Source organism: Lutra lutra, chromosome 4, assembly GCF_902655055.1.
Source record: "Lutra lutra chromosome 4, mLutLut1.2, whole genome shotgun sequence".
Taxonomy (NCBI): Eukaryota; Metazoa; Chordata; class Mammalia; order Carnivora; family Mustelidae; genus Lutra; species Lutra lutra.
Window position 1 is genome coordinate 179,695,642 of NC_062281.1, and position 60,948 is coordinate 179,756,589.

The following is a 60,948-nucleotide window of genomic DNA, read 5'->3' on the forward strand; positions in this document are numbered from 1 at the left end:
GAACAACTGGGAGAACAGAGGTGCTTGTCACTGGGTGGGAAAGACTGGGGAGGAGTAACTTCAGGTGGAAAAAGCAAGAGTGTGCTTTGGGCTGTTTGAGATGTGGATTACACACTCAAGCGGAGCTATAGGTGGTCTGTTGGCTATTTAGGTCTACAAGTTGGGGAGAATTCCGATGATACTCATTTAGGAGTTGTAGCATATGGATAGTACTTAAATCATGGAATTAGAAAAAGTCACCAGGAGAATGAGCACCGATGGCCAAGAAGTCTGAGACCAAACCCTGCGATGTTCGTTATTTAGAAGTAGGAAAGGTGATGAGGAGCCAGCAAAGGGGGCCCAGAAGGAATGGTCACTGAAGTCAGAAGAGAACCAGGAAAGGCTGGGGTCCTGGGAGCCGGCAGGAAGGAGTGGTAGGCCATGCCCTGTCTTGCTGTACGTGGATAAGATGTGCAAGGAGGACGGAACCGATCCGGAAAGGATAATTTCATGCAGTGATGGGGTTGAAGATGTCTCTGGAGAAGGTTCTAGAGAGACCAGGAAGAGAAGTGAGAGAGCAAGCAGAGACAGCACTTTTTTGTTTTGTTTAAATGTTTTGTGGGCAGGGGTGCCTGGGTGGCTCAGTGGGTTAAGCCGCTGCCTTTGGCTCGGGTCATGATCTCAGGGTCCTGGGATCGAGTCCCGCATCAGGCTCTCTGCTTGGCAGGGAGCCTGTCTCTCTCTTTCTCTCTCTCTGCCTGCCTCTCCGTCTACTTGTGATCTCTCTCTGTCAAATAAATAAATAAAATCGTAAAAAAAAATAAATGTTTTGTTGGCAGAAGATCTGTGGATTTGATTTCTACTCGCCACTCTCTTGATTGAACTAGAGATCTGAAACACAGAAACTGTACAACAAAATCAGGCTGTGAGATTAGCAACTAACTCCCCTCCTCCCAATGGCTCCCAAATCAGGACCATGGTTAATGTTTAACTGATGTTTATCCTTCCTCCTCCTGCTCCCCGCTCTGGCCAGGGCCCTGGTCTTCCTGGAAGCTGCCACCAACCAATGGGACAGGGGAAGTCTGTGAGTGGCAACTTGGTCCTCTGAGAGCAGGGGGGTGGGGACACGGGGTGCACCTCTAGCACCCCTCTCTCTACCACCTCTTCATGGTCCCTTGCCCCCCCAAACACAACAACATGGTCCTTCTGACCCCTCATTCTCACCCGTACAGCCCCTGGAAGACTGCCCAACGTGGATGGTCCCCGTGCCGAAGTCACCCCTTCCCTGGTATACAACTCCTTCTTTTGGCAGATGTCCCTCCACAGCCTCGACACACCTCTGACCTGGAGGTCAGAGGCTGGAGGTTTGGGGCACCATTATGACAACTTGCCCCAGTAGCCCCAGCACCTCCAGAAGTGACCGCAGTGGTGATGTCCCCTCCCCACTCCCCCTCTCTTGTATCCCACTTCCTTTTTTCTTTTCCTCTCAGCTTTGCTTCTCCTTTTAAGGATGCTCCTGCCTTCCAACCCACGACTTCCACCTGTAACCCTGAACGTGTGCATATCTTCCTGTTACGTATCTCACGAATTTCTCTACCACAAGAGAGGTGACAATTCCTCCGACTGCCCACAGTCCCACAGACAAACGGGGACCTCTCATGGTGCTCCAGAGAGAATAAGGAGGGACGAGGAGCAAGAAGGCATCTGCCAGGAATTCACCCTAGGCAAAATGGAACTAAATCTGGAGGGGAGCGTGGCTCCAGGGACATGGACTCCTCTGGGACAAGAAAGAGGAGTTGTGGACATGGCACTGTGGCCCCACAGGTCCAGACAGCCACAGTGTCCAGATCCTGCTTGATGCCTGGAGCGATAGACTCCTTATGGCTTCTATGGCTGTGCTCAGGGCCATGTTCATGTCCTCCGTGGTAGGGCTAAAATAGGAGTGGCCATGGCTGTGGCCATGGTGCAAATCCTCATGTGAATGTCCATGGTTGCAGCTATGGGTATGTCATGAATATGGCCATGGCCATGGGTATGGCAGTATTCTTGGTGGAAATCCATCATAAGTGCCCATGACAATGGCCATGGAAGTGCTCGTGCAGGTCACCATGACCCCTGTGTCTGGTCACCATCACTCCCAAGGCCACCCAGGTCAGCAGTCCTGGGTGGGGGGTCCCCAGGCCTCTGGCCATTCAGCTGATGAGAGGAATGGAGACAGTGACTTCATTTGACACTTAGCTCTATCCCTCTGTGGGATCTGCTTCTCTCCACTCATGCCCTCTGTCCACGAGTATGGGCTGCTCCTCCACTCCATTCTGTCCCCAACCACGTTGTTCCCAATGCCATTCCCAAGACAGCACTCTGGAAGAGTTTTGCTCTCCAGGAAAACAGAGAGGTGGCACAGTACAGTACCTGAAGGGCCCTATGTGGTCAATGGAAAGCTTACCTTTGTTTGACTTTAATATGAGACAAATTAGATAAATTAAGAGAAGTGTCTACGGCAAGAAGAAAAGTGGCAGTGGGGATTCAGGGTGAACGGGAAAGACGAAATAAGAGTGTGGTCTCTGAGCTCAAAGATGACAGCGTGCTATGAATTGAAGAGAATGGTAGAATGATTTCTGCAGGGGGCCAGCCAGAGGGGAGAAGCAAACATAACAAAACAAACATTACCCTCTTCTCTCCTCTGATCTTTACTATGCAGAGCAAACTGCTCCATTCAAAGTCAAGAATACTTGGGGCGCCTGGCTGGCTCTGTCTTGGAGTATACGGCTCTTCATCTTGGGGTTGTGAGTTCAAGCCCCATGCTAGGTATAGAGATTCCTTAAAAATAAAACCTTTAAAAAACAACCAAAAAAACCCAAACCCACACAAAGTTGTGAATGCTCGCACATTTACATTTTTTCCATCTCTTTTACTCCCATGTGCCTCCCAAGGCAAGAACTGGAAAGGGGGAAAGAATGAATAAATTGGCTGTTACATGTCTTTGAGATTGATTAAGGCATCACAGCATTTTTAAGAGCCCGAGGGGCCACGGTAAAATTCATTCAAGGGTTTTGAGTGGGGAGGGGACCCTCTCTGCTCACACCTGGGCTGTCATCAGACAGAGGGCTTCACTTCACTAGAGACCTGAAGGTCAGTCTTGTTTCTACCTGCTTCTCCCAAGCATGGGCTGACGGTCAGAGTCTGGGACAGCGGCATGTGTTGAACTGCGGCCGTTTGCTTCTTTGCCAGGAAATTTTCTGGGCAGGGAATGGGTGTTGGGGGGACAAAAGGCTACAGAGTTGATACAATGCCCCTGCTGTGTGCTCCCATCCAGTGGGCCTGAGGCAATTCCTGGAGACATTTTTGTTGGGTTACTGCACACCCACAATTAGCTACTTAAAAAAGGGGAAAGAACAAAACTTTGCAATTAGAGGGCTATTTAGAAAAGGCATTTAAAAACTAACAGATAACAGATGCGCATGCTACTTCTTGCAATGGACTCTAAATTGTTCTCCCGGCCTCCAGTCTCTCCCACGCCAGTCCATTCTGCACACTGCAGCAGGATTAATCTGAAAGCACAGATCTGAACTTGTCACTTCGATGCTCAAGCACCTTCAATGGCTCCCCACTGCCTTTAAAATAACCAAGCAGGGGCGCCTGGGTGGCTCAGTTGGTTGGGTGACTGCCTTGGGCTCAGGTCATGATCTCGGAGTCCCAGGATCGAGTCCCGCATCGGGCTCCCAGCTCCATGGGGAGTCTGCTTCTCCCTCTGACCTTCTTAGCTCTCATGTTCTCTCTCACTCTCTCTCCCAAATAAATAAAATAAAATAAAATAACCAAGCATTGAAGATCCTTGATACCAGAGTCTTTCTTTTCTTCCCTCCTTCCGCCCCTCCCATCTCCCACCGCTCCGCTGGATATGTGCTAAACTAAAGCTTCTCTCACCAGCGGGATTCTCTTCTTGATTTCTTGTTCTGTCCTCTTACTCTTCCCCGGATTCACTCCAATTCAATCTTTCACTCTCAGTTTATTATTATTTCTTCTGGGGAGCTCTTTTCCTACTACCAAGCTCTGGGCGAACTGGGCACTCCAGCAAGAGGCTTATAAAAAACCCTGATGTTCCTTCTATCACAAACATAATTGCTGTGAATTGTAGTTGTTGGTTTGACTGTCTTTCAAGCTACATAGTAAGTTCTCTGAGGTCAGGGATTATAGCCATCTCGCTTAGTACTGTCTCTCCAGGGCCTGGGATGCACTCGTGAATGTAGGCAAGCAAGAAAGAGCAAGTGAACTGAGCAGTTGGCCTTAACTCCCAAGTTTTATTCTTGCTTTTCTTTTCCCCCACCTGACCTGTCTTTGCCACCATTCTTGGTCTACAGAATTTCTACCCAAACCACACATGCTCAGTCACTGGATTCATAAGAAAGCTGACACTGCAGGAGAGAATGGCCTTTTCAAAAAATGGTTCTGGGGGCACCTGGGTGGCTCAGTGGGTTAAGGCCTCTGCCTTCGGCTCAGGTTATGATCTCAGGGTCCTAGGATCGAGCCCCGCATCAGGCTCTCTGCTCAGCGGGGAGCCTGTTTCCTCCTCTCTCTCTCTGCCTGCCTCTCTGCCTACTTGTGATCTCTGTCTGTCGAATAAATAAATAAAATCTTTAAAAAAAAATGGTTCTGGGTCAATAGGACATCTATATGGAAGAAAGGAACCTTGACCTTACCTTGCACATATACCAAATCAATTTCAGATGGATTGTATATTTATTTATTTATTTATTTATTTTTAAAGATTTTATTTATTTATTTGACAGAGAGAGATCACAAGTAGGCAGAGACGCAGGCAGAGAGAGAGAGAGGAGGAAGCAGGCTCCCCGCTGAGCAGAAAGCCCGATGTCGGACTCGATCCCAGGACCCCGAGATCATGACCTGAGCCGAAGGCAGAGGCTTAACCCACTGAGCCACCCAGGTGCCCTGGATTGTATATTTAAATCTGAAAAGTAAAATAAGACTTTTGGAAAAAAATTTATGAGAAAAATCTTCAAAACCTTGAGGTAGACAAAGATTTCTTAAACAGGATACAAAAAGCACTAATTATAAAGGAGAACATTGGTAAATTACCATTCAGGTTAAAAAGTTCTTTTCATTAAAGCACACCATTAAGAGACTTAGAAAGGCAGACACAATAGAGAAATAATAGAGAAAATTAATGAAACCAAAGCTGGTTCTTTATAATAATTAATAAAATTAACAAACCTTGGGGCACCTGGGTGGCTCAGCAGGTTAAGCCTCTGCCTTCGGCTTAGGTCATGATCTCAGGGTCCTGGGATTGAGCCCTGCATTGGGGGGGGTCTCTGCTCAGCAGGGAGCCTGCTTCCCCCTCCTCTCTTTCTCTGCTTCTCTGCCTACCTGTGATCTCTCTCTCTTTGGCAAATCAATAAATAAAATCTTTAAAAAATTTTAAAAATATTAACAAAACTTTAACTAATCAAGAAAAAAGAGAGAAGTATTCAAATTACTAAATCAGAAATGAAGGCGGTAACATCATTATTGATCTTTCAGAACTAAAAAGAATTATAATACCACAAAAAATTGTATGCCAACAAACTAGCTAACCTACACAGAATGGGCAAATTCTTAAAAAGCCACAAATTACCAAAACCAACTGAAGAAGAAATAGAAAAGCTGAATAGCCCCACAACAAGCAAAGTGACTGAATTAGTAATAGTAATTAAATAGTAATTAAAAAAAAATCTTTCAACAAAGAAAAGCCCAGACCCAGTGGTTTCACTGATAAATTCTACCAAATGTTTAAAGAATTAATACCAACCCTTTCAAAATATAGAAGAGGAAACACTTGCCAACTCATTATATGAGACTAGTATTACTCTGATACCAAAACAAAGGCATCACAAGAAAATTATAGACCAATATCTTTTGAGAGTATAGTTGCAAAAATTCTCAATAAAATACTGCAAAAAAAATTCTAGCAACATATAAAAAGGACCTTATGCTAGGACTGAAATTTATTCTAGCAGTGGGAGGGGAGGTTGGTTTAACCCATGAAAACCTAAAAAAATTTTTTTTAATTAAAAAAAACACATGAAAATCTATCAATGTAGTATGTATACCATATTAATAAAGTACAAAAACAATATGATCATCTTATAGATGCAAAAAATCTTTTGACAAAATTCAACTCCCTTTCTTGATAAAAACACTTAAAGTAGGAATATAGCTAGTTTCCTCAACCTAACAAAGCCCATCTATCAACACAGCTAACATCATACTTAATGGGGAAAGCTGGTTATTTTTCCCCTGATATCAGGAAGAAGACAAAGATGTCTGCTCCTAACACTTATATTCAAAATAGTACTGAAAGTTCTAACCAGAGCAGTTAGGCAAGAATAAGAAATAAAAAGCATCCAAATTGTAAAAGAAAATGTGAAATGGTCTCTAGTCACATGACATGATTTTATATGTAGAAACCCTAAAAATCTTACACAACAAACTATCAGAGCTAATAACAAAATTAAGCAAAGTTGCAAAATATGAAATCAACACACAAAAATCACATTAGGAATTTATAACCTAAAAAGGAAATTAAGAAAACAATTTCGGGTGGCTCAGTGGGTTAAGCCTCTGCCTTCAGCTCAGGTCATGGTCTCAGGGTCCTGGGATCGAGGCCCGCATCAGGCTCTCTGCTCAGCAGGGAGCTTGCTTCCTCCTCTCTCTCTGCCTGCTTCTCTGCCTACTTGTGATCTCTCTCTCAATCTCTGTCAAATAAATAAATAAAATCTTAAAAAAAAACAATTTCATTTATAATAGCATCAAAAAGAATAAAATACTTGGGAATAAATTTTTTTTTAAAAGTACAAGACTTGGGGCGCCTGGGTGGCTCAGTGGGTTAAGCCGCTGCCTTCGGCTCAGGTCATGATCTCGGAGTCCTGGGATCGAGTCCCGCATCGGGCTCTCTGCTCAGCAGGGAGCCTGCTTCCTCCTGTCTCTCAGCCTGCCTCTCTGCCTGCTTGTGATCTCTCTCTGTCAAATAAATAAATAAAATCTTTAAAAAAAATAAAAAAATAAAAGTACAAGACTTAAACAATAAACACTACAAAATTTCACTGAAAAAAATTAAAGAAGACCAAAATAAATGGGAAGGCATTCCATGTTCATGGATCAGAAGACTTAATATTATTAAGATGGCAATACTCCCCAAAATGATCTATAAGTACAATGCAGTCCCTATCAAAATCTCAGCTGCCATTTTTTTAAAAAGATTTTATTTATTTATTTGACAGACAGAGATCACAAGTAGGCAGAGAAGCAGGCAGAGAGAGGAAGAAGCAGGCTCCTTGCTGAGCAGAGAGCCTGATGCGGGGCTCCATCTCAGGATCCTGGGATCATGACCTGAGCCAAAGGCAGAGGCTTTAACCCACTGAGCCACCCAGGCACCCCTCAGCTGCCATTTTTGAAAAAGTGATAAGCTTGTACTAAAATTCATGCAGAGATGTTAGGGACCCAGAATAGCCAAAATATTTTGAGCAAGAGGGAAAAAAGAAAAAGAAAAGGAAAGAAAAGAAAAGTAAAGCAAAAGAAAGAAGACGGGACTAAGTTGGAGGACTCACATGTCCAGATTCTAAAACTTGCTATATATCAAGACAGTGTAGAATAAGAATAGAAATGCAGATCAATGAAACAGAATTCAGAGTCTGGAAATAAACCCTTGTATTTATGGTCAATTAATTTTTGATAAAGATACCAAGACAATTCAATGGGGTCAAATAGTCTTCCAACAAATGATGCTGGGACAATAGGCTATCTAAAAGATGAAAATTGGGACGCCTGGGTGGCTCAGTTGGTTGAGCCGCTGCCTTGGGCTCAGGTCATGATCCCAGCGTCCTAGGATCGAGTCCCACATCGGGCTCCTTGCTCGGCGGGAGCCTGCTTCTCCATCTGCCTCTGCCTGCCACTCTGTCTGCCTGTGCTCACTCTGACAAATAAATAAATAAAATCTTTAAAAAAAAAGATGAAAATTGATCCCTATCTCATACTATATATAAAAATTAATTCAAACTGGGTCACATATGTAAATATAAGAGCTAAAACTATAAAACTCTTACAAGAAAACATGTGAGTAAATATTCATGATCTTGGATTAGGCAATGGTTTCTTAAATATAATACCAAAAGCACAACTGGCAAAAGAAAAAAAAATAGATAAACAGAATTTCATCAAAATGAAAAACTTTTGTGCCGCAAAAGTGAAAGTGCATGAGAGTAAAAAGGCAACCCACGAATGGGAGAAAATGTTTGTAGATCATATATCTGATAAGGGACTTGTAACCAGAATACATAAAGAATTCTTACAAGTCAACAACAATAATAATTTTTTTAAAAGATTTTATTTATTTATTTGACAGACAGAGATCACAAGTAGGCAGAGAGAGAGAGAGAGAGAGAGAGGAGGAACAATAATAATTTAAAAGAACCCACATAACCGAATTTAAAAATGGGCAAAGGATTTGAATTGGCATCCCTTCAAAAGTGATATAAGATGGCCAATATGCATATGCAAAGATACTCAACATCATTACTCACTAGGCAAATTCAAACTGAAATCATAATGATACTATTCTATAACCACGAGCGTGGCTGTGATAAAAAAAAGATGGACAATGAAAGGTTAGCAAGGATGTGGAGCTGTTGGAACCCTCACAGGTCACTGGTGGAAATGTACAATGGTGCAGTCACTTCAGAAAACAGTTTCGGGGCGCCTGGGTGGCTCAGTGGGTTAAGCCGCTGCCTTCGGCTCAGGTCATGATCCCAGGTCCTGGGTTCGAGCCCCACATCGGGCTTTCTGCTCAGCAGGGAGCCTGCTTCCTCCTCTGTCTCTGCCTGCCTCTCTGCCTACTTGTGATTTCTCTCTGTCAAATAAATAAATAAAATCTTAAAAAAAAAAAAAAGAAAACAGTTTCACTTCATTTTCTCAAAAGATTACAGAGTTATCATATAATGTAGAGATTTCACTGCTAAGGTACATGCCCAAGAGAATTGAAATGTATGTCTACACCAAACCTGTACAGAGATACTCACTGCAGCATTATCCATTATAGCAAAAAAAGTGGAAACAATATGAACGTCCATCAGCTAGAGACTAGAGAAATGAACTGTGGTATAGCCATATAATGGGCACAGTCATATAATGGCATAATATTCATCCATAAGAAGAGAGTACTATTTCACAGTACAACATAGATGAACCTTGAAAACATTATGCTAAGTGAAGGGCGCCAGTCATAAAAGGCCACATATTGTTGACTCCATGGATAAGAAATGTTCAGAATAGGAAAATCCACACATAAAATGTAAATTGGCAGTTGTCAGGGTCTGGGGAGGGGGAACTATGGGAAGCATCTGCTAATGGGTATGGAGTTTCTTTTTGGGGTGATGAAAATGTTCTGGAATTTGATCAGTGTTGATGGATGCACAGCTCTGTGCATATACTAATAACCACTGACTTATATATTTTTAAAGGGTAAGCCTGATGGCATGGAAATTATATCTCAGTAAAGCTGCTATTAAAATAAAGGTAAGCCGGGGACACTTGGGTGGCTCAGTGGGTTAAGCCTCTGCCTTCAGCTCAGGTCATGATCCCAGGGTCCTGGACTGAGCTCCGCATCGGGCTCTCTGCTCAGCAGGGAGCCTGCTTCCTCCTCTCTCTCTGCCTGCCTCTCTGCCTCCTTGTGATCTCTGTCTGTCAGATAAATAAATAAAATCTTTAAAAATAAATAAATAAAAATAAAGGTAAGCCACAGGATAACAAAGACGAAAGACATATCCATAATGTACATAAAACTCCTGCAAGTCAATAATGAAAAACGAAGACAACCAAAACCAAAAAAAGGGACAAATGGAAAAGTAACTTCACGAACGATGAAGTCTAAAGGGCCAAAAAACATACAAAAATGCTGGGGGGTGCGCACCCGGGTGGTTCAGTTGGTTCAGCGTCTGCCTTTAGCTCAGGTCGTGATCTCAGGGTCCTGGGATTGAGCCCTGTGTAGTGCTCCCTGCTCTGCGGGGAGTCTGCTTCTCTCTCTCTTTGCCCTCCCACCCCCTGGGTCATGCTCTTTCTCTCTCTCTCTCTCTCTCTCTCTCTCAAATAAATAAATAAAATATTTTTAAAAAAACAAAAACAAAACAAAACAAAAAAACAAGAAAAGATCCAGTTCCACCAATCATCAGGGAATTCAATTAAAACTATCATGAGACACCACTGTGGGCACATAGGAATGACTGAAATTCAGGATTCTGAAAATATCCTAGTGTTAGCAAAGGATGTGGAGGAAGAGGAACTCCCCTACGCTACTGGGAGAGGGAACGTAAGTTGGTGCAACTCTGTTTGGCACTGCTGACAAAGGCTCAATATGTCTCTACCCTGTATAATACTCAACTGGAAATATTCCCCACAGAAATACGTACATGACCAAAACTGTTCTTAGCAGCCCTCCTCGTTATAGACCCAAACTGGGAACAACTTTTCTGTGCACTGAACAATAGAGTGGATAAACCAAACGCATCCCATAATGAAGGTGACCACAGTGAGCGCCAACGACCTTCAGCTCCATGTGACACTATGAACAAATGTTAAAAATGCCATGTTGTGCGAATGAAGCCAGAAACAAAAGTTTACGCTGTGATTCTACTTTTGGACAAAATTGTTCTAGGGGGGTAGCAGTCAGGATGCTGGTTAACTTTTGTGGGACATGAGGCAGGTAGGCAGAGGATGGGAGCTTCCTGGATGCTGGTTACACAAGTGAGCTCGGTCTGTGAACATCTTGTGAGCTGCACACATACGTGTGTATATGTGTGTATGTGTGTGTGTGTGGTATTTCAATAAAAAAAAAAATCTGAACTTAAAAAAAGAAATCCTCTCCATTCTTCCAGGTCCTTTTTTGAAATACTTCCTTCTAGGGGTGCCTGGGTGGCTCAGTGGGTTAAGCTTCTGGCTTTGGCTTGGGTCATGGTCTTAGGGTCCTGGGCTTGAGCACTGCATCAGGCTCTTTGCTGAGCGGGGAGTCTGCTTCCCCCTCTCTCTCTCCCTGCTTCTGCCTACTTGTGATCTCTGTCAAATAAATAAACAAAACTTTCAAAAAAAAAAAAAAAACCAACACTTCCTCCTTAACAAATTCTCTGAGATACATGTCATTGGAGGCAACTCTACCTTCTCCACGACTCCATAGCACATCGTGGATCCCTTGATCACTTAGCGCCCACTGGAAGCATGTGTAAGAGCGAGAGCTTCAGAGACCTGGGTTCTGGTGCAGCCACTTCTGAGGGGGGTGGCCGTGAGCCATCCTGTCCCCTGCCCCCACACTAGCAGCCACACTAGCAGCTGGAAGTGACTGCTGGTTGAAGCAGAAAATGGAACAAGGTAGTTGCTGGAATTTCCAGAAGGCTAAAACTGGTCTCAGTGGTATGCTGTCAGGTATGGGGCCTAAAATCACACTAAAGAGCCCATTTGGTAGAAACCACAGCTGTTCCTGTCAAACTAAGCTCACATAGCCAACTCCACGGCTACAGGGCTGGACTCAAGAATGGGCCCGTCATGCTGTTCAAGCCGCTGCTGTTGCTAACTTTTGAAAGGCAGCAAGCCAACCTACCTGCCACCAGAGTGTATTTTGCATGGTCCCTGTCCCTTGATGTTACCAACTTCTGGCTTCAAAGTCCACTGTGGGGGCACCTGATCAGCCGGGCCTCTGTCCCTGGTCCTCACCCTAGCAGCAAGGGACTCCAGGAAGATGACTGTCCTTTTCAGCATTGACAGTAGGAGGTGATCTTGCTTCTTAAAGTAGCAGACTCCCCAAACACAAGAAATGGTCACCACAAGAATGCCACCTGTCCATTGCATCACCCAAGGACATGTGACCTTCCCGTTCCTGTGTCCCCAGAGTAAAAATAGCGATGGTTCCTACACTTGGGGGTTGTAACGGTTAGAGGAGCTGGTAGGTATCCAAGACCCATCATGTACCTAGAACACACCAGAAGCTCGGTTAACTGTAAACTCCTTCGTTGATGACTTGGGTTGCATTCTAAGGTCTACTTCACTCCCAGGGGTCCCTAAACCTCAAGGTATCAGCGCATCTGGTGTTTAATAGCAAGCTCTGAAATGGGATTCCTTTTGTAACAATCAAGCTATTATTAACTAACTAATAATTAATTAATTAATCAAGCTAACAAGTTTTCTCACTCATGGAAAGGCCGGTTCCTGGCAGCCCAGCTTCCCCATCACCTGTTATCAGGAAGAGTACAATTTGCAACTGCTCAGGCTTTCCCACAGGACCCTATTTACATGGTTAGAGAAAGGAAATTCTTAGAAGAGGTATTCATTAACTCTAACATAGATTGACGTCAACTCACCAAATGTTTGATTTAAGTCTCTTTATTTTTAGACATTTTTCTTTAGATGTTTAATATCTTTTATTGATTCAGCGGCCAAATAAGGTGGCATCTGTTAGGAGAGGCACCTGACAGAAATGAAACACTCCACTATGTTGCAAGCTACCTGTCCCAGGAGACCGGTGGCAGACTCCTTGAGAGTGGGGACCGGAACAATGTGTTTAGTAGCACCTCAACTTGCACATAGGAACCCTTAAAGGATGCTTATTGAGTTATCTTCATTAGTTAAAAGCACAATATTAAAACCCCTTTCTTGGCCTCCCCTTACCTCCCAGCCTCTCCCCCCTCCACCACTTCCAAGCTTTCATTTAGCAAAAGAACATATAACAAGGGATGATTCCTCTAGTAATTCCAGGAAGAGTCCAGTACGGGCAGAAGAGTTTGCTTTTAGGGCTGGAACATTCCAAACAAACAAACAAACAAACAAACAAAATTTTTTTTAAAGCAGAACACTTTTGGGAAAAAGTATCTATTTGGGGTTTGAGTCCTTTAGGAAATGCCTTTCCCTGGTTGGATGGCATTCCATCCCTTGCTCCTTGAATATAAGGGTTATGGGATATGAAACAGGAATCCTAAGAGCTTTGGTGGGCTCAGAAAGGGGTCCTTTGGCTCCAATCCTGGGAGCCCAAAGGAGGCTACCAAAGTGGCTTTGCTCCTAGGGTCAGTTTGGAGGCCAGACTCCTGACCTCTGCTCAGACACATGGACAAGCCTGTCCTCCTCCTGTTCGGCCCATAAAAGAATTCATGTTCTTTGAGCCAGGATGTTAGGAAAGAAAGTGGTGCAACTGAGAGAGACTTTGGAGTCAAAGATGTGGGTTTGCGTCTTATCTTCGCAACTTAACTAGCTGTCTGACTGGGGACAAGTACCTTTCTCTTGGAGTCTGCAATTCTCACCTGCAAACAGAGCAAATAATTCCTCCCAGGGTTATTGGGAAAAAATAAATCCAATGGGATAATTTATGTGAAAGCATCTTGCCAAGTACCTGTACTTGGTGGATATTTAAACACAGTCGGGAGGAAAAATGTTTGGGGAGGAAGAATTTGCCAGTATTTTTCTGGACACATCCAAGAGAGCATTTTTATAGTGGGATGACGTGACTCCGTGACCCTGGGTCAGCCTTCATACATTCCTGACCCTCAGTTTCCCCTCAGAAGAGATTTCTGACTCCAAGAGGAAGAGACCCCTAGAATTTAAGGTTAAAGGTCAGATGGTGTCACTTTCTGCAACAGATTCAATATTTATTACCTCGCTTCCAAGATGCCTTCAATTGTATGGTGCACAACTGAATAAAAAAACAGCTTTTGGAGAGAGAAAAAAATACTACATTAAAGGACCCAATTTAAAGACATATTCTGGTTTCAGAATCATTAGCATGTGAACAAATATGTCTTACAATTGAAGAAATACTGTAACAATAATGCCAGCTCTCATTTATTAAGTGTCTGCTGAGTGCCAGGGACCACCTGAGGGGCTCCACCAAGTCCTTGACTAATTAAAGTCAGTCTGTGAGTCTTATGGTTAGCAAACCCAATATGGAGCGCTCATGTCGCTCTTTCAAGGCCACCTGACCAGGAAGTAGAGCTTGGAAGGCAAGCCTTAATTTCAAAATGCTTTTCCCTCTCAACAGATTGTTCTCTGGGCTAAGAGTCAAAGAGATCAGCTCTGTACAGCGAAACACTTTTTGAATTTGGGGCTTTGAAGGTGACTGGGACGGACACAGGTCACATAAACAGGGTTGTAATCTTATCAGTCTCTAATACTGGTTGTTGGAGGGAAGGTATGACCGGAGAGAGTGAGGGTTGCTCAGAATCCAAACAGAGGGAAGCCAGGAAATGAGACGGAGTCAGGCTTAATCCAGCCCCAAAGGGAGAGGAGAGGCTCTGACCTGCTCCTGGCTCATTCAGGCCCACAGACACTATACTAAGCTTTTGGCCTAGAGGCCATCTTTCCTCAAGGTCACCCTATTCCTTCTCTGAGTCTCTACGATTAAGTAGAAAACTTTCGAGAAGAACTGTCTTTCCATAACTTTTCTTAAAGATGGAGAATTCAGCTAACTGGTTGTCATGAGCTAGCTAGCAGGCATCTAGTACTGGAGCAAGTTATAGATTAACAAGTTAGTTTTTTGGTTAGTTAGCCCAAGTTAGTTCCCCTGTGCCTGATGAATGGCATGGAATATTTTGCTCTGCAAAGCTGTGGCTACAGCACTTATTATGACTGGACCCCAGGAGCAGACCCTTTGGTAATATACTCGGGAGCATGCTCGGACCCCTGACTCTAGACCAGAAGACCCCTGGGCTGTCTGTCTAGCAACGGTGGGGAAGACAGCTACACCCACTGCAGTGGATTCCCAGCACAGCCGTTCCTCATCAGAGCACAAAAGAATGTTCCACAGCTTTCTGAAAGGGTGGCAGCAGGGAGGTGGAGCAGCTAGGGTGGGGCAGGGTGGGGTTGGGGGGCTGCCTGAGCATCTGGACTTGCGTGAGATGCCCCTTGTTGACCCAACCGGAATGGGAAGGAACTCAGTGAAGCTGCCGGAGGAGAAATGTGCTTCTGGGTCTTGAATGGAGAAGGCTCTTTGGATGGTGGCCAAGATAGCACCAAGGTGGTGGGGTGCGGTCATCGAGTCTCCACGTGGACGTCAACGGGACTGAAGGTCACAGTAGGAGGGTGTTGGCTGCTGTTGTTGTTTGAGCCCAAGGCAGATGGGGAGGCTGGCTTGGGTCCCTTGGGCTCCAGCTCCCGCCTGGTCCTCATCTTCCTGGAATGAGACACGCATGCATGCTTGAGTCTTTCACCTCCTATACCCTGTGATTTTGATTCTGGCAAGGACATTAACGTAGATCACCATTAAATCACGTTGCTTGATTGCCAACCACAGAATTGTACAACTAACCGGAAGGGGCCTTAGACATCAGCTAGCCTGACCCTTCCATTTTTGTGCGTAACTTAGATTAGATATTGAAAATGCTTTTTCTCCTGTTAAAGAATGAGTAAAGTGTCCTGTATTAAGACTATATTAAAGACAAAATGAAAATACTATGATTTTTTTTCTATTCCAAGTTGTGGCGTGAGTTAAATTTTGCAGTTATATTACATTTGCCAAGTCGATTGCTAGAAATATTTAAGAACTTTTTGCATAATTGAGAAGAGAATGGACTTAAAATGTATATCCAATCTTTCATTTCATATGTCAGAAAATTCAATGACTACAACAATCATTAATTCAAACGTCTACATGAAATTGTTGACCTAATAAGATGACCTAACAACCTAACTTTTTTTTTTTTTTTTAAATTTCAAATGCTCAGGAAAGTTGCACAAATAGTACAGTTCATACCTGAGTACCCTTCATGGAACAATTCACTGATTACCAGCAGTTTGCCACATTTGCCTCTTTGTCTCTCTCGGTTCATTTACGCATGTGGACACACATATATACACAAGAGAGTTTTTTAAAATCCTGAACTATTTGAGTCCATTGCAGATGTCATGCCACATCGCCCCTAAATACTTCTCAAAGCAAAGGCATGCTCCACGTAACCGATACTCAGCTCTCCCACTTGGAGAGGCTTCCATTTTAAAGATGACACGATCAAGGCTCAGGGAGGTTAAATGACTTGCCTGCCTTTGAGAGACCAAAGACTGAGCTCCAGTCTCTGAGTTGCAGCCCCAGCATCATTGTAAACAGGGTGGGGTGGGTAGATCTCTCCCCAAATTACAACCAGGAAAGGGCTCAGAGCTCCAGCAGTGATGGCCAGGAATGAAAGGCAGACACTGTGGTTGGATGCCACTTCCTGGTCTGCGATGGATCCAAACTGTAATACCCTCAAAATTTTAAAAATAACTTATTAAGTATTGTTATTATTATTATTACATATAGCGGTGGGAGTATTTTCTTTGAAACCACATGTACTGGGTTTAAAATCCCAACTCTGGGGCATCTGGGGGGCTCAGTTGGTTAAGCAGCTGCCTTCGGCTCAGATCATGATCCTGGAGTCCTGGGATCGAGTCCCACATCTGGCACCCAGGTCAGCAGGGAGTCTGCTTCTCCCTCTGACTCTTCCCCCTCTCATGCTCTCTCATTCTCTCTCTCTCAAATAAATAAATAAATAAATAAATAAATAAATAAATAAAATCTTAAAAAACAAAATCCCAGGGGCACCTGGGTGGCTCAGTGAGTTAAGGCCTCTGCATTCAGCTCAGGTCATGATCCCAGGGTCCTGGGATCAAGCCCCGCATTGGGCTCTCTCCTTGGCGGGGAGGCTGCTTCCTCCTCTCTCTCTCTGCCTGCCTCTCTGCCTACTTGTGATCTCTATCGAATAAATAAATAAAATCTTTAAAAAAAAAAATCCCAACTCTGCCAGTGAGGGTGAGTAAACTTCGGCTTGTTGGCTCATTTCCCAGTGCGTGTTTCACACTTACAAAATTGGGGGACATAGAATTACCCACCTGGTAGGGTTGCAGTGAGGATCCAATGAGTTAATACATACAGGGCGTTTAGAATCATGCCTCGCACATCGTAAGAGATCAATACATGTATACCATATATGCATACATAATATATACATTTTATACACATATAATATATAATATAAAACATGTATTTTATAAATAACATTATACAATGCATGTTGGCACCTCCTCAAAATAAAGACGTGTACCCCCTCCCCTGCAGAAACCAGCCAACCAGCAATCCCATCATGCGGACACACTGGATATTAACACCTGGCCCTGAAGAATTTGAATCCTCCTTGGCTTTGTGCGTGTAACCCACATGTATAACTATAACGTACATATTATCTTTGTGAACTTTGCCAATATATTGTAAACAGCTTTCCTCATCAATAAACACATTCTACAGTATCTTTTTTTTTTTTTTTTTAATGGCTTCCAAGTCTTCTATGATGTGGTTTTGTTTATAGTCTCTTTTGATTTCTTGCCTGGGAAAAATAACCTTCTAGCCAAACTGGGACTTAAAGGTGATTACACAACATTTAGTCTTTGGGCAATCACATGATGTTCTTTCCTCCTATTGGGTCCCAGAAAGTGGAGCTGGGGGGACAGGCATTCCAGTATTTGCCACCTTAAATACTCACGTGGTCTGCTCAACACAACCTAGCAGAGGGTTCTCTGAGAGAAAAAGACTGAATCATATTATTCTATTACTGTAAGTTACCTTACTGCAGTGCTCAAGGCCATTAGCATTGTCATGATGATTATTATATTTAACAAATATTTCTGCAGGTACCAAAATATTTGGTAACCATGAAGTTCCTACAGGAGAACAGATGTCAAAAAAGGGTCCACAAAGGGTTAGAGCATTTGACGAAGGACTCATGGGTACTGCGTGGCACACAGCTGGCACCCACAAGCGTTAGCTCCCATTCACTCTGACATCACGGAAGGGACAAGACCATCAGAGCCCAGGGCATCGTGTACCTGTTGTACATCTTCAGCAGGATCAGAACCACAGTGAAGATGATGATGACAACTACCACAATGCCAGCAACAATGGCTCCAGAACCTAAGAGGAGAAATGTGGAAATGGCAAATGTGCAACCTGAAAAAAGGGAAGCATCCAGAGACTAAGAGGGGGACCTCCACCCGGCACCTCACATCCTCACTGGATCAGGCAGGGAGAGAATGTGCTGTCTTGGCACTCCGACTACTGACCCCAGGGCAGAGACATACTCAGAGCAGCAGTGTACCCCTCCCCCCAGGGAGCTTCATCTGCCAAAATCCTATCTTGAGCCATCCTGTTGTCGTCAGTCCTAACATAGCATCCAACTTCCTTTGTGAAACAGGCAAGCAAAACACCCTTCCCTCTTTTTGATAATACAAAAGCAATATTTTTGTAGTTAATTTTGAAACTAAAAATACAAGCCAAAAAGGGAACTCATTGCCCCAGGAACCACTGATCACCTACACATGCATACACATACCAATGCCATCACGTATATGCAGGTATGCATATTAAATACCTACCCAACATTTTTTGAGTAATTGATTAATCCTCTCTGAAAACCCCCCTCAAGGAAATAAAAGTGGAAAAATAGCACTTGATAAAAATGGAACCATGTTCCGTACACAGTTTTACAACCATATCCTAATCATCTTTCCGTGTAATTACATTGTTTTTCATGATTTTGATGGCTGTGTAGACCTCCATTGTTTGGATGTGCCATAATTTGTTTACCAATGCTGTACTGAGGATATTTATGTTGTTTTCAATTTTATACCATGAAAAACAAGGCTCTAATGAATGTCCTTGTGGCTTAATAGCATCTAATTTCAGTATCAGCAACCAGTTCCCATGGCCACCTCTCATTTCATGTTCAGAATCAACGTCCCTGTGTGAACTGAAACTGAAAATACAAAAAAAAAAAAAAACACCCCATAAAGGGTGGGGGTCACATTTTAAGCCAATCTATGTGATTCTGGGGAGTTTATCTTAGGGAAGAATCCTATATACAGAAAAAGCTGCATGAATCAGTATGCTAATTACATCATTTATATTCTAAATACGGGAATGATTCAATAAGGTATGGCATGCCTAGCTCATGATGTATTATACTATAATCTGAATGACATTGGAGAAGAGTACATGGTATTTTGTACACACCCACATATACACATTATGTTGCAACCATTAAAATATGTACATGAAAACATAATGACGAGTAAAAGCAGCCAGAAAAATGGTATACTTCCATTTCCATAAAGCTCCAAACCTGGAAGAACTAATGGCCAGTGGGTGAAGTCAGAACAGCGGGTTCCCTTGACCAGGTGGGGACAGGGCGGCAAGGGGCACTGGGATGCCTGGGATCCTGGTGATGGATGGTCCTCTTCTTGATCTGCAGGCTGGTGACCCAACTGTGTTCATTTTGTGAAAATTCACCCAGCTGTGCACTTAGGATTTGTGCTTTTTTGGTTTTTTTTTAAAGGTATGTAATGCTCTTACGAAAAGGTTTACTAAATAATAACAAAAAACAAGACTATGTCCAAATATTCACAGGAAGAAAGACTGGAAATAGAGAAAAGGAGTGGGGTGGGGATTCCATTGTGGAGTAATTTTTTGTCTCTTTTCTGGTGAGTTCTGTGATGATACTTTAATCCATGGTTTTTCAACGTCGCCTGCACAACCCCTTGCTGAGGGGACCCTCCCATGCCCTGTACAATGCTCTCTCCGGCCTCCAGTCACTAATGTCATTAATACTGCTTCTTCTTCCCCCACCAGCTGTGACAAGCAAAAGTGTCCAAACGTTGTCAAATGTCCCCTGATAGTAAAGTGGCCAGATAAAGTACCAGATACTTATTTAAATTAGAATTTCTGATAAATAATGAGTAATTTTTGTGATGTCTCACCTATTGCATGATGGCATGTCCTTATAGTGCACAAATACAGTTACTCTTCAATTCAAATGTAACTGGATGTTCTGTATCTTATTTTTGAACTCTGGCCATCTCATCAAGGGGGCAGAATCATCTAGTTGAGAACCACTGCTTTTAGTTAAGTAAGAGCAGAATCATTCCCATCTTGCTGCTGGAGATTCGATCTACCCTGAATCTCCTTTCAGAACTGTTTTGAGCTACGTCGACAGGCCTCTCTCTGTAGGTGTCCCCACCTGGCAAGGAGCAGGCAGACACGCGGGACCCTGTCCCAAGAATGACCCTTTCTGGGTCTCCGTGGAAGACCCACATCCTGCCAGGAATCGGTTTCCTGCCAGGACCACGGTCTGGAGCTGTCATCACTGGGGAAACACTCCACGTGTGTTGGGAAGCCTGTTCCATGTGCGGGGGGTACGTGCCAGACCAACAGAAAAGACGGAAATAGTCCCAACTTCCCCTCATATGATTAACTGGTATTCTGGAGAGTGGTTGTTAAGTTTTTCCTTCCGGGCATCCCTTGTTCCTGCCAAATGTCTCTCCGGGACTACTCCCACCCCCACTCATTTATTCCTTTGTCAATTGATGGGTTTTGCCTTGTAAAAACAGTATGAAGAGTATGAAAGTAGTTACATTTTAAGGTGACTCACTGAGGGACCTCTTACGGGAGAGTCAATGTCCGTTGCCCTCCAGACCCCCAAACTCCCTGATGACAATAGCAGTCACAGCAGTAATGATCACAATACTACTCATTAGGTAGTTTGTGTGACTCGAGGCTATTCTAAGCTCCTTACATGGATCATCTGGTTTAGTCTTCACACCATTCATGTGTGTGATGCTAAGAGTAGCTTCATTCATATCCCCATCTTACAGACGAGGAAACAGACACAAAGCTATGAGGTCACGTGTTCACAGTCATGGTGGGCATACGGCAGAAGTGCCACTGGGACCCAGGTAGTCTATCTCTGGAACCCATGCTCTTGACCTCAACACCAGGAGCTGACCACAGTCCTCATCCCGCCATCCCTCCCCTGGCTGCCAAGCCAAATTGACCTTACTCTTGTACAGAAAGTCTTCTTCTCTGGTGGTCACGTTCAAGGAGAAGAAGGTAGTACCCCCCAAAGGGGTGGCTGTGGTCATCTCGATCCTGGGAAGAACAAAGATAAAATTTCATTTAACACCAGGGTGAGCTTTACAATGCCTGTGTGATGCCTCCTTTGGTCCTCACCTGGATGACCAGAGAAGAGTCAAGCAGGCGGTTTCTCTTAGCCGCAAGTAAATATGAGGTCTTTCACTGTCTACTGTGGAGAATTAAAAATTATGTCCGACATTTGTAAAGAACTTCATCGTTCATGGCAGTTTAAATTAATTCAACAATATTTATTAAATTTTTCCTAATGAGGTTGGACCCAGAATGTCTAAACAGTTATCTTCTAGAAACTGTGTGAGGGAGGCTATGATTGTCATCTTCCTGATGAAAGTGAAGTCCCCAAGGCTTCATGGAGCCCCAAGTTTGCATTTGACCCAGGACATGGGGTGAGGCGGTCAGCATCTTGTAACGATGCCCGAAACGATGTTCCTGCTTTCAGAAGCTTTGCAATCTAGGGAGGCCAACATAAATAAACCAATAAGCGAGCAGATGGAAAATTTAACTATGCTACCAAGCAGTCAGGGACATGAGCCATCCCTGGCTGTGAAGAATGGTTTCAAGGAAAAGCTAAATTTGCATGGGCCTTGAGGGACAGACATGGCTTGGGATGGCAGGACAACAAAGGCCAGGCTGCACACAGCCTTCAGCGGGAGGACAGGCCATGTGTGCCGAGCGACCGCCAGGCACTGGGCACTGTTACAGGTTTCACACCTGTATCAGCTCACTCGTTAATCATCTTCTCAATCATCACCTTTTGCTGCTGAGCAAACTGAGGCTCAGAGTGGTTGAGTGAAGGGACAAAAGTCACACAGCAAGGAAGACACAGAGCTTGGACCCAAACAGACTCTCTGAGGGCACAGTATAGCTTCTTTCCCTGATGGCGGCAGGAATCCAAATTCACAAGCCGGAGATCTTACACTTAAGGAGTGAGCCAGGAGGGACGCCATTCATGCAACGTCACGCCCCCAGGAATGAGTATTGAGATCCTCCCGAGAAGTGTATTCTGAGCCTTTGGTAGTATCCACACGTGCTCTGAACGACAGGCATCGAGAAGAGGAGGGACACAAACGAGGGTTTCCTACTTCACTGTAGCTGCTCATAGTCTGGAGACCTGTGAAGGATCGCCACCAAGGAAAGAATTATCCAGGCCTATTTGTCATGCTAAGAAGCCATGGGCTTCATGGCTGTCACTCCATCTTCTGGAGAAGAGATATTCTTTACACCTAACACAATATTTGTACACCAATTTGCTTTTTTTCATTTTTTAAAAAAGATTTTATATATTTATTTGAGAGAGAGAGCGTGCACAAACAGGGGGAGGGGTAGAGAGAGAGAGGGAAAGCAGACTCCCCCCCACCCCCGCCCTGAGCAGGGAGCCCGACATGGGGCTCGATCCTAGGACCCTGGGATCATGACCTGATGTGAAGGCAGATGCTCAACCGACTGAGCCACCCAGTCGCCCAATTCGTTTTCTTCTTAAATATTTTAAAATTATAAATAATAATGTCATAGGGGCGCATGTACCCAGCAGTCAGACTGAACGAATGTTCACGATCATACTCTCTTCAGTTCTTCTTTATTAAGGAAGAAAAGCGAGACTCCGCTGAAATCCTTTTTCTACTCCTACCTCATTTCCTCCCTCCCCCCAAAGTAACCACAACCTTGACCATTAGTGTGTATTTTTCTTATCCAAGTTTTAAAATGTTTCCCACGTCCGAATATACAGATTGTGGTTCTACATATTTACTAAAGAAGTACTAACTGAGCACCTACTAAGTGACGGCCGCTGTGCTAGGAGCTGGGAACACACTGGTGAAACGCCAGGTAGACTGCTTGCCTCCAGACGCTCACATTTTAGTGAGAGAGAGACAGAGCGTTCTCAGGCTCAAAAAAACAATAATCGTCTCCCAATGCCCACACTTGAACAGCTGGCAGCGAAAACCCTTCACTGGCTGTTTCCAGCCTCTCTAGTCTCTCTGCTCCTCACACCAACCTCTGCCAAACTGCCCTGACAAGGAACCACTCCATCCCCCGGCATTCCTGGGCCTTGCTGCCCAGGCTTCGTCCCCGCCCAACCACCCCCCTTCCCACAGTGGACATCTCCTGAGAGTTCTCACCTCCTGGCCGCAGCTCCCCACTCCCCCAGCTCCTGATGGAAATGGGTCAGCGCACCTGAACTGGAGGCAGGTCATCAGGCCGGGGCCTCTGGTGGCTGTGGCCTGTCCCACCCCATGGGGGCCTCAGCCTCAGAATGGCCCTCTCTGCCTTCACTTTCTTTGCCCTCCTTTAAGCCACCGGGCACTACTTAAAAACCCATAGTTCTTGTCTGTCCCTTCCTCCCAAAGACTAGATCCTCAGGACTCCCACGACCTGGGCTCTCCCAAGGAGCCCTGTGTAGCTTTGCCTGACTCTTTGTACTGGTCAACCTTTCCTCCTCGCTGGGCTTCCTGTCTCCTGACCTCCTTCAACAGGCCCACTGGCCATGTTCCCCTGGTGGCTGCCTCTCCAAAATGAACACATCCTTTAGGACTGAGCCCAGCCACGCCTGGGAAGGCTCCCCCATCCCCTAGGCAGAATCAGCCTTCGGTCCTCCGCTCCCACAGCAGAGCTCCACAAAGAAGCATGACCACAGCATGTGTCTTGGTTGCTCTGTCTGGCAGTTAACCTCCCATGTTCACTGTCAGGTCCTTGAAGGTAGAGGCTGTTTGGGGTCTTTTTCGTATCCTCCTCCTACTTCTCCCAGATAAACTGTCTGGTTCCTCTCACCTTTGCCAGGAGAAGTACTGAAGCAAGTGGCTGAACTTCTCCTAGCTTGGTTTGCTCGTTTGTAAAATGAGGTGGCTTTTCCCAAGGGAGCTGAAGGTTCAAGGTTAAGTATGGAAAGTGGTTTCAGTGCTCGATAAATGGCAGCTCTGAGTATTTTGGGGGTGGGGGTGGGGATAATAGCAATGATTTGCTAACTCAGAGCCAGGTGGCTCTCTGGAGCTCAAAACAAGGAAAAAATCTTTCTATAAAAATAAATTAGGACCCATATGAGAATATGGAATGAAAGTCTCCCCCAACCCCTGCCCCCACTGCTACTCCCAAGAAGGAGAGGCACCTGCCCCCCACTGCGCACCATTCCCCCATCCGATCATAAAGAGTTTTATGATGCATTTGCCTAAACCGTCTGCTTCTACCCACACCAATATCAATCTGAGAAGACCCACCAATACTGTTTTCTTATAATTCCTATTAAAAACAGAAAAAGAGAGACAAATAGCCACTGATCCAGGGTCACTTAGTGAGAGAGGCATGGCATTGTCACTGATAAGGCTAAACCCTGCCTGGGGACACATCTCCTTTGGACATGTGTCCTTTGGACGCACAAAAATGACAGACGCCATCACCCAAGTGCCCACTATGTGCCAAGACCTTGGGCCAGGCATTTTCTTTTTTAATCCATGCTTTGATTTAATTAGCAAAGGCCATGTAAAATAGGGTTTCCCCTCCCCTGGATCAGAGGAGGACCCCAAGGTTTGGGGCTCTAAAGCTCTCTCCCCCCACTTACACAGTCTGGAAGATGCAGAGCTGGCCTATGTACCTGGGCCTGCAAACTTCAAAGCCTGTAGGATCCCCACCTCACCAATCTGCTGCCTGTACCTGTGTGTCTAGAGGGGCTCCTGACAGGTTACTACGGAAACATGCACGTGCGTGCGCACACACACACACACACACACACACACACACACTGACCAGTAATGCAGCTGCCCAAGCCACCGGGACACAGATTCCTCCGCGGACCCTTCAAGGTGACCTCGAGGGGGCCTAGTTCTGGGTGCAGACCTCCTTTCGGACGGGCGGGCTATTCTTTCTGAGGGAACAGTGAGTCATCTCAGAGTATATCTTGCCTTATGTCAGGCCTCACGGCTCTCAATTACATCTCTGTTCCTGCCCCATCAGGGAAGGTGGGAGGGAGGGCGGTGGGACATTGATGGCCAAGGCTGTGGGTGTTTTCATATGTGGGACCCAGCCATTCCTGTTAACCAAGTGAGGCCCAGCAAGGGCTTTTCAGCACCAATGTGTCTGTGACCAGATCCATGGCCACAGAAAAGCAAGGAGGGGGCAGGGAGAGTGGGAATGGTTTTCACTAACAGAGGTTAATTTAATAATAAAATAATAATAATAAATTATGCACCAACATGGTGATCAGTGCTCTATGAAGGAGGTCTCATTAAATCCTCATACCTCTCGGGTAAGGAAGGTGGAATCACTGCCCCTTCTACAGATGAAAAAGCTGAGGCTCACGGTACAGAAGTAATCAACCTAGACTCACAAGGCTAACCGGGTGTCATGCTAGGATTTGTGCCAGGGTCTGTCCTACCCTGTGGCCCCTTCTCCGCATATCCTCACTGGACCGCCTCCCGGGGAATGTGCAAGACACAAATGGCCTGGCACCCAGGCCCTGAATCCGCAAAGCTTTTGATGAGAAAACCCACACAGGCTAGGGCTCAGCTCTGCCCCAGACCCGTGACCGGTCCTGTCTGACTGGTCCCTGCTCTCAGCCACACTCTGAACCTCTGTCTTCAGCACAGCCTTAATCGCATTTACAGAATCTACAAGGAACTGTTGTTCCCCTGGGTTGTTTACAAATGGTCCTGTGTGGGAGGTCAGACTGGGAAGTGATGGAAGGTCAGGACCATTTACCCTCTGAGTCATTCCTCTCTGCCTATCCCTTGGTCAAATGTTCAAGCCGTATCTGGAAGATAAACATTCCCAGATCTCACCCGTTCCAAGTATCTCCCCCACTGCTCGGTCCCCTGGGAACCCTAAAAGTTCCTCCCTGGATAAGACAACAAAGATGCTACCAACACTGGCAGACCCCCACTCAAACGGCCAACTGTAACTCAGAGTAGGTAACCCATGAAGACCCCAGACCCACCAAAACACTAGGATTGATTTCTCCCCATTGCCCAAACCTTGGGAGATTCAGCATGAATTGGTTTCTCCCACAGACATGAACCTCACTACTCCCAATCAGCCCCTAGAGTTTTGGAGATGTTTTTTTCAGAAAACTAAACTTCACGTCAAAACCAAAATATCCTTCCTTATAATTTTCACCCATTGGTCCTAATTCTCTTGCCATAAAGGTACATGTGCTGCCTCTTATGCACAACCCACCAGATTTGAGCACTTCAGTGTAAGAAAGGTGAAACCGACCTTCAGGGATGAACAGCGACGGCGGACCCAATCAGCCCATCAATTTTACCTCCCGGCGGACCCAATCAGCCCATCAATTTTACCTCCCACCAGTAGGTGGCGCCAGCAGCCGGCTACAGTTTATCCCGTTTACACTAACCAACAAAAGCTTGGTACACGTCCTGGGAACCCAACCTATTTCTAAAGAAAGGAGCTTTACGCCCATGAAAACAGCAATGATATGTTCTCTGATCATTTTTCCCCCAGGACAAATATACTAAGCTCCTTCAAACAATCTTTACAATGATCGTGTCTTTCGTGAGATCATTACTCTGTGTGTTAACGTCCCCCTTAAATACAGCACCCCAAATGGGACCCCTATCTCCGGGGTGGGGGGGGCTGAAATGTCCAAAAGGACGTTTGTCTTGATACTTCTCAGACCTAAACCTGAACTCTAGCTCTGTGACCTTTGTCGGACTTTCTTCCCCTCTTGGTTTCTGATCTGCGCAACATGGGTTGTTGTGAGAATTAACAGAGATCTAACGTGTAATACATTTAGCACAGTGGCTGAGCCCAGTCTACTGATATTACACTGGATTAATGCAAACAAACAGCTCTTTACCCTTACAGGCTGTCGCAGCATACACACCCTATTGGTATACTCCCAAACCTTTTCCAGACTTACTCTCATGCTTGTTTATGGTCCATCAAAGCTCTGAGTTCGGTAAGTGGAAGGGCTTTCTAAACCTCCAAGTGCTTTGGAAATACAAGGCAACAGCAGCCGCGTTATGACGGGACAATATTACGATCAGCTGCCGCCCAGTAACCAGGTCTCCATTACACTCCTGTGCAAATGTCATTTTGAACTTAAGTGTAAGACTTTGCACTGGCCCCTGTTAGCCTTGACCTCATTGGTATGGGCCCTCAGGAGAGAAAGTCCAGCTCCTCCTGGGTGGATCTCGAGACCTCCTGGCAGTGTTGTGACAGAGCACACCATCTAGGAGGTCATGACCCAGCGAGGGCTCTGGGGTCAGGGAGACCTGGATTTTGATCTTGACCTCATCTCTGACCAGCTAGCTCTATGAGCTGAGGCACTTTTTAGGCTTCAGTGTTTTCATTTGTAAGGATAACGCGTGCTATCTTGTAAGGTTGTGACAATCGGGGAGCTATAATTACCCAGCATGGTGCCTGGTGGATGGTGGGTGAATGGTCAAGGTCAGTTCCTAGCCCCTCTTCTCCTTTCTTTTCTGTCCTCAGTCTGTGCTCTCCCTGCTCTCCTTGGACCTTGAGTTCCCAGTTCTCTACCTGGTCAAGTGTTTGCTGATATGGTCAAACTCTATATGAACAGGGAGGTCAGAGAATCAGACCATGAAGCTACGTCCCAAGGAGGGGATTTGAAGAGGAATTCACTAGAATTTCTGGAGGGTTCAACCTTCTCTTCCATTTCCACTGAGGAATAGTAAAACCTCTGCCAGGAAGGCAAAAATCCTCATGGGACTGGTAGAACATGGGGCTCGTGAGGCTCGCTGGGCTTGCTGGATGGAGAGGGCAAGAGCATGCCATAGATACATAATTGGAATGGAATTGTTTTCTTTTTTAAAAAAGATTTGAGAGAGACAGAGGGAGAGAGCAAGTGAGTGTTGCGGGGGTGGGGGGGGGAGGTCAGGGGCAGAGGGAGAAGCAGGCTTCTCACAGGGAGCCCAATGTGGGGCTCGATTCCAGGACCCCAGATTATGACCTGAACCGAAGGCAGATGCTTAATTGACTGAGCCACCCAGGCGCCCCTAGAATTGTTTCCTTTAAGATTCTTTCCTCCAGGGGCGCCTGGGTGGCTCAGTGGGTTAAAGCCTCTGCCTTCAGCTCAGGTCCTGATCCCAGGGTCCTGGGATCGAGCCCCGCATCCGCCACTCTGCTCAGTGGGAAGCCACTTCCCTTCCTCTCTCTGTCTGCTTGTGATCTCTGTCTGTCAAATAAATAAATAAAAATCTTTAAAAAAAAAAAAGATTCTTTCCTCCAGTCAATACTGAGTGGGGATTACTGCCCCCGCAACCCTGCCTAGCCCAGCACTGATGACTGAGCGGCCTGATCAATGTCATAGTGAAGTCCTTTGGAAAAAGCAGGGGCCTTTGCATCTGGAAGCCCAGGTTTCAGGTCCACCACATCTATCAAGTCTTAATGACCTGCCCTGTCAAATTCTGGCTTGAACATCCTTTATTTCTGATTTTTGGGCCCACATTCTAATGAGGGGTACCCCCAAAGAGCTTCCAGCCAAGACGCAAGCCTGATAAGTTCCCTGTACCAAGAGATATAAATAGAAATCCCAGATGAAAGCAGTCACAAGGCAGATTTGTGCCTGGTGCCAAAAGGGCAGCACAGGCCCTGCCAGGAGTCGACAGGAAGACGACCTGTGGGCGTTGTGGCAGAGACTGACCGAGAGCTGGAATGTGACCCGCGGCTTCCATTCGCCCCTGGGTCTCGCCCTTGCGAGCCAACGGCCAGCTCCCAAGAGTCCTCAAACTCCACCTGAAGGCTTATGTAAGCCTCCATGGGTCCCACTGACCCCAAGGGGGAGAAAGGTTAAAAGCTTAAAAAGTTGATGCCCCTAAGGGAATAGGTTGGAGGGAAAGAATTCTCCCTTGACACGCTAGTCAGGACGGGGAGTGAACGACAGTTTAAGGAGATGGCGACACAGCGCTAGGCACTGGGCTTCCACAAGGAAGGTTGTTTTATGGCCACTTTGCTGACAGACAACAGGCTCAGAGAGGTTAAGTGACTTGCCCAAAGTCTCACAGCAAGAGAGGGCAGGAGCTGAGGCTCAAACTCGGACCTTCCACCTTGAGACGGCTCATGGCAGCCAAACCTCCCAGGAGGTAAGGAATATTCCTGGAGATGCTCTGGGGGTCCACAGCCCTGCTGGGCCAGGACTTTGCTCACCCCTCTTTCTCCTTGTTGACGTTGTGAGCCCAAGAGGTACGACAAACCTCCAGAGGGTAGCAGGGTTCCTGGGCCACGGCTCCGTTTACATTTCGTAATTTTTTTTTTTTTTAAAGAAGCCTGTATGGAATTCTTTTTTTTTTTTTTTAAGATTTTATTTATTTATTTGACAGAGATCACAAGTAGGCAGAGAGGCAGGCAGAGAGAGAGAGAGAGGAGGAAGCAGGCTCCCTGCTGAGCAGAGAGCCCGATGCGGGGCTCGATCCCAGGACCTTGGGATCATGACCTGAGCTGAAGGCAGAGGCTTTAACCCACTGAGCCACTCAGGCTCCCCAATATTTCGTAATTCTGTGCTGTGGGGACCACCCTGGCAAAGGCAGGATCCCCCACCTCTGCCCACGAGCTGCCAGAGCACCCCCAGGTCTCTAGGCGTGCCGAGTGTCCTCAGGGAGGCAAATCGCCCCAGGCTGGAGCAGAGCTAGAGGCCTGTCAACAGTTCCCTATCTTTTCTACCCAAAAAATGTCTAGACAACAAAGAAAATGTCCAGTCTGTACTTAACATCTGTGGATAGAAGGTCGGCAGAGACAGGGACGGTGATGGTGACTGCAAACAGGACCACGGCCCGTCTATCCAGGGCCTGCTGAGTACCTGCTACCATGCTGAGTTCTTTGCATGCTACCTCTATTTTCCCGAGGAGAGAAGTGAGGCTCAGAGAGGGCAGGTGACTGGCCCGGGGTCTCTGGGCTAATACATGGCAGAGCTAGGAGACATTTGTTTCCTAGGACTGCATAACAAATCACCACACACGAAGTGACTAAAAACAACAAAAAATTGCTTTTCTTAGAGTTTCAGAGGTCAGAAGTCTAAAATCAGCATCACTGGGCTAAAATCAAGGCACTGGCAGGGCCGTGTTCCTTTTGGAGCCTCTAGAAGAGAATCTGTTTCCTTGTCTGTTTCAGCTCAGGCAGGTCACCCGCATTCCTTGGCCCAAGGCCCCATCGTCCACCCTGACCTTCAAGCTCACGGTATAGCATCTTCCTGTGTCTGTGTCTCTGACCTCTGCTTCCATCGTGACGCCTCCCTCTCTCTGGTTCTCTGGCCTCCCTAAGGATTTTCGTGATTACATTGGCCGTACCTGGGTAACCCAGGATCACCTCCCCATCTCATAACCCTTAACTTAATCACACTTGCAAACTCCTCTTTGCCATTAAAGGGACCGGGTCCCAGGTTTGGGGGATTAGGATGTGAATACTGCTGGGGGCCATCACTCAGCCTCACACACATGGTAGATTTTGACTCTCATCTCACTGACCCCAAAGTTTGTACTCAATCCACTCCTGCCTCCTCCGCCGAGTCTGAAGAGGCACATCCTGATGTCATGGGGGATTCAAAGGTAGATCACATACCCAGGGAGCCGTGGATACCAGCACCCATTGGGAGGGAGTATGGGAGAAATGCTGTGAGAGGAGCAGAGAAAGGGTCCCGGAGATCCTGGGCCAGCTAGCTGGGGCACCGCTGTGCGTGTGAGCAAGGGGGGGGTGGAGTGGGGGTGGGTGTGGGGCAAGGGGACAACTGGGCAGGATTGACTCTCCCCCACCCCCATTGCCACGCAAGCTATTTCCCATAAGCCTTAGCACCTACCTCCAACCTAAGCTTCAAGTACATCCGTCTGTAGTTCTCTGACCTGAAAGGCCAGCCCAGCCCAAACCCCACCTATCTGTGTGATTTATTAGTTAACTGATAACCATTCTCAATTCCCCCTTTCCAAATCTCCTCCTGCCCAAGGCTTAGAAAGTCTTCAGTCTTATAAATGCTCTCCCTGCTCTGCTCAGCTCTGCTGGGGGAGGAGGCGGTCAGTGGTACGGCCCCGCCCGAGCCCCCAAGCCCCTTCACAGAATCAAGAAACCACATTGAGTGGGTTAGCCAGGCTTTTTCTCCCCAGACATGCAGAGCCTTTGACTTGTGAGCTCGACAGTGAGCTAGGGATGGTTTCTCCAGGCTCCTGGGCACGACAAATATCCCAGCCCATAGGAAAATGACAGATGAAAGGACAAATTCAGTGTTGCATCATCCCGGGAGAAACAAAGTTTGGGAACTATTTTTCTTTAATTAAGTTATTTATTTGAGAGAGAGAAAAAGAGATTATGGGCATGAAGAGGGGGAGGGGCAAAGAAGAGGGAGAGAACCTCAAGCTGATTCCATGCCTAGCAGATGTGGGGCTCAATCTCCTGACCCTGAGATCATGACCTGAGCTGAAATCAAGAGTTAGATGTTCAACCAACCAAGCCACCCAGGTGCCCCAGAACCATTTTTATCTTTTTAAAAACTGCAAAGGGGGGAGGCACCTGGCTGGCTTCATCAGTGGACCCTGTGACTCTTGATCTCGGGGTCGTGAGTTCGAGCCCTACTTGGGTGTAGTGATTACTTAAAACAATAAAATCTTTAAAAAGAAAATTGCAGAGGGTTACGCATAGTAGACGGAGGGTCATTTCTGCATCCTCCCCAGACCCCCGCAGAAGACAGTAAAGGAATCAAGGTATATACATCCTCAGGGCCAAAGGGAAAGGAGAGAAGAAACCACACTGGAGAGAGGCCGTTCCAGGTTTGAAAGCTGGACACGCTGATGCTTTTGTGTTGATTCTGCAGCCTGGAAAAGGCAGAGACCTAACTAAACCTGGGTGCGGGGGAGGAACCTGTAAAAGTGGATCATGCTGAAGCAGCTCACGAAAGCTCATGAACGGGGGGCAATAGGTGCCCCCAAAAGTCAGGTGCCATGTGGGCCTGAAAAAAGGAAGACACAAGTCTTTAAGAGGAGCAGCTCAGCTCCAGCCCAAACAGCCACCCGACCTCATCCTCCTGGCCATAGGCCTCCTTGTCCTGCACGATCGGGTAAATCCGTCTCTACAGAGAGTGAATCAGGAGTTAGACTTGCACTGCCCAACATCACAGCCACACATGGCCGCCTACATTTAAGGGAAAAGTAAGTTAAATAAAACAATACATTTTAGTAGTGCCTTACTCCCACCAGCCACATTTCAAGCGCTATTTCCCATGCCTTGTGGCCCCGTATTGGTCAGCGCAGTTCTAGAATGCGTCCAGCAGTGCTCTAGACCCTGGCTGTCCAAAATGTGGCCCTTGGGTCAGCAGCATCAGCAGCTCTGAGCATCTTGTTAGCAATGCAGACTCTCAGGCCATGTCAGGAACACTAGACAAGAATCTGGACCTGAATCAGCCTCGTACAAGATCCCCAGGTGATTCAGGGCACAGCTGACTTCGGGACTCAGCTCTCTGAGAGAAACCTAGCACTGGTGGGGGTTCATTCCTGGCTGGGAATGAGGCTGAGGGAAAGTCTAAATCATGCAGTGAGGGGCTCACCCTGTCCCCTGAGCCCCTTGGGCCTGAACTGAGGCAGCCAGGCTTAACCTCTAAGCAGGAAATTAGAGAGGGGCTGGGGAGACTGACCAGCCAAAGAGAACAGACTACAGATACTGACAGAAGTTACAGGAGCCTCCACGAAAGGACCAGGTTCTCACCAATCAGCCAATGAGGTTACTAGTTGAGAAGCCCCCCACCCCCTAACCAGAGCACATCAGGAAAAATTTTTTTTTAATAAGCTTTTTAGGGGCAACTGGATGGCTCAGTCGGTTAGGTGTCTGCCTTTGGCTCAGGTCATGATCTTGGGGTCCTGGGATTGAGCCCCGCATCCAGCTCCCTGCTCAGCAGGGAGACTGCATCTCCCTCTCTCTGCCCACTGCGCTCCTCCCACCCCAACTCATGCACAGGCTCTCACTCTCTCTCTCAAATAAATAAAATCTTAAAAAAAAAAAATAAGTAAATGAGCTTTGTAGTGCCTTACTCTTTTTTTTTAATAATTTAAAATTTTTATTTATTTATTTATTTGACAGACAGAGATCACAAGTAGGCAGAGAGGCAGGCAGAGAGAGAGAGGGAGGCAGGCTCCCCACTGAGCAGGAAGCCAGATTTGGGGCTGGATCTCAGGGCTTGATCCCAGCACTCTGGGATCATGACCCGAGCTGGAGGCAGAGGCTTTAACCCACTGAGCCACCCAGGCACCCCTGTAGTGCCTTACTCTTAAACAAAAAGATAACCAAGGGCCAATAGACCAAGAGCCTCGAACAACTGAACAGACAGCAAACAAAACAAATGAACAGCTGGAGGCATTTAAAACAAACAGACAAAACAAAAGGCAGAAGAAAATGTCCTTGTTCTCAGAGAGGTAAGACCCCGCATCTATAAAGCAAATCAGGGTGCTATAAGAAAAGAATATTCTGAAAACAAGAAAGGATGCCAAGAAATAAATAAGAAAAGCCTGACCAAACAGAAACTTTAATAGAAGGGTTGGAAGATGAGAAAATCTCTCAGAAAATGAAACAAAAAAGATAAAAGTAGGTCAGAACAGATTGCTCCTGGAGGTCCCACATCCTCTTAATAAGAATTCCAGAAATGATTAAAAAAGAGAAAATCGAAGAGAGGAAATTATCAAAGAATCCCCGAAAATTTCCCAGAAATGTAAACCAGGAGCTTCCAGAATGAAAGGACCCTCTGAGTCCCCAGAACAATAAGGACGACCCACAGTAGGGCTCATCATTATGCCTTTTCAGAACACTGAGCATAAAGAAAATATCTCATACACCTCCCTAGGTTTTTTGTTTGTTTTGTTTTGTTTTTTTAATAGGGTCAAATGCAAATAAAAGGACCCACGATCAGATGAGAGGAGAATTTGTCAGCAGCAGCACTAGGAGCTCTGAGACAACTCTCCAAAGTTCTGAGGGAAAATAATTTCCAGCCAGAAGTGTACAGTAAGCCAAACTAAACATTGAGTGGAAAGGTAGAAGGACGTTTTCTGGCATGCGAAGCTCCAAAAAAAAAAAAAATCCCTCCCACCCAGGCACCTTTCCCCGGGAAGCTCCTGGAGGACAGGCCCCACTAAAGCGGAGGAACAAACTAGGTGTGGAAGGACAGGGGATCCAGGGATTCGGGGGAAGCCCGGGGGGGGGGGGGTGTGTGTCACAGTCTGACTCAGGGGACAACAGAGGCCAGAAAAAGGAAAACTGGCAGATAGTCTGATGTGTTTGTTGGTCCAAACTGAAAGGAGATCTACTCTTCTCTGGAAAAGTCTGGGGAATGAATTTATGATAGAAAAGGAAGCTTCCCCAAAGCCTTAAGGAACCAAATACCTCCCTTTGAACCACACCCCCCACTCAATTTCTCATTCACCCCAATTTTCTCATTCACCACCCCCTGTGGCGGTCCTGGGAGGCAACTCATTGCGGTCACAGGACTCCGTGGAAGCCAGTCTGAAAACTACAGAGTCCACAGCCCTCTCTCCTTACACAGGGGGAAACTGAGGGCCAGCGAGGCACCCGGGAGGTATGGAGAGACGTTGTTTCATTGATAGTTAATTTGGTACGGTTTCGAGAACTCCTTGTTGATTGATCTGAAACAAGATCAATGACAACAAAAGAAAGAACCAAACCAAACCTAGAGGAAGCGAGCTGGTGGGCCATCGGGGAGACCCAACCTGGCTCTCACACTGCCCTCAGCTCAAGTGCCACCTGCTGCGTGGCATGACGTTTCTAGAAGGCACAAACTGGGGTTTCTGAGCTGCTCCTGTCGTCCATCAGAGCATGAACATATAGATGAAACTGAGTTTGGTACCCCATGGACCTGGCAACTGTAAACTTCTAGGGGAGGAAAATGGGGGTGGGAGTGCAGGGCAAAAACCAAACCCAAATGGGAACCAGTAACCTGCGGGAACCAAGTACCCCACACCCCAGTACTTTGGCGGGGGGCTCATCATTGCCTTTAAGAACCAAGACCACTGTCCTCTTAGAGACTCCCGTAAACTGCATTCGTCCCTAAAACCAACCTTCCAATGGTCTCGCTTTTGATTCTGTCTCTCCCTCTGCCTTTTCCAAGCACTTGGCTGACCTCAAAGTGTTTGTAATGAACGTGTTTAGGATGTAGATGCTGTCTGGGGTATTTGCACTTGTACATGGAATCCTAAGAAACCTAGTCCTTACTCTGTAATTTTAACGTGTGACCTTCTTGCCTGATCTGCGGAGCTGGCCGTCTTAGCTATTCAACACAGACAGGGAGGTCTGTGCAGGAAGTAAGAACCCTGGGCTGGAAGTACCTCTGCTACGTCCTTGCTGTGTGGCCTTGGGCAAGTCCTTTGTTCTGTCTGGACTTTGGTTTGTTGTCCTGCAAAACACACAGCGGGGACCCAGTGACCTCCGTCTCATGCGCCTTCCATCTTGTGACATGCCCAGCCGCCCAGTTTGGTTCAGGACATGGCCCCTTGCCCTTCCCAACTCTTGCTGGCCTCCCACACTCTCCATTCCAGAGGGAACACCCCTGCCCTTTCCTGCCCAAGCCCGGGCCTGGCAGGCACTGGCCTGCCGAGAGGACAGGACGTGGGGAAACCACCCCAGCCGTTCAGGCTGCCGCGGTGAGAGCTGGCTCCTGGCCAGTCACAACAGGCCTAGAGCTACAGAGGGGCATTTGTCTGGGGGACCCATGGTTTCTTTTAAACCTTCCCTCTGGTCTTTGGCCTGCTGCCTCTCTTTGCTCCTCACCCTCTAAGGTGGCAGGGCCAGGCCCCACCTTGTCAGGAGGTGGACCTGAGCGTCCCCTCTGTGGGCTGGGAAAATGGGCAGAAGAAAGGAGGCGGGAGGAGGGGCAGGGGAGCCACACGTGTCGGGGGTGGGCAGGTGAAGGTGCTTGCAGGGGGCCATAGGGAGCGTTTAGGAGGAGAGGGCTAGCCCCTGACACCCTTACCGACTAGGCAAGCCACCGAGAGCAAGAGACTTCCTCCTCTAATCCAGGCCTCCGTTCCCTCAGCTTTAAAATGGGAATGACTGTGCCACCTTCACTGCCGTGAGGATCAGATTAAATAAAATGAGGAATTTGGGGACACCTGGGTGGCTCAGTTGGTTAAGCAGCTGCCTTCGGCTCAGGTCATGATCCCGGCGTCCTGGGATCGAGTCCCACATCGGGCTCTTTGCTTGGCAGGGAGCCTGCTTCTCCCTCTGCCTCTGCCTGCCACTCTGTCTGCCTGCGCTCACTCTTGCTTCTCTCTCTATGACAAATAAATAAATAAAATCTTTAAAAAAAAATGAGGAATTTGCAAATAGTGTGTTGTGATAAAGGAAGGCATTTGGACTCAGAGGGACCCCAGCTCAAATCCCACCTCGGTCACCTCTCAACTCACTGTCGCGGGCCACTGATTTACCTCCCGTGAGTCTCGTTTTCCCCATCAGAGGGAGCCAAGATATGTGTGCCGTGGATCAGACTGTAAGGCTTGAACAAGAACTGACAGGAAGGGGCACCAGGGTGGCTCAGTGGATTAAGCCTCTGCCTTCAACTCAGGTCATGGTCCCGGGGTCCTGGGATCGAGTCCCGAATCGGGTTCTCTGCTCAGTGGGGAGCCTGCTTCCCCCTCCCCCTTTGCCTGCCTCTCTGGCTACTTGTGATCTCTCACTCTCTCTCTCTCTGCATGTCAAATAAATAAAGTCTTAAAAAAAAAAAAAAAAAAAGAACTGACAGAAAGTGCCCTGGCCAACAAAAGCATCTGAATGAATGAAGAACTGGTCAGGGCTGCATTGCGACTTCTGTGCTCCCCCCATAATAAATTCTCATGGGCTTTAAATATTTTATTTTTCTTCCCAATGTGAAAAAAGTTGTGAGGAAAAAATGTGAAGAAATATGAGGTGATGTGAGGAAAAAATGGAAAACATTTTCTTCCTCTCTAAAAGTTGGGTTTTCTTCTCCCCTGATTTCCAAAGAAGTTAAAATATTGTGGGGGGCCCTTAAGAGTTTTGTAAGTTTTGTGTCTGCTGGGCCTAGTGGGGAAGCCGGCCCTGGTCCTGCTTCCGGGTTCTCTCAAGGCTGATCTGGCCTGGGTGCCACCTCAATGTCCTGGAGGCCCCCAGTGTCATCTCTGAAGAATCAGCCATGCAACTGATGAGTCCTAGAACCTCACACCTGCAGAGCTGAGCTCAGGGGGCCCTGTCTCTGCTGGACCCCCCAGCTTCAGTGCTGGGTGAGCCCTGTCCTGAGGCTGACAGCCTGGGAGAATCCAGGGCCCCGGGTGTTGTGAGGTGGGCCTGGCTCCCAGGGAGCCGGGCTGGGGGACCATGGACACTTAGCAGGCAGTCATGATGCCTCTGTTGGGCTCCTACCCTGTGCCCAGCATTGTGTTTCAGCTTCGTGTGCACAAGCTCAACTTCATGTGCACAACTCATTGCACACTTTCTGCTTTACACCCAAGGAAAGTGAGGCTCAGAGAGGCCCAGTAACCCACCCAAAGTCACAGAGCTACCAAAGCAGGGGTGGGACCTTCCCAGCACCCAGGAGCCTCCCAGCATCCAGCACTCCCACCCCCAGAGTCAGAGGGAACGTGGAAGAGACATGTAGGGTGTGTGGAAAGTGCAAGACAGTGTGAGTCTGAAGTCCAAGGAAGTAGGAAAACAAGTAGGAAGCGGGGAAGGGTGAGCTGGGAGCCCCCCGCACACTCCTGGGGGCGCTGAGCAGCACAGGGCAGGCAGCGAGTGTGAGCGTGGGCCTCCGTGGGTCCGTGTGTCTCCAGGAGGCCCCGAGGGAGCGGGGCCAGGTGGGGCTGTTGCTAAACACTCGGAGGTGCTTCATTTCCTTGCCCAGCTGCCCAGAGCCTCGTCTGTTTACCCACAAATTACAGCAGATGCCTCGCTCAGCCAAAGCCCTCCTGGCTCAGGGGCCACGGACGGCCTCGGGAAAGAGGGGTGCGGGGCGGGGGTCTCAGGCTCTAAAGTTCACCAAGGAGGTGACTCATAGTTGGGGAGAGCATCCCATCTCCACCCCAGTCACCCCACAGCCAGTTGGAGTGAGACCCTCCCCCCCTTCACCCCAAATGTGACTCTCCACCCGCAGTGCAGCGGATGGAAGGGCCCTCTCCGCTCTCACAAGCCATCAGGGGCACAGTCACCTGAGAGACCTCGGGAGTGACAAACCTGCCCTTGCTCTCCTCTGCCTGGCCCCCCAGTGGCCTCTCATCAGCCTGGAGGAATCAAGTCCTGACTCCCTAGCAGGTTTCTCACCACCCAACACCATTCAGACATGTGCTTTCCAATGTGGGAGCCACAGGTCCCTGCGCCTGCAGAGTTCCGGGAATGTGGCAGCTGTGCCCTGAGATGTGTTGTGCCTATAAAACACGCATGGGATCTCGAAGACTGAGCACAAAATAACAGAATGGAAAATATCTTGTTAGTAATGTCGCAACACTGATTACCTCCTTGAGAATATTTGGGTTATACTGGGTTCAATAAAATGTATTCTCAAAGTTTATTTACCTTGTTTCTTTTTACTTTTTAAAAAATTTTCTTTTAGAGAGGACGAGAGAGAGAGAATCTTAAGCAGGCTCCATGCCCAGCGCAGAGCCCGCCACAGGGCTCGATCCCATGACCCTGAGATCATGGCCTGAGCCGAAACTAAGAGTCTGACGTTTAACAGACTGAGCCATCCAGGCACCCCTTTTTTTACTTTTTTTTTTTTAAAGATTTTATTTATTTATTTGACAGACAGAGATCACAAGTAGGCAGAGAGGCAGGCAGAGACAGAGGGGGAAGCAGGTTCCCTGCTGAGCAGAGAGCCAGATGCAGGATTCCATTCCAGGACCCTGAGGTCATGACCTGAGCTGAAGGCAGAGGCTTAACCCACTGAGCCACCCAGACGCCCCTCTTTTTACTTTTAAAATGTAGCTCCTAGAACATTTAAAATGACACGAGTGGCACACCTAACATTACATTGGCCAACACTGATTCACACTCTGTCCTCCTCTCTTTGCTGCCTCTCCTACCACCGCTAACTCAATCACGTGTTCACTCATTCATTCATCAGTCATCGTGTGCTGTTTGTTGGAGATGGTGCTGGGTGGTGGAGACAAAAAGGAAACAATACAGGCCCAGCATCTGAGCCCACATGGAGCTTATGGACTACACTTCCATGATGACAATAGTTAACTGAGTCCCTTGACAATTATGGTATTAGCTAATCGAGTACTGGGATTTGAACCCTGGTCGTCCCACATGGAGCTTACGGACTTCCAAAATGCTAAGCCCCAGGTGTTGCACGCACACGCGCGCGCGCACACACACACACACACACACCCACACACCCACACACCCACCCTATAATATTACTTGCCTCTGCTCCTACCTGTGCTTCTCTCTGGGGTGACTTCCAGATCCTGTCTGCCTGGTGAACTCCTACTTATACTTCAAAACCAAACCTTCTAATACATCAGAACGTATGTCAAATGTTTCCCCCCAAAAAACCCCAAACTGCTACTTCATGAAGCTTGTCACTCCTGCTCCTATGACCCACCGCAGTTCTAAACTATGATGTGATTAGGCAATTATGTTCTTGCGTCGGTTTAAACATCATCAGTCTGTCCCAAGACTTTTCCCTTTCCCCCACCCTCAGGAATTGTCTCACTTACCCTCTTTAATGCTCTTTGCCAGCTCAGACTGTCTTGTTTGTGACCCACCCACCTCCCCAGACCCAAAGCTCTGTGAGAACAGGGCGTTTGTCTTTTTCATGCAGAGCTGACAGCCCAGGGCCCGGCTGGCACCGTTCTTGGCACCTGGGAGGCACTGAGAGGCGAAGATAATGGCATGTGGGCGGTGGTGCCACAGAGGCTCTGGCACTGGACGACCAGGGTTCAAATCCCGTGCTCAATTGGCGGCTTACAGTCACCGTCAAGTGACTCAACTAGCTATTGTCGTCATCGTTGTGATGACTTGGCAGCTTTCCCTGGCGAGGCAACCGGCTTCGCGAGGGCCCAGGTAGTCTCTTGGTCACAGAAGCTGGTCTCTTCTAGGGTTCCCTATCACAGGGAATGATACCAGCAACCCCTGAAGCTTCCAAAGCCAGAAATGTAAACTTGTCACCCAACCAACACCTTCATCGCTCAAGCCTTTCAGATTTATCTTCATTTCTTACAAATTTTCTTTCTTGTCTCCCTCCTCATTCCCCTCCCTGCTCAGGCCCAGGCTTGTGTTTTCTTCTGTGGAGCTGCCATAACTTCCCAAAAGGCCCAGCCTCCCTCTGCCCTGGGCCCCCACAATCCTTCATGATGCAGCCACAGCAATTGCTAAAAATTTCAAGTCTACTCCAAACTAGAACTTACAATAGTCAACAAGTCTTCCATGCAGTATCTGATCCTGTAGACCACTCCAGTCTCCTCTCGGTCTGAGCTCAGCCCTGTTATTCCTTCCCATCCCTGCCACAGGGTCTTTGCATGCGCTGAGTCCTACTGACATGTCTGATACTTTGCCCCGATTATCGCTTCAAAAAAAATAAAGAATCACTTCAAATCCCTGTGCTGTGCACTCTCACACCTCTGTGTCCCTGTATCCCCATAGGTCAGTAAGCATCTTCCCTTGGACGGATGGTCGTGTCCCATACCAAACTGAGGTCTACAAGTTCAGGGGCTGTGTCCATTTTTATTTACCTTTTGAATCTCCAGGGCCTTGAAAACCATTTGGCACACTGCAGGAATGAACACCCAGTTGCTGAATGAAATAAACTGGCTAAGTGAATGAGCCCTGGGGAGTTCAGTAATTGCAGCTGAAAGGCTGTATCCTGAGCCAGGGTCATGTGCACATCACGTGGCTCATGCTTTCCCACCACATGTGGCTGCCACGGTGATGCAGATGAGACATAAAGACACAAGATGGGGAGTGAGTGCCGTGTAGCTCAGAGAGAGGGTGAGAGGTGGGTGCTGGGGGTGGGGAGGGCAGGGGTGAGGAGGGTGGAGTCTGAGTGGCATCATGGAGTCACTAAATTCTTGGGTCGGGGGGAGCAGAGTGACCTGGGTCTGAATCCCAGGAATACAGTAATAGCTGATGTTGGTTCTAAGTGCCAGGCTCTCTACTACGTACTTCATGTTTACTGGACTATCTCATCCACCTGAAGTGAAAAGCATATTAGCCTTTAAATTTGTTAGATATAGAAACTGAGGCCTATGGAGGGTAAATAAATTGGCCAAGGTGACCGACTGAGATGGGATGTGAACCCAGGCAATCTGACTTAAATTCTGCCCCACATTTTGAGGGTGTGATGTTAAGAATAAGCATATAATGAGTACTTCTTATGAGCCAAGCATTTTTCTAAAAACTTTGCAAGTTTTTGTTTGTATACTTTAAAATTTTAATTTTCTTAAAGATTTTATTTATTTATTTGAAAGAGAGAGAGAAAGAGGGTGTGGGGGGAGGGGCAGAAGCAGCAGCAGATTTCCCCGGCTAAGCAGGGAGCCTGATATGGGGCTCGATCCCAGGACCCTGGGATCAGGACTGGAGCTGAAGGCAGACGCTTAACAGACTGAAGCCACCCAGGCGCCCCGTGTAGTTTTTATTTTTGTAACTCCTTTCATCCCATAACCCTACTGAGGTGGGTATCGTCATCTCTGTCTTACCCATGAAGAAACTGAGGTCCAGAGGGGTTAAGTAACTTGCCTGAGATCACATAGCCAACAAAAGTGGTGGGACTGGGTGGAGCCCAGGCAAAACACCCCAAATTCCTGCTGTCATCCACTACACTTCTCTGTTCCTGCTCAATGAATGAGCTTCATTATTATTGTTGTTATTGTATTTTACTGGGATTTTGTAAGGTGAAGAAGGGAGGAGTGACATTCTAGCTGGGAAGAAAAGCAAAAGGGAAGATGGGGGGCGGGCAGGGGTGGGGATGAGCACATTCAGGAAGGGAAGTGTCCGATTTGGTGAGGGGATGGGACGCTGAGGGTCCCGGCGCAGTGGAGCTGAGTCTAGGGAAGGCCAGAGCGGAGATGAGATGTGAGGGAACGGCTGGGACTCAGCGGCAGAGGAACTTGCTCCACAGGGAGAAGCCAGCACCCCTGCTCTCTCAAGATTCCCTGTTACAGATCAGAGTGAGGCATCTGAAAACTAGAAGCACCAAAGCCAGGCTGAACTGGCTCTGCTGGGTGCCCTTGGGAAAGTTACTTAACCTCTCTGTACCTCCATTCCTTTCTGTAAAATTAAGGTAATAAATGGAACCTCCCTCTAGGGTTGCTGTTTGGGTAGAGAGCCCAGATGTCCATCGACTTATGAATGGATAAAGAGGATATGGTGTGTGTGTGTGTGTGTGTGTGTGTGTGTGTGTGTGTGATGGAATATTACTCAGCCATCAAAAAAAATGAAATCTTGCCATTCACAATGATGTGGATAAGGCTAGAGGGTATTATGCTAAGTGAAATAAGTCAGAGAAAGACAATTACCCTATGATCTCACTCATATGGGGAAATTAAGAAAGAAGACAAATGAACATATGGGGAAGGGAGAAAAGGAAAAAAAGGAGACAGGGAAACAGGCCGTAAGAGACTCTTAACAGAGACAGAACAAACTGAGGGTTGATGGAGGGAGGTGAGTTGGGGAACGGCTCGATGGGGGATGGGTATTAAAGAAAGCACTTGTGATGAGCATTGGGTATCGGATGTTAAGTGATGAATCCCTAAATTCTACCCCAGAAATCAATATTTATATTAACTAAAATTTAAATTAAAAAGAGAGAGATCATGACTATAAAGCCTCTGGTGTAGTGTGTGGCAGGAAGCAGCCCTTGAATATATTCCCTTCTCTCCCCACCCCCCCACCTTCCAGAAGATCCCCTCAAACCTCCGGTCTCACCAGAACCGAGGCCAAACCAACGAATGATCTAGAAACACCAAGATCCCTGGAGATCCCAGGTCAGTAAGATGAGGAAGGAAGAAGCAGAGAGGAAAAGGTCAAGCTATCCAGCTTCAGAATGTGTCCAGTGCTGAGAAAAAAAGGAATAATTATAATGTAGTTCCTTCTCCTTCCTGCTGTGTCAACTGGGGATTATATAACTGAACCTCTCTGTGAGCTACCCATTAGGGGCCTCCAGGAGGCAGGGTTGGCCGTGACATAAATAAATATTTCTGTGCTCTCTGCCCCTGGGCTCAGGTTCTGAGCAAACACCACAGCCTGCCCCCACAGCCACGGAGGAGTTGGGTGAGGAGCGAGCTCTGGGCTGGGAGTCAGGAGACCGTTGTTCCCCGCCCAGCTCTGCCTCAGAGGACATGGATGTTAGGGGATGAGAACTGCTAGTAAATGCCAATCACTTAGCCTTGCTGATTAAACCAGGCCTGTGGAAGGGTTCTGCCTACAAAAGTCACTTAGCAATGCACAAACCCTAACAGAGAGCCTGAAGAGTGGGCACCAGAGATACTGGCTTCCTTGTCCTCCGAGACCTGCCCAAAGCCTCCCCATCGATCTCAAGCAGGTTGGTCTCTTCTGAGAATCTTCGAGGTCTCTCAGACACCTGGGTTAGAGCACTCAGCACACTGAAGTGTAAATGGTAGACAGATCTCTGTTCCCTTCTATTCTAGGTGCTCCCTGGGGGACAAAGCCTGCCTTGGAGCCATACTGCCAGCACTCAGCACTTGGGGAGGGGGCCCGTCATGGAAGAAGACTCCTGAATGAATCAATGAATGAGTGCGCGCGCACAGGGAGGCTTCATGGAAGAGAGGCGCTTAAGCAAATGCCAAGGATGGGTCAGCTCTGAATGTGCACTGAATTCTCCAGACTCTGGCTCCCTGAGCCCCAGAGATGGCGATCGGAGCCCCTGCTCAGTTCCACGCTCTTCCTCCGCTGCTTTCACTTGGACCCGATTTCACTAGTAAAAAACCCAGGATGCTTGGCCTCACAAAGGATTTGGGGGCCATGAAGAGTCCAAGAGGGGATCTGGAAGCTATGGCACAGAGATGGGGAAACTGAAGGACTCCCTAAAAATCTGCTTTCACTCCTTTTCCTGCTTCTTTTCTTGCTAGGACCGGCATCCCACCTCACTTTACACATTTTGTAATGCAAAGCATACTTCCTCCTTGGAAGGGACAAGGAGTTAAGGATTATTCTAGAAGAGACAACACCTAAGGAAGGACCAAGTGAGAATGACAGGGACAAAAACTATTGTCTGTATCCCAGACCACTGGTGCTGGAAGACATCTGGATGCCAAGACCCTCAGGCTCCAAGGAGTTAACCCCTGGGCCCTTGTCTTTGTTCTAATAGGTTCCCAGATGCCTGACAGGACACATACACCAGACCACTGTCCTCAGTAAAAACCCCCAGACCCCGAACAAAGACGAGACCCCCTCCTTTCTTTTCTGAGTCTCCCAGACAGTCCGTCTATAACTGCTCTCTCTACATCTTCCAGAAACTCTGTTTTCACCTCCTACTGGCTCGTGTTTAATTTCTAACCTATGTGAAGCCAAGGACCCTCTCCCTTGGCTGGTCCTGTGTGACCTCCTCTGGGTCCCCAGACCTGGCCTGTCAGCATCAGAAGGAAGGAAGAAATTCTGGAATTTCTAGGGTATTCCAGGGGCTTCTGAATTGTAGACTTACTTGCATGGTACCTGGCCTGGCCACACGCCCAGCGTACAGTAACTGTCCAACTGCTCAGTGGATTGGGAGCAGTGGGGTAGGGATATGCTACAGTGAAGGGACAGAAGCCACCAGCCTTTTCCTTGGGGACTCACTTGTTGCAAAAGGAATTCTAAGTATGGAGACACCAAGACCTAGTTTTCTGCCAGGTATCTCTCCCTGATTTGGTCTTGGCAACCAGTATCTTCCGTGAGCTTTTCTCAGTCTTCTCCACCAACACCTGTCTCCTCCCTTCCTTCCATCCCAGGTAAAGGGAGCTAATTTCTTTCTCCCAAACTCACTAGTGCTTCCCTTCCTGGGAAGCTGGCTGCACAGAATCTTCCATCCCCCATGTGATTCTCAGCGGTGTGTCCCTGTCACTCTGCCCACCACGAGGCAGTGTCTACTTCTTCACTGCCTTGAATCTAGGTGAGCCCTGGACTGCTAGGCTCACCAGAATATGGGGGACAGCCCTTAAGTGGCAGCTTCTGCTTCCTTCCCTCTTGGAACCCAGCTGCCATGCCCCGAGAAGCCCCAGGCCTGTGGGGAGGCCACAGGGAGATGCTCTAGTGGACAGCCCCAGCTGTCAGCCGGTGTCAATGGGCGGCCATGGGAGTGAGCCACCTTGGACACCCAAGGACAGATGCCAGCTGCACCTTCAGATGTCTGAGTATCTCACTGAAACCAGGTGAGACCCCAAGTGAGAACCTCCCAGCTGAAACCTGGTCCACCTAAAGAGCCATGAACACAAAATAATAAATGGTTGTTAGAAGCGCCTAAGGATTGGAGTGGTCAGGTCCCCAGCAACACAGAACCAGCCCATGACTCCAAGACTGTGTTCCCACCTTTACCAAGCTAAACGTGCCTCGACCATGAGGCCTAACTGTCCCCTCCTCCCCAGGTAACCTTGGCCACCTCAGATCACTTTTTTTTTTAAGATTGTATTTATTTATTTGACAGAGACACAGGGAGAGGGGGAACACAAACAGGGGGAGTGGGAAAGGGAGAAGCAGGCTTCCTGCTGAGCAGGGAGCCCAATGCGGAGTTTGATCCCAGAACTCTGGGATCATGACCTGAACTGAAGGCAGACGCATAAGGACTGGGCCACTCAGGCGCCCCTCTGATCACTTTTAATAACTGTTTGCACCAATCATGATGACTTTGTACTGAGATTCCTGGACCCACTTTTCTTTTAAAATATTTATCAGTTTAGGCACCTCGGTTGCCCATTTGGGTAGACCTCAACTCTTGGTTTCAGCTCAGGTCGTGATCTCTGAGTCATGATATCCAGCCCTGCATCGGGCTCCACGCTCAGCACAGAATCTGCTCTAGACTATCTCCCATTCTCCCTTCTCTCTCTCTCTCAAATAAATAAGTCTTTTAAAAAATAAAGTACCTAAAAAAATAGGGCACCTGGGTGGCTCAGTCAGTTAAACATCTGCCTTTGGCTCAGGTCATGATCCCGGGGGTCCTAGGATTGAGCCTTGCACTGGGCTCTCTGCTCAGCAGGGAGTCTGCTTCTCCCTCTCCCTCTGCCCCTCCCTCTGCTCCTTCTCTCTCTCTCCCACTCACTCTCTCAAATAAATAAATAAATAAAATCTTAAAAAAAAAAAAAAGAAATGCAGCTACTATAAAAGAAAGACAATAAACCAAGCTACATATTCTATCTGAGGTGAAATTACAGAACCAGGGCGACCAAGAGTTTAAAGTAAAACATGATAATCATACTAAGGAGATAAGAGCAAACAAGTGCAAAACAATGCAGGAACAAGAAGTCATAGGTGAGAACAAAATCAAAACATGAGCTATGAAAAACAGAACATTTAAAATAAAGGGCACAACAGATCTGTAAATATCAAGATGCATACACTTGAAGAATTCACTAGTTTAGTGCAAAGTCAGATTAAGACTGTCCCCCCAAAGCAGGAAAGATAAAGAGGTAACAAAGGAAAAAGAAAAGCTAAGAGGCGGGGTGCCTGCATGGCTCAGTGGGTTAAAGCCTCTGCCTTGGGCTCAGGTTATGATCCCAGGGTCCTGGGATCAAGTCCCGCATCTGGCTCTCTGCTCAGTGGGGAACCTCCCCCCTTCCCCCCACCCCGACCTATGCCTGCCTCTCTGCCTACTTTGTGATTTCTCTCTGTCAAATAAATAAATAAAGTCTTAAAAAAAAAAAAAGAAAAAGAAAAGCTAAGAGGGATGGAAAGTAGGGATCCCAAAAGGAAAGGAAAATAAAACTGGAGAGCTGGAGAGAGGAAATGAAGAATGAATCATGGGAGATTAAATGTTCCAGAATTAAACAAACACGGATGGACTCAGATTGAAGGGGCTCCTAGACTAGCCAACAGTAGAAATAAGGAAAAAATCCACACCGATATGGGCTGACATTGAGACAATGAAAGACAGAGAGGAAGAGCAGGGAGAGAGAAGTAACATAGTAATATCCCTTACAAAGGAACAAGAAGCAGACTGCCATTCTACCCCTTGGTAACAAAAGAAGTCATAATGTAATTAAGAATGGAAAAGTAAACCCTTTCAATCCAGCATCTTAAAGCCAGCCAAGGTGTCATTCCAACATGAGGTCCCATAATAAAAATATTCTGAGGCAAATAAAGCTGCAGAAGGTCGAAGACACAGGCCCACACTGAAGATCCTCTTGGAGGAAATACTTAGACAATAAAAGCAATCCGGGAGATTGCAAGAACTAAGGGAAGTGGGCATTTCAGGCAGGGCTCAACGCAAGCCATGGAAACAGTATTTGGCAGTTGAGGTATGAAGGGGTTTATACACCTGGTTTATACATCGTACTAGAAAGTTGGAGAATTCCGCAACACTGCAGAACTGGCCAGACTGGGGAGTTATGGATGGCACCTGCCATAATCAGGAAAGCGGGAGAATCCCGAAGCTGCCCCAAATTGTCAAATTTAAGAACACAGTGGCCAGGACTGTGCGATCAGGATCTGGAAGCTGACTGGCTGTCCCTGCGCGATCTTGGAACTTGGAATCTGGCTCCAGTGTTAGCGGCACCCTTGCTCATCTCTTCAACCAAGAGAGGGCCAGACTTGGGCTCAGATGCAGGGTAACTATCTAGCTAGAATTTAATGACACCGATCTGCTTCTTTGGTTATCTTCTGTCGATGGCAATTGACATTGTTTTTTTTCTATATTCAGAAGTGATGGAAAATTTCTGTTTCAAATAAACTGCTAAATATTCTGTTAAAGATTTATTTACTCATTTGAGTGACAGAGAGAGCGAGAGCATGCATGATCTTGGAGGAGGGGAGGGAGAGGGAGAGGGAGAAGCAGATTCTCACCTGAGCGGGAAGCCAGACTCGGGGCTCTACCCTGGGATCATGACCTGAGCAGAAGGGAGATGCTCAACCGACTGAACTACCCAGGCGCCCCAGTAGCTATATTTCTTAGGTGTCTAATTACAGTGTCAGGTGAGTTCAAGTTCCTCTGGGGATACCAGCTATCTCTCTGGTACTGTACCCTGGGGAGGTGCCAAAGGCATAACCAGAGAGGAAAAAGATGGAGAGCCACACAGACACCCTTGGCCACCCCCTTCTGGCTGGCACTCTGCCTGTGACTGTCAGGCTGCACCTTCGAGTTTCTAGACGGGCAACAGCCTGGGCAGGGGGTGGACTCTCCAAGTGGGACTCCACAGGCTGGGGGTGGGGGTGGTAGTTGGGGTGTGGATGGGACAGGGAATGCCTGGGCCTCCACCTGTCCAATTCCTCACAACAGCTCTGAGTTGTCCCAGACTACCCCTGGGGTGTAGCAGCCAATTTTTGCTGCTGGGGCAGGACTGGAAGCCAGTAAGCTTCCTTAAAGAGCAGGACAGAGGAGATTTTTTAAGAGGTCAGGCTCTGGGGTCAGCCAAACATTCATTCATTCTGCTTTGAAGGCTCATACCTACCAAACCATTGTGTCAGGTGATGGGGGGATGGTGGGAAACAGTCCCTGCCTTCATGGAGGTTATGCTCTGACAATCAGCTAGCCGACCCCAGTCCCAATCCTGGCACTGCCACTTGGGTGACTCTCACAGTCTTCCTAAGCCTCAGTGTCTTCATCTGCAAAATGGAAATGATCACAGTATCTATTCATACTGACAGTGTATGCCAAAGGAGTAGCACAGTGTCCAACCCCAAACCCTCAGAGGATGAAAACATGTTAACAACAACAACAACAACAACAACAATTTATTATTTAATTAATAATAATAATAATCATTATTATTATTGCCAAGGATACTGATACAGGGGACCAGGTAGGATCCCGAAGCTATTTCTAAAAAAGTAAATGGATCCTCTTTGTCTTCTGGGCAAACAAGTTCTTCTTAGGGTCTGTGATTAGAGAGATGGCCCATGTGGAGCATCTAGAGCTTTGAAGAAAGAGGATCCAGTGATCTTGACCCTTAAAATGTTTAGGTCAAAAAACAGCAAGGCAGAGAGTGGGAAGATAAACAACTCAAGTTTCCTTTTCCACAGAGAACTATTAATGCCGCTCTAGGTGCTAAGATTTCAGATAAACTTTTTTCTTTCTTTCTTTGTTTTTAAGCTGCTAACAGCAGTGCAGTGAGGAGACTAGAACTCCCACAGCAGTGGGCTTCTGCTGGAATCCCAGCCCTGCCAGCTCCCGGGCCCATGCTGCCATCGGGCACAAGGGACAAAATGTCCAGAGCCTACGAAAATGTTTTCATTTTTTTCCAAATCAGAAAAGAAACTTTCAGGTTGAAGAAAATCATTTTTTTAAAAAAAGAAGTATTTATTCAAGAGAGAGAGAGAGCAAGCAGAAGCAAGGAAGGGGCAGAGGGAGAGGGAGAATGTCAAGCAGATACCTGCACTGAGCATGGCTCCCCACAAAAGGCTCAGTCTGGTGACCCTGAGATCATGACTTGATTGTGAACGTGAGTCAGGAGCTCAATCGACTGAGCCAGCCAGGCTCCCCAAAGAAAATGTTTTAATATACCAATGCAGCCAGAAATATAACTTTTTAATATTTTTTATGGAGTAAGGGGCCCTTGAAGGCAAAGTTGCCTCAGGCCCAGGAAAGTCTGAATGTATCCCTGGTTGTGTCTGTGACAACCAGTGAGTGACTTCTGTCTCTGAGCCTTGGCACAGAACTAGGGGACACCACTGCTGGCATCCTGGGATCCTGTGGGTGTTACAGGCCGCGAGGCCTGTGGAGCGTTTAGCAGCATGTGTACACACCAGCAAGCACTTGGCAAAGAAAAGTGAACCTTTGTCTCCCTCCATGCCAACTCCAGGGGCCGTCATAGATGGAATCTTCGAAACCAGCCCACGGTGCCGCGCTGGGGGGCTGCAAACTCTCTTTGCACCCAGCAGCAAAGAGAGCGAAGTCTGAATCCCCAGCGCAGGCCAGGGGCAGGTGTTAGCCCCAAGCGGAATGAGTGAATAAAGTGTGATTTGCGGAGGAATTTTAAAATTCTGATGCTGTTTGCCCGAGAGGTTGGCTCACCAGTTCCCAAGACACAAGCTTCTCTCAAGGGGGAGGGGAACTAAGACCCATTAAATGATTGCTGTGGCTTCTGTAGCTAGTATCCTCTCTAATATATTACGAAACGGAGGCCCAGAGAGGTGTCGCGGCTTGAACAAGATCCCACAAGTCCAAAGCAGAGGCCCAAGTCCCTGCTCCTGGCCTAGGCTTGCTGCTGACTTCTGCCTGAGGCCACCTTGGGGCAGGGCAGGCTGGTCCTCCGGTGTCAGCACTGACCTTGAGATGCCAGGTCTCTACCATCACCTGCTCCACCTCCTCGAGGCCCCCGGCGGTTACCACAGGACCCAGCAGCCCCGCTGAGGGCCCCCACAGCTCAGGAGCGGCCAGCCCAGGCAGGAGGCCCCGCAGCGGAAGAACAGACTGCTCTGTCTTAGAGACTGGCGCACCCTCTTTTCCTTCCTTAGGCCAAACTGCAGCCACCACCCCCGGGGAGGTTCAAACCATACAAGTTCCAGACCCAGGGCCACACCCCCCAGCTTTACCTAAACCCCAGCCCTGCTCAGGAATCCACAGCTGATCGCTTTCTCCCCTTCCTTTCTTCCTGCCTCCTCCTGGCTGCCTAGGATCTAGAATTCTGATAAGGCATTTATTTGTTCAAGAGAAAACAAAGAGGGATCCCTCCTGCCAGATCCCGAAGAAAAGAGCTGGATCTCAGAAGCCAAGACGCCCACGACTGACAACCGCCATCAGCTGGCTGGATGCAGGTGGGGAAGGTGATGGGCACAGGCTGCGTGGGGCCTGGTGGCTGTCCAGGACAACTAAACATGCCACTGCCTCCAGGCGGCCTCCGGGGGCCTTTCTGGGGAGGCCTGCAGAGTATGCATCTGGACACAGGTGCTCCTGACAGCAAGAGTTCAGCCTAGGTTAGAGAGGTCCCTATTCTGATGATTTCTCTTTAAGATCAATATGTATCTTTGAAAAAGACAAAGTGAACTTACGTGGCTTTCTGTCTTTTTTAACTAAAAGGTTTCACTGAGCCACTTAAAATCCACTTTACCTTTCTTTTTTTCTAACCTTTCATCCCATTTTATTGGAAGATCTGAAAACGAAGGCAAGTGTGGCAGCATCGTCAATTCCCAGAGAGTTTCAGGGCCCTCTGTAGCGAGACAGCACATGCAACAGGAGACTTGGGGTCCTCCCCCACCCCGCAATGCTCCACGGCTGAGCACATCTCACCCCTGATTCCGCACCTTTCAATGGCGAGTGCCCTCTCTTACTGCCCAGGGTCCCTGTAGCCCTTACACACTATGACCCTGTGCACCAGGAGCAGTAGGACAGGATCAGCGTGGATGCTCTTCAGAGCCTCGAGGGTCTCTAGGGCACTGACGGACCCAGGGCAAATGGCAAATTAAACCAATGATTATGAGCAACTATGGGAAGTGCTATGAGGAGACTTTTTCGAGGGATAGGCCTCCTGTCTTCTGTGGATATGTTCCCCCAACCCCTCACCTTCACCTTACATCTTTGTTTCTCACACCTTCTTGGTCACCCCGGGGACAGAGAAACCCAACAAGCGCTGCCTTTCTGGGACTTCAGAAAAGAGAAAGGTCCCTCACTTTGCTTAGAGGATGGTTCTACCCCCAAACACACAGCTCGCTCGTGGCCTGAGGCTGGAGTGGCCACAGTCCATAGTGTGATAGGGAGTGCGGGAGCCCCCCCCATGAGGATTTGCTGGTGATATAAAACGATTACAGCAGATTCCTCAAAATGTGGAGCACCTTCCTCTAACCTGGTTCATTCTGTGCCTGGCTCATCACACACACCCAAAGGGCTGGCTCCCTTGGCTGCACCACGCTGCCCCTTTCGGCCACTTCACCACGACCCTGCATGGAGACCTGGGGGGACAAGGTGAGGAATGCCTCACCCCCACAAAGGGGGCCCGGGGATCTCTTCTCTTGTCATATTCCGCTCCCGTCAGGTCCCCAGCACCCCGTCCTCCCCTTAGCCATGTAACTTTGAGATGGACACTTACAGGATGTGCAAAGGCTATCTGACCTACCTATATACTTCCAGCTCCTTCCCCTACTCCTGTATGGCTGCTGGGCTTCAGGATCCCAGGAGTTTGAGTGCTCTTCCTTACCTCTAAGCTCTGAATATGCTCCTATTAGCCTTCTGCCCCATACGACAGAGGTACCCCGATCTGTTACTTTGGGCTGACGTTTACACTGTCTCATCCACCTGGGCCACCGTCAGCTACATCCATCTGTTAGCATCTAGCCATCTCTAAATTCACTTATTTGTTGAGTACTTGTTCATTCATTCAACAAATATGTAGTGAGACCTACTATATACCAGGCACCATACCGGTGCTGGGAATGTAATGGCGAACCAAACAGACATTGTCCCCGCTCCCAAGGAGCTACAGTCTAGTGGAAATTAATAGTTTATGTTTGTTGAGCACCTACTACATACAGACTCTGTACTAATTACTTTATATGGATTATCTGACTTAACCTTTCAGAGAAACTGCTTCTTTTAGGGAGTACATCAAACGGGGCCATAGAGGAATGAAGGTTAAGTTAGCCACAGGCTAAGGGGCAAGACAAGATTCCAATGCCTAGGTTGATTAATGCCAAACCACCCTTCCTTAAGCACAGCGCTTTTTTTTTTCCCCAGTTCCACTCAATCCCATCTCCTCCAAGAAGCTTTTCCGGATCCTCCTCCCAGACTAGAGGACTTCCTTGGTCCCTCTAAAGGAGACCTAGTATTTAACTCACCCACCTCCTTGTCCCATCAGGGGACCCAGACCACAGAATAGTAGCTGTCCTTGCGTCTTTCCTCTGGAGCAGCTGCTCCAACGTGTCTACTCAATTTGCTGATCTGACCCAGCCCTTGGTTCCTCCCTCTGGTGTGGCTTTTCATCTCACAGTATCACTGATCTTCCTCCTGAAGAGGTCTCCGCATAAGGTCCACCCATCAAGACGCCCATTTCACAGATGAAGCAAACACAGGTCCTGAATGGTTGCAAGTCCCTTCTACCTCCTTGCTGACCAGGTCAGCTCCCCTTTCTTCCTGGGAGTCTCAGGCTCTCAGACCGAGGCTTGGTGGGGGAGGAGGGCGGGACAAGGGTATGACCTGCCTACTGGATACCCGGAATATCAACCCCCCAAAGGCAGGTTAGTTCTCGGGGCGCTTCTCCGCGCTTGGCTGAGCGTGATCGGCGCTCTGGGCACCTTTACGCGTGCCCCATCCCATCCCATCTCCAAAACCCACGCGAGATGATCAACTTTCCTCCCACAGGCTCCGATGGCTGCCCTCGCGTGCCCACCTCAGGCCCTCCCTCCCACGAAAGTGGAGCAACTCGGGGAGCCCTCATACCCCACGCCCGGGCTCTCCTGCACCTAGCGCGGCCGGCAGGTGGACCTGGAGCAGCAGCGCCCAAGCCGAGCCGCCCGTGCTCCCTGCAGCCCCGGGCGTCCCGGAGTCCCGCGACCTCTTACCTGCCCGGGCGAGCCGCCCGCCCTGCGCCGCCGCCCGCTCGCCCTCCCGCCGGCGCCACCGCGGCAGCCCAGGCTAGACCCGCCGGGGATCCCGCCCCCGGCCCCGCCCTACTCCGCGCAGGTGATCCTGGGGAGAGGCCGAGTTCGCCCCTCGTTCCCGGGGCCTTGGGGACCGCCCCGGGGGCGCTAGGGTCGGGACACTGGAGTGGCGGCGCCTCCCCGTGGTGTCCTCGCGCCTCTCCCGGACCTGGGTCCTTTTTGGGATTCCAGGTGGGGCACCACGGGGACGCTCCGTCCCGCAGGCCACCTATGCCAGGTCAGACTTCTCCAAGGGCCAAAAGGGAGAAAGGACCTTGGAGATACCCCAGGACAGATGGAGGTAGGTGTCTTTAAAGTGGGATTGCGTTAATCCAATTGAAAGATTTGGGGGCAGGTTGGGGTTTAGACCTGTCGCAAGGTGTTACACCAGGTTTGATAGCTCGCAAGGGTCAAAAACTCTGCCCTGTGGAATCAAGGCCCATTTCCTCTATAGGACTGTGTGGTTCATTGCTGTATATCTCCTCCTGAAACCCCAACCCCCCATCCTTCCCTCATCCTCACCACCACACTAAGCCAGCACACCATAGCCCTGCAGAAGGGGTCTTAGAAGAATCCCAAGCCCTCTCCTTATATAAACAGGGAAATTGAGGCCTGGGAAGCAGAGGTGAGTTGCCCAAAGTCACACAGAAGGTCAGTAACAGAACCAGGAACACAGTCAGATTTCCTCATTCTGTTTTCAAGTGATTTCCTGAAAGTGTAAGGTTCTGGGCCACTGTGTTGCCATGGGCCCCCTGTGAGATGCTATCCACACCTTGACAGTGTCCTCCCAAGTTGCCTGAGAACGAAGAGTCTACTGTGTTTTCACAGGAAACTCCATGGTAGTATTTATTAACAAAGATTAAGAAGTGTAATTCTGGGATTCTACTTCCTCACCAAAGACATAAGACAATCCTTGGCTTCAAATAGCTTTCCATGTGATGGGAGAGGCGGACCTGTCCACGAAGCAGGGGCCATGAAGAAAGGAGGGGAGCCCAGGGAGAGACCGCTCAGGTTCTGAGATCTGAAATCTCTGGGGCTACTTCCAGATGCTATTAGAAGCTCTTGCTGGAATCTGCTTGGGGTCAAGGCTCAGCAGTCAGTGGTCTCAGGTTCCTATCCTGACTCCATTGCAAGACAGAATTGGTTTTTTAAACCTCGCTGAGACTCCGTTTCCTTTGGTCGGATGAAGATAATATACTCACTTCAGCACAGTTGTGATGGGACTTAAAAAAGATGTTGTTTGTAAAATACTGAATAAATGGGAAACTTCATATGCTAAGTGATAGGGGCTAGGGAGGGGGGTGTCCTGACGCAAAGGGGACTTTGGCTTCCCTGGGTTGGTCCACCTGTATGGGATTTGATGGCCTTCAGCCTTCTGCCATCCATGACTTGACCCCACCTTCTGCTCTCTCTGTTAACCCAGGCTAAACCAGCCACAGGACACCTACCACATCAGAAAGCCTTGCACACACCTACAGTGAGGGATTTAGGAACAGAACCCCTCCCATCTCCAGCCTCCCCCCCACCCCATAAAGAGTTGCCTAGGGTCAGCCAAGCCCAGTGAAGCAGAATTATGAAAGAGAATCTTCATTTTTCTGGGTATGCAATCATTAAGTCCTCCCGAATGTTCATCTCCGGCTGGGCACTCTGCAAGGCAGGCCAGAGTCAGTGGAGGTCGTGCCCCACCCTATAGACCTCACCTTCCAGGGGAGGTGGGAGAAACAGCTGATACTCTAGCACAAAAGATGGCAACACAAGAGAAAGACAATCTGTGAAAAGTCCCTTGAAGCAAGCAATAACATGCTGTCACTGGTCACTGTAAGTGGGAGACAGGGTTCCTTTAGAAAGGGAGGGAGGGTAAGGACCATCTGCCAGGGGAAGACAGGTGAGCTGGGCCTGAAGGGTGTTAAGAAGAAAACCACAGGCCCAAGATGGAGTCACTTATGCTAGGCCTTGTCACCGTACTCAGGCTTACACCTAACCTAACTGCAGTTTCAGCCTCCCCCAGAAATGAAGTCTTCACTGGTCTGTCAGGAATTTTCTGGTTGGCACCAGAAAAAGTGAGGAAATCTGTCACGTGGGCCTTCTCTATCCCCCAAAGGAAGATGAGGTAATGTGCATGATAAAACCCCCTGTTTTTCCCCAACCCCACAAGGAAAATGACCTTGCCTGGAACAATACTTTTTTTCTTTTGCTAATAATGTCCTTTCCCTACCCTCCTTCCTATAGAAAACTTCTGTTTTGTATGACTCCTCAGAGCTCCCCTCTACTTGCTAGATGAGATGCTGCCTGACTCATGAATCACTTAAGAAAGCCAATTACATCTTTAAATTTACTCTGTTATATTTTTATTTTAAAAAAAAATTTTTCAGGGCGCCTGGGTGGCTCAGTGGGTTAAGCCGCTGCCTTCGGCTCAGGTCATGATCCCAGGTCCTGGGTTCGAGCCCCACTTCGGGCTTTCTGCTCGGCAGGGAGCCTGCTTCCTCCTCTCTCTCTGCCTGCCTCTCTGCTTACTTGTGATTTCTCTCTGTCAAATAAATAAATAAAATCTTTAAAAAAAAATTTTTTTTTCAAAGCAGGACAAGTAAGGAGGTATAGGGAGCACTGGAGCTGGAGCATTCCTGGAGGAGGGAAAATCCATAAGGCTGATATGGTTGACCAGAGTGGGGGCTGAAGGCAGAGTGGACAGGATGAGGTCAGAGGCAGGCAGAGGTCAGATGTTGTGAGGTCTCACAGGTCACTGTGAGGAGTACATTTCATTTCATGGACTTGGAAGGCCAGGCAATGACCTGATCTGACCTATGTTTGTAATAGACCTCTCTGGCTGAGAAGAACAGATCAAGGAAGCCCAGGTGGGAGGGTGGTGTGGAATAATGGAGTGGCAGTGGAAGTAGTGGTCAGATTTGGGATATATTCTGGAAGACGGGCACAGAGGAATTGCTGAGGGGGAGGAAGATTCGAAGAAGGCCATGGGGTGACTGCTGATGAGTCATGATGCCCTGAGCAATGGAGGCTTCCACGACCAGGATCATGGACCCCTCTTTTGGTTGAGCTGGACACAACTTGGAGACCTTCTATCTCTCTGGGATAGAGAGCCCATAGAGCCCCAGCCCAGAGAGTTGAGGAAGCATGCCCAAATCCTGGGTAAAAACAGAGGTCTCCTAGCTCCCAGTCCAGAACTGGTCTGATCATGAGCTTTCATTTATTTCTTGGACAAAATCAGTGCGAACCTCAATAAAGGAAACCTCATTTGACGTGGAGTCAGGAGGCCAGAAGAGGAAGTTCTCACCCTTTACCATTCCTCATCAATTGCAGAATCAATAGAAAGACACAATACCTTGCATTCCCCACAGAAGGAAGCCTGTACTTTACTTCCCAGGCATGAAGAAGGAAGATTTTTCTCCTTGCCCGGCAACAGCCTAGCCAATGAGAGACTGCCACAGCTCATCCAGGGAAAAGCCACTACTCTTAGAACTCCCAGTTTCCTCCAATGGAATTTTTGTTTCTAACAGCCCTTCCCAACACCCTGCCCTTTCCTCTATAAAAGAAGGTTCTTCTTTGTTCATTGGACTTGCCTATGGTTTTTCCATAGCCTGCAGGTCCCCAAGTTGCAATTCTCTGCTATTATGGAATAAACCTTTCTTGCTGGTAAAATAACTGACAGTTTTATTTGTGGGATTAACACTAGGAACAGGGTATCTAAGGTGCCACATCAGGCCACATGTAAAAACTAGGAATGACCATAGTTCCAAGTGATGGAGAATAACCAAACCAACTGTGCTTCATAACAGAGGCACCAATCATAGAAATACTCAGGCTTCTGCAATTTATGGAGCTGTGTGGGGGTGATATTGTGATTTATAATAAGAAATGTATATTTTGGTTTTCATCCATGGTTCCTGGATTGCAGCTCCCCAAACCCTTAAAATTTCCTGATTAGAGCCACAGTGTCATCTTTGGTTATAATAGTTGGCTTTGTCCTCAGATCTTTTTTTTTTTTTAAAGATTTTTTTTTAAATTTATTTGACAGACAGATTACAAGTAGGCAGAGAGGCAGGCAGAGAGAGACAGGAGGAGGAGGCAGGCTCCCTGCTGAGCAGAGAGCCCGATGCGGGACTCGATCCCAGGACCCTGAGATCGTGACCTGAGCCGAAGGCAGAGGCTTGTAACCACTGAGCCACCCAGGCGCCCTGTCCTCAGTTCTTGAAATAGCTTCAGAGTAATAAGGGGGAAATGGATGTCATCTGTTATTCATAACAAGCCCCTTTCAACCACATCTGAGTGCATGCTTATGAAATGATTTTTGGAAAGTCCCTAGTTCACCTGAGGTTGGAAGCTGGTTGCTGGAACCAGCCAAGTTAGAGAGTTGGAACTTTATTGCCCCTCCCCATCCAAAGAGGGAAGAGGGGCTGGAGGTTGAATAATCACCAATGGCCAATGATTTAATCAACCATGCCTGTATAATGAAGCCTCCATTAAAATCCAAAAGAATAGAGTTTGGAGAACTGCCACGTTCTCCAAAAATATGGAGAACAAAATATGGTGAACAAAAATATGTCCCTGTGCCAGGAAGGTGTCACACCCCAAAATTCCAAGGGGACAGAAGTTTCTGTGCTCAGGACCCTCCTAGATTTCACCCTATATATTTCTTCACCTGGCTGTTTATCTGTATCCTTTAATATCCTTTTTAATAAATAGGTAACCTAGTAAGTAAACTGCCTGAATTCTGTGAGCTGCTTTAGCAAATTAATTGAACCTGGGGAGGGACCATGGGAACCTCTGATTTATACCAGTTGGTCAGAAGCAGAGGTAATGATCTGGACTTATGATTGGCAACTGAAGGTGGGGAGGAGATAGTTTTGGGGGACTGAGTCCTTAACCTGTGGGATATGATGCTAACTCCTGGTAGATAGTGTCAGAATTGAGTTAGATTATAGGACACCTATCGGGTGTTGCAGAATTGCTTGGTGTGGGGACAGCCTGCCAACACACACACATTTGGTAACCAGAAGTGTCAGAAGTAAAGGAGTTTACTGAGAGTAGAAGAGACACAAGAGTGTGTTTATCCATAAGAGAATCCATAAGTAGAGAATGAAAATGGCACAGGCCAACTCTGACAACTATATAAAATGTATGTCCATATACTGATTAAGATTTGAAGGGAGGGGCACCTGGCTGGCTCAGTTGGTATCTTAGGTGCTTGGAGATTGAAAAATAGCAAACAGCTGCTCTGTCCATATGGAAAATACTCAAATACACCGAGTCATTCATTCTTCGTTAGCCAAGTCATCTTTTCCTTGTTATTACTACAAACTAGCCTCCTGAGCACCTGAGATTGTACCCCGTTGGCCAGGACCGTGCAGCTCTCACTTCTCCCTTCATAAGCCTTAATCTGCTGTTTATGGCTTTTGAGATGGTTGCTGGGGGAAACCAGACAAATGTCATGTATGATTAGAATGCAATTTCAGAAGGGGGGGGGGAGACAAAGCACAGAGAATTGTGAATCCAGAGAAATTCAAACCCACACCAATTAATCCAGTACAAAAAAAAAAAAAGGAAACAAACATACCTAGGCCAATTGATTTTGAAATCAATTCCTTGTCTCTCAGTCAAGAGATGGAGAGAGCAGCAAAGTCCGAAAGACTCAGAAATCATACTTCTTACTTATCTACAGGGCACATACTGTGATTTTTCATGTAGCTGTTTCCCAGATAAATGACTGTGAAGTACCCAGGGATGCCATTGTGAAACTGAGTAAAGGAAAGCTGGTATGAAATGGGAAAGGGAGGCCAGCAGGGGTCGCTTTCACCTCCTACCAGAGTCCTCAGTTGCCTAGCAAGCAGGACTTTATTAACCCTGCGTGAGGAGGGAAGATTTTTTCTCGGCCTGGCAACAGCCCAGCCAATGAGACTGTTACAACTCAGCCAATGAAAAGCCAGTACACTCGGAACGCCCAGTTTCTTCCAAAGGGCTTCTTAATGACAGCCCCTCTAGACTACCCTCCTCCCTTCCTTTATGAGAGGGTGCTTCTCGTCTGTTCTCCAGACTTGCCTATGGTTTTGTAGCAGTTTGTGTGTCCTGAGTTGCAGTTCACCTTCTGTTCCTGAGTAAGTCTATTTTGCTAGTAAAATAACTGACAGTATTATTTTTAAGGTTAACAGGATCCAGTAGAGGGAGGCATCCCGCCCCATGAGCTGTTGTTCTGCATTCAGGTCAGTTCCCATGTCAGCTCTGGGAGCATCTGGGTGATGGAGAGTAAGGGAGGGAGAGAATTACAGTCGTTTGTAACCCCTGTAAGCCACCTGATCTCCCTGGGCCTCTTTTTCATCTGTAAAAAGGCATGTTAGCCTCTTTGGCCTCTGGGGCCTCTTCCATGGTAAGTTTGATGATTTTTTTTTTTTTTTTTTTTTTGCATATCATATTTGTGGTTTTCAAAACTACAGGAAGACTGCGCAAGGCAGGGTGTCATTATAACATTAGGACGCAGCACCTTCCTTCCTGTAAGAAGGAAAATGCCTAGCTTCAGAGAGCTTCAGGACCCTTTGGGGAGGGATTCCCCCCATGTGTCATTGCACTAGAGCATGGTGGACCCATAGTTGGTGGGATTCCCACGCAGCCCAATGTGGCCTCACCCTTCTCCTCTGAGAAACCAGCTCCTTCCTCAATCACTCCTCAGCGGACACTCACTTGGCTGCCTGGCCAAGTGAGGGGGGCCTCTTTGTGGCCTCTCCCCGTGCCTCCCTTCCCCAGTAAACCTGAAGGCGATCTGAATCCAGTGACTGGCTGGTGACCTTCTTTTTCTATCCCCCTGTGTTGCAGGCTAACCTCTCGCTGCTTGATTAGCATGCGGACGCAGGGAGCACTGGAACCCTGGAGACAGACAGATCCAAGTTCAAGTCCATTCCCTGCTGGCCAGTGTCCTTGGATAAGGGATCTGTTCTCTCTGGGCCTTCATGTTGCTGTCTATCTTGTGAGGAGGTTAACAGCTCACCTTAAAGTGTTGCAGATGGTTCTGGAAGATCTAGCTCAGAATCCAGCAGGTAGTAAATACTCGGGCTGTGCCAGCTGTTACCATTGGCGTTAACATCTCTGTAGTTATTACTGGTTTGACTTGGTTTGACACCAGAAGTGGATCCTAATTTGTACTCATTTCCTTGTGGCTCATCTCTTGCTAGTCAGCGTCGTTTAAGTGAACCAGTGCTTTACAGTAGCTCTAAAAAGTTGCAATTTCTAAAAGCATGATAATTCAGATGTGAGCCAGTGACTCCCTAGGGTCTTTATGATTTCCTGTGTTAGATGTTCTGAGGCATAAAAGGTCCAGAGGGCCCCTGTGTTGGGGGCACTCTGCATCTTCTTGGTGGCTGGTATCTTGGTCATCTTGAAAATCCCTCAGG

General features: G+C 47.6%; 1 protein-coding gene across 6 annotated transcripts; it reads right to left on the minus strand.

The window, feature by feature from the left end:
* Positions 1 to 12,386: 12,386 nt before the first annotated feature.
* On the minus strand, positions 12,387 to 53,527 carry NCMAP (non-compact myelin associated protein). 6 transcript variants are annotated; one of them, XM_047728525.1, is made up of 5 exons: positions 53,477 to 53,513; positions 29,623 to 29,744; positions 20,859 to 20,947; positions 17,854 to 17,938; positions 12,387 to 15,172 (listed from the first exon to the last, which is right to left on the minus strand). In XM_047728525.1, coding segments are annotated over exons 2-5 (318 nt in total). In that variant the 5' UTR covers positions 29,625 to 29,744; positions 53,477 to 53,513; the 3' UTR covers positions 12,387 to 15,030. The 6 variants fall into 6 exon arrangements, with proteins under 6 accessions (XP_047584481.1, XP_047584485.1, XP_047584482.1 ...); XM_047728529.1 differs by lacking the exon at positions 29,623 to 29,744 and adding an exon at positions 44,358 to 44,426 and having other exon boundaries at positions 53,477 to 53,505; XM_047728526.1 differs by lacking the exon at positions 53,477 to 53,513 and adding an exon at positions 24,686 to 24,803 and having other exon boundaries at positions 29,623 to 29,873.
* Between the last annotated feature and the right edge of the window lie 7,421 nt (positions 53,528 to 60,948).

Coding starts and splice junctions, on each gene's coding strand:
- NCMAP (XM_047728525.1), bottom strand. Junction 17,939..20,858: donor AGAAGACTTTCTGTACAAGA/GTAAGGTCAATT, acceptor TTCTCCTCTTAG/GTTCTGGAGCCATTGTTGCT. Junction 15,173..17,853: donor CTGCTGAAGATGTACAACAG/GTACACGATGCC, acceptor GTCTCATTCCAG/GAAGATGAGGACCAGGCGGG.